Source organism: Strongylocentrotus purpuratus, unplaced genomic scaffold (genome assembly GCF_000002235.5).
Source record: "Strongylocentrotus purpuratus isolate Spur 01 unplaced genomic scaffold, Spur_5.0 spur5_scaffold_1, whole genome shotgun sequence".
NCBI lineage: Eukaryota > Metazoa > Echinodermata > Echinoidea > Camarodonta > Strongylocentrotidae > Strongylocentrotus > Strongylocentrotus purpuratus.
The window spans coordinates 9,459,471-9,513,497 of record NW_022145594.1 but is presented as its reverse complement, the minus strand read 5'-3'; the positions used below and the strand labels follow the sequence as shown (position 1 = coordinate 9,513,497).

Sequence of the window (54,027 nt, the reverse complement as noted above, 5' to 3'; positions counted from 1 at the left end):
TACACACTGCAATCTCTTTAGTTAGATAATTGTAACCGATAAGGCCATATATGTGACTTGAAGACGTGAAAGTCCCTCAATAGGCTTCGCACAGGGGTGGGGCGATGCTAAAACAACATGCATAAATGGGGATACACTGATGACACAGAAACAGAAACATCCTTACAATCTATGTCACACTTATTATTTTAAGATGCCCACTCCTAGATGACCAATGCTGCCTGGAAGACCTAGTGGCAGAACATTTAAGCTCAGATGATGGACACAAAAGAAGGCTGAAAAGGCACTATATAACAGGGGGGCACTGGTACTAATGCCCTTAGAACTTACAGAAGACACAGCCTTCCAGGAGCAGTAGAAGCCAGCATCGCAGACATCCGTGGGTTCCAGGTTGCCTGCACCCTCGCAGTAATAGCCACCAGGACAAGGTGTGCAGTCCTTGCTGCGACGCAGGAGGGTCGAGTTACCGTAGGTGCCAGTGGGGCAGGGCTGGGGGAACTGACTGCTGGCGGGGCAGAAGGATCCCTGCAAGAAAGGATGCGGAGGGAATTTTTGTGAATATAGTCCGTTGGTATGGGTATGGATGAGTGAGATTGAGATGTTGATGGAGATGAAAATGCTGACAAGTATGGAGTTATTATAATTATAATGATGAAGATGAGAAAGAGGAGGAAGATGATGATTACTTAAAAGATTGTTAATCATCATCAACATCTTCGTTATCATTATCATGATCATGATCACCATCATTAAAGTGGCTGTCATCGACAAAATCATCATCGAAATCACTATATTCATCATCAATTTAAATATCTTCATCATCATCATTGCAATCACCATAGTCATGATCATTATCAATATAACTATCACTATCATTCTCACCATCATCATCTTTAAGCTAATCATCACCACTATATTTATAATCAATAGAATTTTCATCATAATCATCATCTTCATTATCATCATTGTCATCATGATGATCACTATCATTATGGCCATCACACATTTCAAAAATGTCTTTTGTATCTTTTTTTCTTAACCTCTGTAAGAAAGTTGTAAACAGCGATAAACAATACACATTCTCAAGAGTCTTCAACATCAGCAACATAGTCATCATCATCATCATCATCATCACTTTCATTGTCATCATCATCCTAAATGCATAATCAACAATAACATCACCATCATCATCATCCTAAATGCATAAAATCAACAACAACATCATCATCATCATCATCACTTTCATTGTCATTATCATCATCCTAAATGCATAAAATCAACAACATCATCATCATCATCATCATCATCACTTTCATTGTCATCATCATCATCCTAAATGCATATTCAACAACAACATCATCATCATCATCACTTTCATTGTCATTATCATCATCCTAAATGCATAAAATCAACAACATCATCATCATCATCATCATCACTTTCATCATCGTCATCATCACTTTCATTGTCATCATCATCATCCTAAATGCATTTTCAACAACATCATCATCATCATCATCATCACTTTCATTGTCATCATCATCATCATCCTAAATGCATTTTCAACAACATCATCATCATCATCACCATCACTTTCATTGTCATTATCATCATCCTAAATGCATATTCAACAACAACATCATCATCATCATCACTTTCATTGTCATCATCATCATCCTAAATGCATAATCAACAACATTGTCATCAACATGATCATCAAGATTACCATCATCAGCAGTGGCACTACCATTAAACATCATCATCATCATCACCATAAACATCATCACTACCACGTATCTCTTTACCTGTGTGCATTCCAAGGGCCACGACAGACCTTCCGTTGGACAGTAGTAACCAGCGATACAAAGGGTACATCCTTGCGAGTCTTCACCAGCACTTGCGTTGAGGTAGAAGGACGCCGGGCAGGGGTTCTCGTAAGGATCAGTCGTCCCCGCGGGACAGTAATAACCACCTGGACAGTCGCCCGCCTATAGGTCAAAGGGTCAAAGGTTACAGCAGGGCTCGACACTAACAGGCACCCGAGGCACATAGCCCTCAAAAATCTTAATTTCGAAAGTTTAGCCTAGGGCTCATGTATGTACACTCTAAAACGCTAATTCTGGATTAGAGGGGATTTGGAAAACCTTTAGCGCTTGGAATCAGATATTACAAATGAGCAGAAAGAGTGAAATTCACAGAAAATATATAAAGTTCATTGTGCCATTCATGAATAAGAACAATTTAAATGTAAATAATAATCAAAGTCCCTAAATTAGCAATGCAGAGTGAAATCTAAAATCAATAATTCTATATACAAATTGGCTTTTTTATATTTTTTTTTAGTCATTTTTCATTCACATTGATTCACTTAGTAAACATGTTTTAATTTTTACAAAGACTAACTGTTGCCAATTTAAGGAGAAAAATCTCATATATTCAGACTGTGAGGAAACTCTGAAATGCTATAAACATTGCTATAGACTTACTGGTGATGTGAATACTGTGGAAAAGCAGTACTATCCTACAGTTCACTTAGTAAACATGGTTTAATTTTTGAATAAATTTAGGAGTGGATAATGAGACTAACTGGTGCCAATTTGAGGAGCAAAGTTGATTTATTTAGACTGAAAGGAAATTCTGAAATGCTATAAACGTTGCTTCAGACTTACTGGTGATGTGAGTCCTGTGGGATTGCAGTACACGATACAAGAGTGGATAATGAGACTAACTGGACCCAATTTGAGGAGCAAAGTTGATATATTTAGACTGTCAGGAAACTCTAAAATGCTATACATTGTTATATCCTGCATCAAAAATTTAATGGTTTTTTGAGTGGTTGAGAGCTCGAAATATGACCAGAAATATTTCAACTATTTTAAGGTTGCTCTGAAAAAGTACTATTTGGGAGTAGAAGTACTATTTGGGAGGACTATTTGGGAGTTGAAATTTCTTTTTCTTTTATGGGAATAAATTTCTGATGCAGGATATAAAACAAAAATACCATGCCTTCTTTTCGAGATACTTGTTAAAACTATGGGCCTTGGTGACTCCAATAGTACCATTTGCTGAGGGGCGCATAGTTTTAACCAGAACCTCTCAAGACAGTGTATATTTGTATACTATAGACTTACTGGTGATGTGAGTCCTATGGGATTGCAGTACTGCCCTGCAGGGCAGGTCTGGCATCAGATTCCTGGATCAGACCCGTCTCATCGCTGTAGGTTCCATTGAGACAGTGCCGGGGGAACGGGTCCTGTGAGAAAATTTATAAAAAATTATAGAGGAAATGATCCCTGACACGGCACTAGGGTCCTTTGGCAAGGCATTAATCTACATTTGCCACACTCGGCCCAGGTAAGGTAAATGGGTACCCCGCAGAAATTAATCCTTTGAAATGCTAGAGCGCTGTAATGGCAGTTAGGCTAAAGCCGGAGTAATAAATCATTTGTGCCCCTTGGAATAGAATTGTCTAGATAGGCAGCGTTATATAAATGGCTATTATTATCATTATTATTACTATTATTATTATTACATCGGCAAGAATATGTAAGAAAAAGAGAGAAATCTAGGGTTCAAAACAATAGCATGAAGGCCCAAAAATAGGCAGGTTGGCAGCTGTGAGATAGTAGGTCACAAGAGCGAATGTACTGAGATGACTTTTTAATTTCAATTTCAATTTATTTGTGTTTCCAACAAAACGTTACAAATCAATTATAAACATTTACACCAAATGTAGAAATACATATTGGAAACAGAGGGGTCCACTAAAAAGCAATGATTGGGTCCACTAAAAAGCAATGATTGTACTAGTGTGAACACCTCAAATGATACATAAGAATAATGAGTAATTATTTTAACAAGTCCGTAACTACAAAAGGAACTACAAAATAGGAAAAAAGGGGGATGCCAAACTACATCTAAAATGGAATTGACAATAAACCTTAAACTAAACCTAAACCTGAAACAATATGGCATTAACAACAACAACTACCCCAACCCCATCTTCATCCGAACTAAAGTCATCTTTCCCTCACGTACCTTATCTCCGCTCAAGCAGTACGAGCCGGCCACGCAAGCATTGCTAAAGAGATCTGGAGCAGTGGTGCATCCGTAGTCACAGGTGAACCCAGCAGGGCAGATCTTATAGGCGTACATGTTGTCTTGAGTGGTGGCTCGTACATCACAGTAGTAACCCGCTTCACAAGTGGTACAATCAGTGGCTCCCCAGTCCTGGAACTATTCAAATTTAAATTCATCAATTTCAAATTGAGATTCCAATTCCAAATCCAAATCCAAATTCCAAATTCCAATCCCAATTCTATTCAATACAATTCCATTCTATTCAAATTCGATTAAATTCAACTAATTTATTTTTCCACTAAAAGTTCAGCATTGAAATTTGTTCCACTCACTCATGTAAAATAAAGGCCTCAGACATACATAGTTTACAAAGAACAGAAATAGGATTCAAACAGGGATACATTTTGGTGATAACAAAATGATAATCATACATAATAATGAATTTTGTTTGGAATGCTATGAAGGGGGTTTTAAAGATTCACAAGAAGCATGCCGAAAAAGAGCAAAAATAAAAATGTTGGAAGTAGAAACAATAAGATTTGTAAAAAAAGTAGGACTCACAAAATATGTTCCTTTGGAGCATTCAGCTGGCTCAACATTGCCTGTTCCATTACAATAGTGACCGTCCGTGCATGTAGAACAGTCCGATTCACTCTGGCCTTCTTCTTCCACACGGAAAGTTCTACTGTAAGAAAATAACATTATAGAAATGTTCAAAGTGGAAGTCCACTCTGATATTAAGTTGGTTTTGTCCCTATATTTAACCCTATTTCCACCCCTAACCATAACCCTAGTAAAACTAAAACCACCACCGCATATGTCGACGTTCTTTAGCTGGGCATGCCATTGGTGAAGAGCCTATCATTATACTATCTAATTTCTGTTAATTCATTTTTTTCCATTAAATTTACAATTACCATTGACCCCCACCCTCCCTGTATGATTAATGGCGTTTGTTGGTGTCGTGTGTAACTAGGATTACTTAGTTAATCTGCATAATTTTGTATTTTGTTAATGCAATTATTTATACCATGTATTTTTCCATTTACTGGGAACTACTCTGTACAAGTTTTTATAAACTTATTTGTTGTTTCCGTTTTTTTCTCTGACTATGTATATTTGCCATTTTGTATATATTATAATATTGTTTTTATGCTGAGAAGAATGAATAAATTAAACTGAACTGAACTACTTAACCCTAACCTGAACTATAACCATAACCCTAACCTAAACCACTTGCATCCCTAACCCTATATCTTTCAAAAAATACAGGGAAAATCTATTGTCGCGGGAGCTTACGCTGGGCATGCCGTTGGTAACGATGAGCCTTCTGGGCAGTAGTGGCCCTCCGTACAATCAACGCACTGCTCCCATCTGATGTTCCCCTAATCATTGGAGTAGGAGCCGGCATGGCATGGATACTGGTTAGCTGACTGGGTCCCTGTGGAGAGATAAACGAAACACAGATTGGACAGAGTCATGCAGAATGTTTCCATCAAGCTGTTTGTTCATTTGTTTTACCTGACTGCTATTAAAGCATGTGTATGCTTCTGAGTAAGCAACCAGGGGACCCACGGTTTTAAGTCCTCTCTGAGGGACTTGGTAATGAGGATTAATGCCTTACCAAAGGGCACCAGCACATCAACTTGATTTCGAATCCGGGACCTAACCTGGAACCTCCCGTTTTTCTGACCTCTGGTCTACCACTGAGACATCGTGCCTCCATAAATGAAATTGAATATTTCTTGAAAAATGTTTCTGCTGTTCATGCAGCTGTTAATGACTTTCTTTCAGGCCACAACGTTACGTTAATTCCTGTCATCTTCTCTGTACATTGCACATACCTGCTGGACAGTAGTGGACCTTTGGACACTGTGCAGTCAGTTCCGTTGAAGCCTCTAGACAGTAGTATCTTCTGGGACATTCGTAGCATTCTTCAACGGATTTCAGATTGGTTTGATTGGTCCAGGAGCCAGCAGGACAGGGGTACTGTTCAGAGTGCTGAGTACCAGCTGGACAGTAGTGACCCTCGGCGCCTTCCGAAGGAGGCTGTTGGATACTGCCCGTACCTAAGAACAAAGAAGATACACCGTCAGGTTGTGGAAGTTATCATATTTGGTATTTTGTATTGCCAATCGAACTAGACTCAACAGTGACAACTAGACTCCAGTGATTCATAACAAGCAAATGATTCTTTGCAGGTCTCTCAATGGCAGGCTGCGGCCAGGTTGGGGAAGGGTAGTTACTCATTGTTTTAATACATTGCCAATTTGACAATCTGCAGGGATCTACTACACTCACCTTCATAACAAGCAAACTATTCTTCGCAGGTATCACACTGGAAGGCTGCGGTCAGATTGTGAAAGTCATTAAACGTTCCAGCTGGGCAAGCGTTTGCAGCAGCATTAGGACTGTCGCTTCCTAGTGGACAAAAGTACCTGGTCGGGGAAAACATGATAGAGAATAAACATAAAAGAGGCAGAAATGTGTATTACAGCTTCACTACCGATTCAGCAACTTGAAGAGCCCATACCCACAGTGATTAAACTTTACCAAAAAAATTACTTTCACATGTTTTGTCCAATTTCATTCAAACTTTCAGCAGGCAACTTCTCTGATTTTTTGCTTTCCTCTGGAGTAGTTTGCTATCATGGTCGGATTACCCTTTAAAGCCCATCTGCACTAGTTTGGTTGGGGGATTAGACCTCCCTGCAAGGCCACTGTCAGGTGGTTATCTCATCAAATAAGCTCTCAATTATCATAAGAAAAAGGGGATCTTGGGGGACCAACAGGCACCGATTAAGCATTGTCTGCTATAAAGAGGGCGCAAGTAGTTATACGTAGTGCAGTGGGGCTTTAAGTGTTTTCTTAATCTCTTTGAAGTTTGTTATTACATACCCAGGGTAGCAGAAGGTATCAGGCTCTACCAAGGCAATGGTTGTGCAGGCGTAACCGGCGGTACAGTCGGTACAGTCGGTACAGTCGGTTTCCTCATTCTGCCCAACAGAGGGATTGAAGGTGCCAGCAGGGCAGGCCTGGGGTGTGTCGGTACCCGATGGGCAGTATAGTAACCAGCAGGGCAAGTCTTGCATTCCGTTTGAGCTGCAAAGAAAAACAAATATTTCATCTGTAAAGCCCTTTGAGACAATGTGGACAACATTTTCAAAACTATACCCATGCAAAATTTATCTGGATAAATCAAATTAATTTAGTGTAAGATACACTAGTACAATGTGGCTACTTACATGTATTAATGACGAAACATTTATCCTGCATGCACACAGACATTGAGGTGCAAAGTCTATGGAGATGGAATAAAGAACGCCATTGATGTTGATGACATGACAGGCTACTGTGCAGAGTGAATGGATGGTTTGGCTGGTTTCCAAATTTACAATCAGCGTGTTTCTACAGGTAACCCAGAAAGCAATGGTATAATGTACTTGGGACCCGTTTCACAAAGCCTTTTTTCAATGACAAATGACAAAAATCAGTGACAAATCTGCTGATAACCAATCAGAAGCAAGGATTTCAGTAGCTTATAACAAAAATTGACATTTGTCACTGATGACTTGTGAAAGACTTGTGAAATGGGGCCAGGAGTAGACTCAGAAAAAGTAACCCCTATCGGAATGTAACCAGTTGGTTTCTACAGAAGCGCAGTTAATAGACTTTGGCGGCCTTTACCAGACTTTAGGAGGTACACTTAATGTCTGGAAAGTGAGCAATGCGCACAGTCATGCTTTGTGTCCCGTGACCTATACCTAGTGCTACAGTTCAGAAACATTTCTACAGAACTTGGAAGGCGAGCACACCAAGAAACATCCACCTCTGGAGACGGGTACGCAATTTCATTAAAGCTTATCTGTATTAGTCTATAGGAGGGATTAGAGCACCATGCAAGGTCACTGGACAGGTGGTTATCTAATAAACTCAGCTCTCAATTAACATAAGAAAAAGAGGATCATCGGGGACCAATGGTCACCAAATTAGGGATTGTTTTCTATATAGAGGGAGCAAGTAGGACAGTAAGGCTTTAAGGTAAACGTTATGATCGGATTATGTGGAAAAGTCAGGAAAAGTTTGAAAGGCAACAGTATTTTGAAATCCTGTAGAGACGCCAAAAAATGCCTCCAAAACAATACACTGCAAAAAATGCAAGACTTACATTCGGGTCCTTCCACTTCTGTGAATGTACCATCCGGGAAAGGGTTGGCATCACCTGCCCAAGTGCTTTCAGGACAGTAGTAACCCTTGGGACAAGCTCGCGGCAAACTGGTACCTGAGAAACAAAAACAAGAACAAGAACAAAAACAGGACAGTGTCAATGTGAGGGCGTGACTGGAAAAAAAGAAAAAGGCATAATTTTATGAATGGATATAAATAAAAGCCCTATTGAGTAAGGATTCTCATATTTTGTGGTTAGGCTCAGTAAAGTTTGATTCAAAGCCCTAAAAATATACCACATGCATAATAAAGAAAGGGCAGAAAAGTCTGCACACATTAATTTTTTGCTTCATGACCACATTGTGTTGACACCAGGTAGTTAAAACAGGGAAGCTTTTAAATACTTGATATAACCAGCGCTCTTTAACCAGTGCTCTTTAACCCGCATCAGTACAGAGTCTACGTTTTATATTAGTTATGTTGCAACTGGTATAAAAAAAGGCGCTTTATATGAAATGGTTAGTATTTTCATTGCATACACGGAGGAATGCCTTACCTGCAGGGCAGTAGAACCCAATGGGGCAGTTTGAGCAGTCGTCTTGTTTCGTAAATTCGAGGTCCGTGCCATAGGAGCCGGCCATGCAGGGGTGTTCGGTGGATGTCTCGGTAGAGAACTCACAGAAGTACCCGCGGGGGCACAAGTACTCCACAGTGGGGGTCCCGATGACAGGATCCTGAGGACAGAAATAACCTACAGAGGGGGAAGTGGGAGAGATTAGAACTTGAAGGGGGGTACAGACTGAGGGGGAGTCCAATGTCCAACCCTGTGTTAGCATATCAAGATGATTTTCATCAAAAGGAATTGGGTTTATGTAAATCACTATCACTCCTCCTCCTCCTCCTCCTCTTCCTCTCCACCTTTCTCATTGATTTTGTTCTTTAGAAAACTCTGAACTGCTTCAGTTTATGGCAGGGTATTCTCTTGACACCACATTAGATTTACGTAGGTGTCTACAGCCATGTCCCACAATGCTTTGGGTACAGTAACTGTAAATCGCCTATGTACGCCTTCACCGAAAGATTACCAAATTGAAAATACATTACAGCATTGATAGCGATGTCAGTAAAATACCCTTCCTTCAAAGTCCCACCACACTAGTTTGACCAGGAGGGATTACACCTCCCTGCAAGGTTACTGACAAGTGGTTATCTCATCAACTCAGCTCTCAATTAAAATAAGAAAAAGAGGATCATAGGGGACCAAAGGTCACCGATTAGGCATTGCTTGCTATATAGAGGGCGCAAGTAGCTATAAGTAGTGCAGTGGGGCTTTAATGTACGATGAGTCTCACCTTCAGGGCATGCAGCATACATGTACCCTTCCTCTGCTGTGGCTGCATTGGTCCTGTTCCCATAGGTACCGGCCGGACACGCAAGCTCGTTCAGTCCATCATCGCAGTAATAACCTGGAAATTAAGAGTAACAATTATATAAATGATGATGATAATAATAATCAATAGTAACAATAATAATAGTAATAGTAGGTAGTAGTAATAGTCATAGTAGTATTAATAATAATAAAAATAACAGTGATGTAATAGCCTGGAAATTAGAGTAACAATAATATTAATGATGATGATGATGATGAAAATGATAATATTCATAATAATAATAGTAACAGTAATGGTAATATTAATAGTAATAATAATAATAATAATAGAGATAATAATAATAGTAATGGTAATGGTAATAGTAATAGTTATAATAATAATTATTGTAATAGTAATAATAATAGTAATAATACTAATAATAGTAATAGTAATAGTAATAGTAATAGTAACAGTAAGGTACGCATTTTAGACCTTGGTGGAGCAGACCAAGGTAGACATGACTACACTCCTTTAATAAAATAAATCAACAAATAATTATATTACCTTGTTTACAGAGTCCCTCTGTTGGTGTGCGGCTGGTCGATCCTTCTGAGCAAGCATAGCCTGGATCACAGGTGTCACAAGCGACGCTAGACTGGTTGCTATAGTAACCAGCATCACAGATGACAGGTGCCGCGTCCGTCAGCGTACAGGCCGACTGCAAAGGAGGATGACAACATTTGAGCTTGATTTTCTGCGTTCAACTATACACATCGTATAGCATTATCTCTGTCCAACAGAGCACCACTACGGGTAGGTTGTCTCATAAGTTGTTTTAATAATGATTATTGAAATGAAACTCATATTTTGAACTTTGTGATTGGTGCATTATAAAACGCATCTTCTTCTTCCTCTTCTCCTCCTCCTCTTCTTGTTCTTATCTTTGTTCTTGTTCTTCCTGTTCTTCCTCTTGTTCTTGTTCTTTTTCTTATTTTTGTTTTTCTTGTTCTTCCTCTTCTTCTTGTTCTCCTTCTGTCTTCTTCTCTGTCTCCGTCCAAAGTCTATGGTTAGGGCTCCTTTATTGTTTTATGGATTAGTGTTCTTTATGTTTTTGTATGTTTCGCCATATATCTCATTTTAATTACATTTCATTATGCTACAGCAATTTATTTTTGCAATGTAATGTTCATTTATTAATTTCTGTATTTGATTGCTCTACTTGAAATGTTTTTATTTTTTAAGACTTGTATGTCCCTTATCAGGACCATGATGAAAAACAGCTTTGCTGATCATGTTTATATCATGTACAAATGTGTTTCAATAAATAAATAAATGAATAAATGAATAAATATAATGATCTTTACCGTCACTGTAATATCCATCTGGACAGGTTTCCGGCGAAGTCTTGGTGTCATTACAGAACTCTCCCGCTGGACATGAAGTACATTCCTGTATGGCAAAACAACAACAAAAATTTAAAATTACGTATATGTATAGAGTCAACAGAAACAATTCAAACCACAGTTTTCTTTTAAACGTGAATGATTACTTGGCTCATCTTATTATTATTATTATTATTATTATTATCAATTATTTGGCGTCACTTGTGCCTGCTTGGGAGGTAAAAAGTGATGGAATCACCGTGACCCTCGGGTCTCTCCTCCCGATATAACTGAGTATAGTTATTTATAAACGAAAACCCATCTCCATCATCACCATCATAATCAACACCACCGGGTTATGGTAAATTGTAAATTGTCTCCCCTTTCAAGAAGTTAATAATGAAGATTTTGAACGATTATTCTCACCTGTAAATCAATATGATGTCTCTCTAAATGGCTTTAATTTTGAAGATGAAAGTTTGAATGAAAATGAAGAAGACACACATTCAAATCCTCCTGTAAAGTATTATTTATCATCTGAATTTAATGAAATTATAGATAATTCAGTTAATCAAAACTTTAGCATAATTCATTTTAATGCCCGAAGTATGTTTCGTAATTTTGAAGAAATACATGCCTATCTTTCTAATCTTCAATATCAATTCTCAGTCATAGGAATATCAGAGACATGGATTAATTCCAATTCACATGTTCCTTTTGTAATAGAAGGTTATACATTTGTGCATGTTGACCGTCCGTCCGGACGTGGTGGTGGAGTTGGTCTATTTATTCGAAAGGACTTGAATTATAAACTTGTCCAGTTCTCTGAACAATGCGAAGGTGTTGATTGTTTATGTATAGAAATAGATTGCAAAACATCTAAAAATATTGTTGTAGCGATTATTTATCGTCAACCTAAATCAAACGTTATTCAGTTTTCTTCTTTCTTTGATAAATTAATGAATTATAATGAAATAAAAAATAAACGTGCATATTTAATGGGCGACTTGAATATTGATTTGATGAAGAAATACACAAACTCGCAAATATTCGATTTTATCAATACAGTCGCATCATCTGGTTTTTATCCTATAATAAATAGACCAACCCGTGTTAATTCAAGGTCAGCAACAAATATTGATAATATTTATACGAACGTCTTTTCTAGCTCCATTATTTCCGGTATTTTTGTAACAGACATAACAGACCACTTTCCTATTTTCTATATTTCACACTTTTTAGACAGGGTAAATAACAGTAAATCAAAGTCATTCTCATTTAGAAAAGTCACTATTGAAAATTGTAATAGGCTGAGTGTTGATCTTGCAAATGCTGATTGGTCTGAAGTATACCAGGAGAATGATACTGAAAGGGCCTATGATGTATTTTATGAAAAGTTTATTGGCTATTATAATGAACATTTTCCTGTACAAACTAAACATATTAAAAAACGCAAACGAAATAGAAAACCGTGGGTATCTCTTGATATGTTAAAACTTATTAAAACGAAAAATAAATTGTACAAGAATTACTTGAAAAGATCGATTCAAGCAAACTATGATAAATACAAAAAGCTCCGTAATATGGTCACAACTCGTTTACGCAGAGCAAAAAGGGATTATTATTTTAAAAAGTTTAAAAAATTTTACCTTGTTTTTCTAAAATTTTGGAAAAGTTAGTTTTTAATAGATTATATGACTATTTATTGCAGCATAACTTTTTATATGATAGTCAGTATGGCTTCCGACAAAATTACTCAACAGACATGGCAGTCATTGAAATTCATGATAGAATAGTTAAAGAACTTAATGAAGGTAAAAGTGTTATTGGCGTATTCATGGACCTATCCAAGGCCTTTGACTCCCTTTCACACGATATTTTATTACAAAAAATGCAGCATTATGGCATTAAAGGTCTTTCCTTAAAATGGTTTCAATCTTATTTATTACATCAACAACAATTTACAGTTTATAACTCACATAATTCGTCTTTCGGTAATATAAACACAGGTGTCCCTCAAGGGTCAATTCTTGGACCATTACTATTTTTAATTTATATTAATGATATTGTGAATTCTTGCCATGAATGTGACTGTATTTTGTATGCGGATGACACCTCACTCCTTGCCTCTCATAATGATATTGAAGCTTTAGTTGAATCTTTGAATACAAGTCTTGCCCACATATCAGCATGGTTTAAATGTAATAAGCTCTCTTTAAATACTAGTAAAACCCAATGTGTTCTGTTTAAAAAGGGTGGTGTGCAATTTAATGTCGATGATATATTGTTGAAAATAGATGCAGTTCCTTTGAAATTCTATGATTCTGTTAAGTTTTTAGGTGTAGTATTAAATAGTAGTTTGTCTTGGAAGGATCACATTGATTTAGTACGCTTGAAGATTTCACGATTCATAGGGATTTTAAGTCGATTGAAGTATGAATTGCCTAGTAACATATTATTTCTTCTTTATAATGCTTATGTTTTGTCACACTTGTCGTATTGTAACTCAATATGGGGTAACACATATTCGAGCCATTTACATAAACTAATAATGTTACAAAAGAAAGCCATACGAGTATGTACGAAGTCCGAGTATACTGCTTCTACTTCCACATTATTTAAATTATTATATACTCTCAAATTACAAGATATAAATAAGATCCAAATTGCTTCGTTTATGCAACGTTTTCACTCTCAAACACTCTCCCCATATTTAATGAATATGTTTGTAAAAAATAGAAATATCCATAATTATAATACAAGATCTTGCAATCATTTTCACCGTTGGACGTATTTAAATAATAAATCAAAATACTCATTACGCCACACAGGCCCAATCCTTTGGAATAGTCTAAATTTAAGTAACTTTAATATTCAATTTAATAACTCATTTAAAAGGCAATATAAAAAATATTTGATTGGAAATTATTGATTTTTTTGTTGTTGTTGTTTTTGTTGATTTTTTATTTTGTGTTTTGGTATATGATGATACAGTATTGTTGGTACTTGTTATTTTTTTGCAATATATATTCATACATTATTTAAATTGTAGGGTCGTACACTCTTACAAGCCTACCCTTGGCTTTTTACGTACGCCTCCTTTTCCATTCATTTTTACAATATTATTATGAAACTTATGTATTTATTTTTTGTACCATTTTTACTAAATGTTGTATATAATGCTATTGTGTTTTATATTTGATGTTGTTGTATTTTTATGAATTGGAATAAAGATTGAAATGAAAAAAAAAAAAAAAAAAATGGTTAGGTTTGTATATCAAAACCCTTGAACTGAGGGTCAACTGAATGAACCACTACACAATGTCCAATTACACCTCCACAAGAATATTCTCCTAAAGACCAGAGGGGTGTTTCACAAAGGTCCTAGGTCAATCTTAACTCTAAGTTGGACTTAAATATTATGGAGAGCCATGTGTAGCTTTAAAATGAAATATATTAAAAAGCAAAAAATCAAGTATTTTAGCCTTTTTATAAATTCCACATAAATAACATGAAATCTCCTTAAAAATAGAAAATATGAATGATTTGAATCAACATTTTATGCTTTTTTAAATAACTTTTACAAATTATTTTCAAAAATGCCAACGGCTTTCCATAATTTTTAAGTCCAACTTAGAGATAAGTTCAACTTAGGATCTTTGTGAAACACTCCCCTGTTCTTCATTTGTGGAATCGGCTAAAACAGAACATCATGCTGATCTGCCCACGGCAGTTCACTGTTCCCCCTGGCATCACAGCTCCGTCTGGCTCTGAGCTACCTCAGAGGGATTGGGTAACACTCAATAGGCTGTGAACTGGGGTAGGAAGATTCACGCCAATATGTACCGTTGGGGACTTCGGGAATCACCGACATGCATCTGAGGTGCAGATGAGCAGACGGCAGACCATGTCATCTACAACTGCCTTATTCTCAAACCTCCTGATGGGATGACGGATCTGTCAAGCCCAAATGAAGCACAAGTCCACTGGCTTACCCAGCTTCAAGAAATAATTTGATGATACTACTACCTCATACGAAAGAAGAAGAAGATAGTGATGCTTACCGTTGAGCCTGCTACTGCATAGTAGCCTTCTGTGCATGACTTCTGGTACGTGCTGGATGTGTAAGGGCAAGCCTTTCCAGCGGGGCAGATCGTACAGCTCTCTTGACCACCTCCACTGTAGTAGCCCTCCTCGCAATCAACGATGGTGGAAGAATCGTCACGGTCTGGACATTCCTTGCCTGGCGGACATCTTGTGCAAGACTGCGAATAACAAATATAAAAATACAGTGAAAAATGAGTCAGGAGACCAGGGGAGTGTGTCACAAAGATCCTAAGTTGAACTTAACTCTAAGTTGGACTTAAAAATTATGGAGAGCCATTTGTAGCCTTAAAAAAAATCTATTCAAAAGCAAAAATTCAAGTATTTTAGACTTCCATAAATTCCACATCAAGAACATGAAATCTCCTTGAAAATAGAAAATAGAAAATATGAATGATTTGAATCAACATTTTATGCCTTTGAAAATAACTTTTACAAAATATTTTCAAAGATACTAAAGGCTTTCCATAATTGTTGAGTCCAACTTAGAGATAAGTTCAACTAAGGATCTTTGTGAAACACCCTCCTGGAGGTGGTATTCTTTAAACAAGGTCAACTGTATTAATTTACAATTGCACAAGATGTAAAGGACTGCCGTTTTCATGGCCAGAAATTTACACAAATTGCGAAAATCATCACAATCATCATTATAACCATCATCACCGTCATCATCGCCATCCATATCAACACCATCATCAGCATTATCAACACCATCATCAGCATTATCAACATCACTATCATGTAAAGATGTAAAGGACTGCCATTTTCATGGCCAGAAATTTACACAAATTGCGAAAAATCATCATAATCATCATTATAACCATCATCACCGTCATCATCGCCATCCATATCAACACCATCATCAGCATTATCAACATCACTATCATGATGATCTCCACCACCACCATCATCGTCGTCATTTCTACCACCGCCATCACTGTCATCACAAACACCATCATTATTTATCATCTCCACCGTCACCACCATCATCACAATCACCATCATCATCACTATTAACACCTCCACCACCATCGTCACCACCATCATTATCATTGACATAACTATCATCATCGTGAAATTATCATCCACCTCCTGGACCTACCTGTGCCCCAGCGTCAGAGTAGTAGCCAATTAATGCCACAGGGAACAGAGCTGTTGACCGATGTGGATGGACATTGGTATCCTGCTGGACAGGCATGGCACTCCGTTAGTCCACCCTCAGAGAAATAACCCTGTGGGATCAAGATAGCTAGAGTTAACTTAGGATATGATTTTAAGCTGTTGTATATTAAAGCTTTAGCTTTAGCTTAGAGCTTTGCGTGCTCACTACCGCCCCCCCCCCCCCCTAAAATGAAATCCTGGCTACGCGCTTGTCTGTGAGAATTTATTTTTTATCATTACCAAAACTCAAGCTTATCTTTAAAACTTGCTATGCAATAACAAATGCTCAATTTCTATCAAAAATTTGCTCTCAGCCGATAAAATGCCACCATTTTAGTAGCTCATAACAGTTATAACTTTTTATTGATAACAAGTTTAATGAAACAGGGCCCAGACCTCAACAATCTCTTTTAAAAGCTTAAACATGGATCCAAAATTGTTAAAAATACTACAGTCAAACCTGCTTTAGAAACCACCTGTACAGAAAGACCACCTGTCTATAAAGACCACAATTTTTGTTTCCCTTGAAAATGGTTTCTCATTGAAACATGTAGACTACTAAAGGAACCTGCACATAAAGACCACCTGCCTATAAAGACCACTTTCTTGTCTCCCTTGGGTGGTCTGTATAGACAGGTTTCACTGTTCTAGAGTCTTTGTTTTTTATAAGAAGACTGAATAACTGCAATTTCAGATTTCAAGAGAAGAAATAAATTTTTCCTCACCCGATTGGTTCCACTAATCCATCAACTGGGCAGTATACAGTCCTGGCACGCAACGCTACCGTTGGGCGCGTAGGTTCCAGCCGTACAGAGCACAGGGTCAGCAGACTGGATGCATGGTGCACTCGTAGCCCCCTGGACACGGGATGCAGGTGGTGGCGTTGGCCAGAGAGTAGTAGCCATCTGGACACGGGCTGGGGCTAAAAACATCAAGGTTGATTTGATTCAATCATGTTTTTATTTTATTTTTCCCACATGAAATTTAAACAATGGCATGCAGTGTCATGTTAAGTGAATGCTGAAGTGGAACATACTTCTGTGAAAATTTAAATAGGGCCAAGTAAAAATGATTGCTAATTTCTCGATATAGATTTAAAATAAGAAGAAAGAAGTTCTTTGTTATACATGCATTTCATGCAATTTACATCACAGTTATGACTTTCCCAGATAGTTACTACAAATACTATGAAAATAAAATCAGTTCCACACAAGTTTTTTTTTCTTTTCTTTTGACCCCGGATAAAAATGCAGGTTTGAAATTACTACAGATGAACGTGCATTTTACTTCAAAACAAAAATATTTCGAATAAAGGAGGAAAACAAAAGAAAGACTAGTGTTAAGGCAAAATAGTTAAAGCATGTGTGCAAAGTAACTAGGAATCGATTTTATTTGTGAGAAATACAGCAAAATAATTTCATTAGGAATAAACTGATGGAAAAATGTTGACAAGAGAGGGGGTCTTTTGCACAAGACTTCTCAAATTTGATGAAAAAGAGACAAGAAATTGATGTAACAAAACTTCAAATAGGTATTATAAGGCTTTTGTTGTATGTTAAATTTCTCAGTTTTTGGCTGATGGGGGAGAAGGAGGAGGGATATGAAATTGATTGATTGATTGATTGATTGATTTTTATTCGACAAGCTTCCAACATACCACAATATACAATAATAACAGATCAAAAAAAAGTCAGCTTGAACAGGATAACCCACGAAAGCTCGAGAGCTTATTTCCAGTGGGGTCCCTTATGTCTTTAAAAGGAAAGAGTTGAATTTAAAAGGGATGTGAACTGGCTTACATACACATAATTGTAGAGGTGACAACTTATATAAGAAAAGACAATTGTCAATACTCATAATTTTGTTACAAAAGTAAATGTGTTTTCTGAAACAAAAAAGAGCGTGCTTGATGCTCATAAAAATACTATGAACAAATAAACCTCATCATTACAATGTATACTGGTGAAACACACACACACAAATTGAATAACAAGTAATACTTAATTTCAGTTCAGATTGTTTATTGGGTGCATTTCATAAAAGCAGTTGGGCAAATAAAAAGTACCTCTTAATTTTGTTTTTTGAGGGAAACATTTCAATTATTTCTGTTTTATTGTTCATTTCAGTTTTCATTAATCTTTTTTTTAATGTATATTGCAGTAGTACAAACTTAACAAATGAAGAAAAAAAAATAAAAGGTGGAATTGTGCCTTTTAAATCCTAAGATATGATAAGAAATATTCATTTAAAAAATTAAAAAATAAAAATTAAAATGTTGTTGAAAACAGGGTGCAAATGCATGCACTTTTGAGTAGATTACTTTTTGTTGCCAATTTGCTAAATCAAAGGGAAAGTGGATGGATACCAGTAATATTTCTTACCAGCTTCATGTCCGAAAAAAGTACAAAAATAGTACAAATAATTGAACACAAATAGGTTATACATGTACATCAATCCAAAAGCTAGATCAAGCAGGTACAGGTGTATTTAGGCAGAGTTAACAAGCTATGAAAATGTAAAAGAAATACATGTACAATGTAGATGATTTATATCACGTAAACATGAGTATAATTAAACAAATAATAACGATTAGTCTAATATCAAAAAATATATAATTCTGAAGTCTCGTATCGACTTGAAACTGTCTAAAGCTTATTCTGCATTGTTTATCTTGCAGTAAAAAGGTTTTCTGCGCTGTAAATTGAAAACAAAATGACTAAATAACGAAAAATCATGCGCACTTTAACCGTTATTGGTAGGCAAATCAGTTACTAAAATCTTGTGGTATATCTTATAAACACAAGTAGATACAATTCTCAATCTCCAGTCTTAGCTCCAAGATCGACTACCATTTTAAAGGGAGCATGTAACAATGTTAAATCTGAGATGCACATGCAGCTCTACATGTTATCAGTGTCTGTGAAATGGTGTAATATTGAAGCCCTAGAAACAAAATTGCGCTTCGAAATGATCAAGAAGTGCCTCAAAAAAGTAAAAATCTTTGAGTGACCGGTTTTACCATACTCGTTTTTCCCAATAGACTGTAGTGTTATGAAAACTGTTTGGCTAACGGTTTTCAAAATTTGTAATTCCAATCATAAATATCTTGATAATCAGACAGGCGATAGGCCTGTAAAAGTCATGGGGTTCCTGACTGACCTAAAGGTTTATAATTATCATTGCAGCATGAGCTAAATTCAGAATTTTGTTTCAGAATCTGAAACAAAGTTACCGGATCCCTTTAACACTGGTGTTGACTAATCTTGCACTGGAAAAGGCTAAATAATCTTGAATCCTTCCATATATATATCCCATTATAAATACAATAGACCACATCTTGCAGCGCGGCGGAACGGGTTGCACAGATGAAGACCTGGCCCTAATTGTTAATGAAACGGCCATTGCAGCAATCGGGCGATGGGATCGACGAGACGACTCCACCCAGCAACCCCTCCTCTCTTTTACTCCCACTTCTCTTCTCTCAGGCTCTTCCCTCCCCTCTCCTCTCTTTCATCACCCGTTTCTTTTGTTTCCCTTTTACTCTTTTTTTCCTTTTCTTTCTTTTCTTTCTTTTCCTTTCTTTCCTCTCATCCCTCTTTTTTTCCTCTCTCTTTCTTTTCCTTTCTTTCCTTTTTTTCTTTCTTTTCTTTTTTCTTTTCTTTCCCTTTCCCTCTCTTTTTTCCCTTTCCCTCTCTTTTTTCCCTCCCCCATTTTTCTTTTTTCCGGACGGCAGCGCAATTTTACCAACAAAATCCTGACAAGTGGGGATGGGGGGGGGGGGGCAAACATTCCAGGGGGCTCACCTTCCGGGGGCAGTGACGTGATGAGCAAAAACGTTTGGAAGGGGGGGGGCGGGAGAAGAAAAATCTGCATCACTATCACCACTCTTACACGTTACATGCAGGCCTCGCGGAACGTTTTTCACGATCAGGTAGAGCGTAAATTGGCGTGGGGTCCAGGGCCTGAGCCCCGACAGGGGTCAAGGGGCCGAGCCCCCGGAAGCTCAGGGTTTTTAGACATTAAATTGCGGTCAGATAAGCATAATTAGATACCTTATTTGTGACACTGGCATTGATGTGGTCCAGGGGGCAGAGCCTCCAGAAGCTCAGTGGTTTTAGGTATTTAATTACGTTTAGATGAGCATCCAGTGGCCCTCTTTAAGGCAGAGGCGGCGCTCCGGGGGGGGGGGGCAGGGGGGCACAGTGCCCTCCCACTTTTTCTAATATCCTTAACGTGCCCCTTTTTGCATAGGAAAAGTGACCCTTTTACTTTGACAAGTGCCCCTTTTACATAGGAAAAGTGCCCCTATTAATTTTTAAAAGTGCCCCTTCCCATTTCTACCTCTGATAAGTGTCCCTTTTATTTTGACACGTTCCCCTTTTCCTCATGTTGACAAGTTCCCATTTTCCTTTGCAATAAGTGTCCATTTTTCATTCTCATAAGTGCCTTTTTTAATCTCTAGTAAGTTCCCCTTTTTAGGTACGAGAAGTGCCCTTTTCACTTTTGATAAGCGCCCCCTTCACCTCTAATAATTGCCCTATTCAAATTTGAGAGGTTCCCCTTTTGCTTTGACAAGTTTCCCTTTTCATTTGTAAAAAGTGCCCCTTCTCCTTTTAATATCTACCACGTTTTAAATTGGATAAGAGCACCTTACATTTTCACATGTGCCCCCTTTCCTTTTTAATAAGTGCCCCATTCAAAAAAGAGCCCCTTCTCCTTTTCATAAATGCCCCTTCTCATCTATGAAAATAGTTCCTTTTCATTCTCATGAGGGCCCCTTTTCATCTCTTGTAAATGACACTATTCAATTCTGAAAGATACTCGTTTTACTTTGACAAGTACCCCTTCCCCTCCTGATAAGTGCTTTTTTCATCTTTTATAAATGCCCCTTTTATTTTGACACGTCCCCATTTTCCTTCCTAATAATGCCCTTTTTATTATGTTAATTTAAACATGTGTCTCTTTTTCTTTTTAATAAGAGCCACTTCCCCTTCTCATTACCCTTTGAACAATGATATATATGTGCCCAATTTCCTTTCTAATAAAGAACCTATCCCTTTTTTTATAAATGCCCCTTTTCACTTCTTATAAATGCCCCCTATCAAAATCTGATGGGTGCCTCTTTTCCGTCGACAAATGCACATTTTCTTTTTATCTCTGGTGCATGCCTCTTTTTTTTAGGTGTAAGAAGTGCCCCATTTTCACCTCTGATAATTAGCCTTTCTACTTTGACACGTGCTCCTTTTCTTTTCTAATTAGTGTCTTAACCCTTTTGATAAGTGTCCCCTTTTCCTCTCATCATTAAACGTGCTCCTAATTTCAAGCGACCAAAAGCAATTTCCCCCAAAGCTCGCTCGCTACGCTCCACAGTGGGCCAGGGAGGAACCAAAGTGCGCCAAAACTAATTTTGGGGGGGATTTATCTTTTATAAATCCAGAGGAAACGTTTGGATTTCCAGGAATTTCCGCATAAATTTTATTACCAACATTTTCCCTGATGTCTAAGCTTTAAGTTGATACCAGATTTGGCTGCCCGATTCTGCCCGTTATTATGTTAGAGCCGTTTTCCTTGCAACATTGCACCGAAAAATGTGTTTATTTTTGTCCGCGGTGTCAGAACGTGTGTCACGCGCCCCCACGCGCCGTGATTTATGACCGCAAATCCTTCATGATTCAGCCGCGGACCTAAAAAAAAAAAACATTTTTCGGGGCAATGTGGCAAGGGAAATCGGCTCTAACATAACAACGGGCAAGATCGGATAGCCAAATTTGGTATCAACTTAAAGCTATAGACATCAGAGAAAATGGTGGTATTAAAATTGAAGCGGAGTTCTGAGAGGTCTAAACATTTTCTTTGCATTTATAAAAAAACATGGATAGTCCATTTTTCAGTGAATTACCCTGTAGTATATCGTGAAGATTGTGTTTCTATCAATTTTAACCCATTCATGCAACGAAATGAACTATCAGGGATACATAAAACTACATGTTAAATTGAAAGATTTATAAAATAAGTCACTTTTGCACTAAAACTGTGAATATGTAGGATTTTGCTGTTTGAAGGAGTAAATATATACCCTCATTGTGCATACCGGAATTAAATATTTTACTGAGGTATTCCTCAATGTCTTACCTTTCAACTAGGCAAGACAAAAGTTAGAAGAAAAAAAATCACCAAAAATGAGTTTTGGCGCACTTTGGTTCGTCCCAGCTGACCCACTGTGCGCTCGATCGTATGTTATAATTATGTAACTTATCAAATGCCTTTTCAGTCTTCCGTTATAAGAATGTGCTTATAACCCCATCAGGATTGGGTTTTAATTCCTCTTTATGAGATGTGATTTTTCGCACTGCAGCCTCACAAATCTTAAAAATTTTCCTCCCTCGCTTTGCTCGCTCGCAAATGAATTTTTAGACCATCACACCAAACTGCTAAGTATGATACTTAAACTATATCCTATATGATGTATAAAGTGAAACAAATATTGAAATCATCCCCGATAATGTAATCATAATATAGGGGTGTATACCAGTGTCTATTTTTTAAAAATATTTTCCCTTTTTTTTCTCCAGAAAGTGCCCTTTTTTGTTGGTGCCCTCCCACTTTGGAAGTCGCTCTATACCGCCTCTGAACAAAAAACATGGTAATTAGTAGTAGTAATTACCTGTATAGGTCCCGTGACCAAATTCTGGGAACAAATTAGGCCCGAAAGCGCTCTTGTGCTCCCCGACGAACACCGAACAACTCCGACCTGAGCCGCCCCCCCCCCCCCCGAAAATGTCCCTTTACGATCGCTTTCACTTAACTGATTTCATGAATCCGTTAAATGCTGAATTGGGAAGCTTTGCCGAAATGCTTGACGATGCCTCCGTATTTTTAATTCTCGCATTTGCTATTTTTCGCGCTTTTTTTGCTGAATCAGGTTCGATTAATCGCGCTTTTAGGTTTATGTGGTCTCACAATTAATTTGCAGATTTTTTATTTCAATTTCTCTTTGACGTACTTTTTCACAAAGGGGGGGGGGCGCTCGCGCCCCTCTAAGCCCCTGCCTGTACATTGTGTAACGGCCGGCATGATAATTTGACAGATGGACTTGAAGCTGACTGAGTCCTAACATACTTTTGACCGTGCCCTGAGGTACCGCTGCACCTCATCCCACCTGAGTCCTGTCATCTGCTCTCGCGGGTCCTACGCACCGGCAGGGTCTACATCGTGTACTTCATGCGGGGATAGCAAATATGCAAATAGTACCGGTATGTATATATTGTATTGTATTGTAGTAGTATTAATGCTTTTTTGAAATACATGTAAATCGCGGCTCAAAAGCCGAATTACAGGTTTAGTACAATATAAAAAGCAAACATCAAAATTACAGGAAACAAAATAGGTACTGGTAATGATTGCAGATGCTTTTATATATATATATATACACCGGTAGATTTTGACCTGGGCCCCTTAACGTAAAAATCGACTTGCAATCAGTCCTGAAAATCTATCATATCTCCAATCTGGCTGCAATAGATCAATTTTCGTCAAAATGTCGTCAAATTTAATGCATAAATCATTGATAAGTGCCTCGTAACAAATCGTTTCATTCACCTGTATGAATAAGTTTTAATAGTCGGAATGCAATTTGCATTCCGACTGATGAAATAAGATTATTTGTAACAGGTACGAAATAAAGTGTATTGAGGCACTTCACAAAGACTTTAATGTATGCATAACATTTTCTAACATTACACAAATATCCTACAGAGGTGAAATGGGCTTGCTTGAGGGATCTACCGTCTTTAGATACCATCTGAACAAATCTTAGCCATATATTTTGAAACACGCTCAAATTTAATGACCAGTGTTTCGCAGTCAAACCTGTCTATTGAGGGTTATACCCAAAGGATACACAAAAGTGGCCACAGTCCTTTATAGACAGGTTCTTCAGCACATGCTTCCTCCTTTGAGCGAAGCAATAAAGGTAACGACTGTAAATAGGTGGCCTTTAAATAGAGGTGGCTGCTAAGACGGGTACCTGTACTGAATGTTGAGAATGAATTTCAACTTGTCACTGATTTTTTAAGCCTGTAGTATCAGAATTTAGTTCTATGTTCAGGTAATATGATCTATCAAAACAAATTTGACCGCCAAAAACTCAGTCCCTACGCTCTGTCTCGCAACCGCAAAATTTTTCGTGTTTTCGCATAATATGTCCGACATGGTAAGCCAGGTAAGGTATAGATCAAGTTTTTTTCCCTGTTCAGAAGTCATGTTAAAATCCCTCGTAGACCGCCCTGTGTGATATAATAATAATCATTTATTAATCAATTTCCTGATATCCCTTAATTGATGATGTTTTGTTTGTTTTCTTTTTCGTGTATGGCATGCCCAGAAGGGTACTCGAGCACTATGGCATCACCTCAAATATGTGCACCGGGAACATACAGGTATATGAAAATGATCTGAAAGTCTTCCTTTTTGTCATTCTACTAATTTAATTTTGATATTAAAGGAGTCCACCATTTTGCCAACAACAAAAAAGTAAACAGGCTCTTCATACTCCATAACTATTAAATTTAAATTTAATGAGGGAGCAAGAAAGACACGGTCAAATATGTTGCTGTGTCGGGTCAGCTGTTTCGGTATTCTTGCTCGATCCTCTCGTACTAATTTCAATGCAGAAGTTTGACTGAATTCAGATAAGGTTTAAGAGTCGAGAACAGTACACCGAATCGTCTGCTTTTTTCTCATGATTTAATGAAACGTCAAAGGATTAAGAGTCGGGCACGGTTCAACGAATCGTCTACTTTCTCTAAGAATTTAATGAAACTCCAAAACTTCCGCGCTTCGCGCAGGAGGGGGAAGCTTCATTCAGACAAGGATTAAAAGTCGAGCACGGTTCAAAGAATCGTCTACTTTCTCTGATAATATTTTAATGAAACGTCAAAGCTTCCCGCGCGAAGCGCGGGAGGGCAAAAAACTGAATTCAGACAAGGATTAACAGTCGAGAATGGTACAGCAAATCGTCTTCTTTTTATAATAATTTAATGAAACGTCAAAGCTTTCGCGCGGGAGGGGGGGGGACTTCATTCAGACAAGGATTAACAGTCGAGTACGGTACAATAAATCGTCTTCTTTTACTAATAATTTAAGGTAACGTTTCAGCTTCCGCGCTTCGCGCGGGAGGCCTATCAGCCACCCCCCCCCCTAATGAGCGTGATTTAAGTGATTCGCTTGCTCTCTACCGCCCCTCCCTAAAGTAAGATCATAGCTCCGCGCCTGCATTAAAATATATATAGCTATGATGAAATAATTCATATATTTATGTCGTCGAGGAAAATGACCTTTTGCGCATACGCAAGTACTATACACTGTTAAAACAAGTATTAAAAAACTGCGGGTTAAAAAAATGTTGATTAAAAAACACTCGACCATGGTTAAAAATGTAGTGTTGATTAAAATTTACTTTTAATCCTGCGTTGGTTAAAAACAGTGTTGATCAAAACTATGTTGGTTAAGTCCAAGTCATTGGCAAACATTGTAACCCAGCATGGATTAAAAACAAAATTCCGACAGTAATGATAGCGGCCCCCTTCCGGTTAAAGGTGATACAAAGTTTTGGTATGCGGTCATGATTTTGGTTCAAATGAACATATTGGAAGCATCTGCGACCCTTCAATATTCAGTGATCGTTGTCGCGGTTGAAATCTAGTCTAAAGTTATGAAATTGTAAATAATAAACTCTTTATGTTGTATAGCTCCCTCTCAAGGTCAAGATATTAATTAAGCTATACAACAATGTTTCTTGACTAAAATCGACCGATTACCTATTCCCGTTTGGAAATTATATATCACAACTACATATTCTGAGATTTTCATGGTCGCAGCTACCATTGTACGGCCGTATAGGCGCTATTGGAAACTTATCAAAATTTACCGGGAGCACCGGTAAATTGTTATATTCAATTTTTCTCAAAAGAAAAAGTGTTTTAGGGGCTAAATTTTCTAGTGCTTATAATAAATCCACAGAGGCATCCAAATATATCAAATTGTAAAGATTCACTATCAACCCATATTTCAAAATTTCCCAAAACTTTGTATTACCTTTAAAGTTTAATCAAAGTTTAATCAATGTTGATTAAAGTACTGGTCACGTGACCCAACGGAACGATATCGAAGCGCGTAGCTAGCGATCGCTCGACATATGTAGTAAACTGCGAGAATTTCAGTTCAAACTATTGCATAATATTTTATATACAAATCATCATTTACATAGATTCAGGTTCCATGAAAATGGTTTGTGCTCATTTTGCAAAAAATTTGAAGAAACTTATCAACATGTATTCTTTGAATGTAATACAATAAAGGAAGTCTGGGGGAAATGTGGAGATAGACTTAATTTACCAATTCTGAAGAAATTATCCTGGAAAGAAATTCATATAGGAATAGATGACACTACTTTTAAAACAGAGCAATTATTGAACCACATTTTGATTTTGATTAAATATATGATTTTCCACAGTAGAGAGAAGGGAAACCCTCCAAAAGCAAAAGAAATAGAATATAGATTGTTGGAAAATAGAAATGAAGAGAAAAAACTTTCAATGGAAAGACACACTTTCAATTCATTTAAGGAAATGGGAAGCTTTGGAAAGTTTAGAATAAATGTTTTCAGTTTTTTTTTCTCAATATACAACTTCCTGACCCTCCTCTCTTCTCTCTTTTTTTGTTTTTTTGTTTTTTGTTTTTTGTTTTTTTTCTTCTCTACTTTTGTTTGTGTGTTCGTTCTATGGTGGTGTGTGTTTTGTATACTGTTGTACTTGTTATGTGTTTAAATGTTGTGTGGGGCGGGGGGTAGTAGGTGTTTTGTAGCTTTTTCTCTTTTTATATATATATAATTTTTTTTTCTTTTTTGTCTCTAAAGGAAGATGAAGAGGTGTAACTTTTATATGTAAATGTAAAAGATCATTGGCAATTTATAAAGACCTATGTTGAATTATTTTGTTATTTTGTATACAATGTTATAAATGTTCAATTGTTCTTTGAGAGAAATTAATAAAAACCTATGAAAAAAAAAGAAAATACACTAGCGCTAGCTACAGTACAAGTACACAAAGTACATGCTACGCGTGCGACAAAATTAACAATGGAGGTTGTCGCGAGGACGCTAAGGAAATGGGGGTTTGGACGTGCTCGTGATAATTATTTGATACAATTCAACTTTAAATTTATGTATAATATTTTACCAACACCTGTTAATTTATTCAAATGGAAAATCAAAGAAAACAATTTGTGTTATTACTATAATAAATGTATTTTTTCATGCGAAAATATTTACCGATTTTGGAACGTTATTGAAATAGTATTATGTAACTCCTTCTGTAAAAAAATTAAATTCTCACCCATTTGTGTTGTATATGGTTTTCATGACGCAAAAGAAAATGTTACAGATATTGATTTAATACTTCATTATGCTTTCTTTGCAATCTATAAAGCGAGTGTTGGAAATCAAAAAAAAATGTAGTAACGAGAATAATAAGCAAATATTTTTTGTTTATGTTGAAATACAAAATAGAAGTAGAGGAAAATAAAACTAAGACAACAGATTTGAATATTATTAAGTGAAAGAAGACAATTACTGATTTAAAATCTACTATCAAGTAAATAGAGATATATAATTTGATTTGATCTCATTTAAAAATGTGATTAAGTGCTTTGTTATGAATATTTATGTACTACGATGTTATCCGTGATTTTATCTGAATAAACATTTATTTCAACAACAAAAAACAAAAACAAAAAAACTATTGCCGTTTGTGCTCGATTCCTTAGAGTTAGTTTTTTCCTCTTCTACTTCTGTTGCCTCTTTGAAATGTTTCGTGGCTTCGCATAACTTATTTTCTTTTCCAAGCGGATTTCTTGGACAATTCTTACGTTTTTAACTTCGATGCATCCTTTGAATGCTGCTGAGTGGTTTCCTTTGCAGTTAACACAAAAGGGATTAGATTTTCTGGGACATTGATCGAAAGGGTGGTCTTCTCCACACCTGACGCATCTTTGCTTGCTATTGCACTGCGAAATTACATGTTCCATGCGTTGACATTTGAAACATCTGGGGGCAGGGGGGATGAATTATTCTACTTTAAATTCCTGATAGAATAGTATGATTTGTGTTGGTATCGTTTTACTTTCAAAGGATAGGATGACTGCTTTGGTGGGCATGTCGGTAGGGTTAGGGGTTTCGGTTGACGAACTGCCCTTTGTTTCAGGGTGGTTTTTCTTTATTTTCCTCGTGATTCTTTTAGCATTTGCGCGTGTGTAGATTTTGAGCGCTTGTGTGATATCTTCTTTTGTAATTTCTGGATGAACACCTGTTATTACTCCTTTTACTGTTTTTGATCGTTCTTTTACCTTAACTGGGATACTGCCTATTTCCGATATGTTTGAAATTGCCTTATGTTGTTTTATGTTCTGACACTTGATCAATATACCGTTTTGGATTCTTTTAACAAATTCTATTTTGGTGGGTCCTGGACATTTCTCTATTTCTTTTGCTATTTTTATGAGGTTTAGTTCATCTTGGGTTGTGGAAGATTGATGTGGGTCTGCTCGGTCTTCTTGAAATATGGGGCTTTCGCAATCCGACCCCGACTGTGCCTTTAAACTTTCTGTACGGTGGCTGTCTTCTCGTGGCCGAGCTCTCCTAGGGTGTTTCTTTGCATTTTTCTTTTCTACGGGGATGAAGCTATTATTGTATGCCTCCTCTTCTGTGTCACACATAGGAGCATCACTATCCTGGCTGTGTAGTAAAAGCTGTGCTTTTGATTCTCAACATTATACAAACACCACTGTCCAAAACTCAACTGATTTCACTCAAAATCGGTACTTTAGTGACAATTGATGACACCTAAATGGCAGTAAAATACATTGTTTTCAACTTACTGATGTTAAAAAGAATAATTTAAAAATTCAAATTGTAAGTCTACTGTCAAATTTTGCTTACAGCCGCATCGACATGATTGTATGCAGTCTATGCAATATTGTGTGGTGTGTATATTTGTGTATACGTTTAAAAAAAAATACCTGCCTCACAGCACGTATGCAGTGCTAGAGGTCAATACGTATTAGCATTGACTCTCTATGCTTTGCTGGAGTGCTCCTGTGTCACCTTCTATCTCTGATGAGAAATATCTTATGGGATTAAGGTGGTTGTAGGCCGCCATATCAGGCGGCTTTCGGGAATGGGTGTTGCTCCCAAGTTAGGTTCTGTTGGTTAATTTAGCATATAGTGCAGTGCAGAAAAATGCCCCAAAATATTGCTTACCTCTTGGCAATCCCAATACACAAAACAATTCAAATACTATACGGAGTTGGGTCGGCGGAAAGGGATAATTGGTTTCCTTTCACTGAGACCAATCGCTTGGTCACGTGGTATATTTGGCGCCGAATACAAAATTGAGCGTGGTTTCCGAAAATCAGAGAAATAATTTTGATATTTTCCACGATGAAATTCCGAAGAGTAGTATGGTGAATTCACAAAATGTAAATTCCAAATAGACTGAGGTTGAATTTGGTGTTAGTTGAAGATTCAATTCAATCGAACACCGGAGCTCGGAGGAGGCACGTCCGTAGCAGACAATCAGTCAAATTATACAGTTTCTTTTCATATGCAAGAATCAGGCGAGGGTGACTATCGCGTCCCTTTGCGCCTGAATGCGTTTCTTGAGACGCGACCGTTCTATTCATCGCGGCCCCCCCCCCCCCCCCCCCCCCCCCCCACCCACTCAGAGTTTTTTAGGGTACGCGTATGATTGGTCCCTCTTTTTGAAAGCACCCCCTATCTGAGGACTGCCAACATTTTCGAACCCCCCTTTCGCGGGCTTTTCCTGCCGTGGAGACCCCCCTAAATCATGAAAAATGCTCAATGTACCCCCCTAAATTCGGAATAATATCTCAGGAGTCCAAAGAGATGAGAGAAACAAAGAAAAAACACCCCTTTTTAAAGAAATCTCCGGGTGAAAAGTTAATACACCCCTTTTTTTTACAATTCTCGGGCCGGACTTTGTCGCACGAAAAGTACCCCTTTACCGGACATTTTGGTAACACGTATGGGGTCCGTTTGTTCTCGGAGTGGGGGGGGGGGGGGGGGGTCGCGGCCCCACGCGTCGGGGCACAGTCGCAACTTTGGAAGGCTCCCCTTAATATACCAGTTCACGGTTAGCACCTTACTGCAATGACCCCGAATATCCACAGATCTTCAAAACATGCTATTATGTAAAAAGGTGAATATGCATGTGACACCTGTTCTACACATTTTTACATAATAGCAGTGAAGGGATGTTCCTTTGTCTACCTGAGGAACTGTATATTTTGTCCGCTTTCTTTGTCACTCATATTCATTTTGCTAGCTGCATGCCCCGATAAAGCCGTGAGGCATTTTCTATAGCCCTCTATACGCCAGGGTGTATATTTCAAAATTGTTAGAATCGCTTGCCCGTGAATAGCCTTGATTTAGACATTCTTAATTCCCATGGGCCAGGGCAAGCGAAGTAGTTCTGGGTTGCCCGGATATTACCCGACCCTTTGGGCTAGCTGCATGCCCCACTAAAGCCATGAGGCATTTTCTATAGCCCTCTATACTAATGGAGTATATTTCAAAATTGTTGGAATTGCTTGCCCGTTTATAATCTTGATTTAGGCATCCTTAATCCCCTTGGGCCAAGGCAAGTGAGGTATTTATGTGTTGTCTGGATATTACTCGACCCTTTGGGCTAGCTGCCTGCCCCGTTAAAGCCATGAGGCATTTTCTATAGCCCTCTATACCCAGGGTGTATATTTCAAAATTGTTAGAATCGCTTGCCCGTGAATAGCCTTGATTTAGACATTCTTAATTCCCATGGGCCAGGGCAAGCGAAGTAGTTCTGGGTTGCCCGGATATTACCTGACCCTTTGGGCTAGCTGCCTGCCCCACTAAAGCCATGAGGCATTTTCTATAGCCCTCTATACTAATGGAGTATATTTCAAAATTGTTGGAATTGCTTGCCCGTTTATAATCTTGATTTGGGCATCCTTAATCCCCTTGGGCCAAGGCAAGTGAAGTATTTCTGTGTTGTCGAGATATTACTCGACCCTTTGGGCTAGCTGCCTACCCCGTTAAAGCCGTGAGACATTATCTATAGTCCTCTATACTCGTGGAGTTTATTTCAGAATTTCTTGAAATGCTTGTCCATGATTAGTCTTGAATTGCACCCCCTTAATCCCCATGGGCCAGGGCAAATGAGGTATTTCTGGGTTGCCCGGATATTACTTGACGTTTTGGGGTAGCTGCTTGCCCGCTCAAGCTGTCAGACTATTTGAATAAGAAATATCGAATTTTTGAATATGAATGTCGAATATCCATCCAACTTCACAATTTGAATGTGCATATCGAATAGCCTACCAACTTCACGCTGGTCTGGTTCCCATATTTTCAACTGGAGGGAGAATTCATTCCCCTTCGTCAAGCACGACTCCCTACTGATTACCCCATGTGTGCTTACCTACTTGCTTTCTTAGTTTAAAAAAGAAAAGAAAAGAAGATAAATTGTAGGATTAGTCAAGAGTTATCATTCAGTCATTCAGTATAACTGCATAAATTGTATTTGCAAAATATTATTTCAAGTCATCTACCAACTCGCAATCTCCGTTCATCTTCAAAACATACATTCACACCTTTAGTCACATCCACCAAAACATATGGGCACCGTGCTTTCCAGTATGCCATACCAAAACTATGGAACAATCTTCCAGAGTCTCTAAAACGTTGTCCTTCACTACATCAGTTTAAATCCGACTTAAAAACATATGTTTCGATCATGCCAGTCTTAAATTTAAATTTATGTAGTAAACATGTGAATTTTGTAATTGATTTGATAATTGTAATTGCTAAACTGTGAAAGCTCAATATTCTTCTTGTCTTTTCTCTCTTCTCTCTCTCTCGTATCTAAGCGCATAGAGACAATTTTGTAATATGCGCTATATAAGAATTGAACATTATTATTATTATTATTACTCACAATCATGTACATGTGCAGGTAGTCTCAACTCTTCCCATATCACTCTCTCTCTCCCTCTTCCTCTCAATCATTGATCATCTCATCAATCATTTAATCAATTTTGATCACCAAATTATCTATTATACAGATAATTGATGTGGCTGTGCGAGCAGTAAATATACACTGCATGTAGGTTAATCGGACAATGAAGGAGACTTGTCAAGTTCATTATCAGACTCAATAGGGACTTTTAGATTCTGCATGACGAGAACATGGATTGGCACTGGCAGTGACGTCACATTGCCTTAAAAGGGCAGTCCACGTTCTCGTCGTGCAGAATCTAAAAGTCCCTATTGTGACTAAACAGAATGTAGTGCATACCACTAATGCACGTCTCAAAACATGAATTCTTTGTTTTTATAAAAGTAGGTCAACAATATGAAGTAAAAGTTGGGAGGTGACATTTACATTTTATGACATCACAGTAGATATGCGCAGCCAAACAAGTGTACAAATCAATGCCCTTGCCATTTGGAACTACACGCAATTCCTTGCGCCCCTTTAATTTGTACTTGCCAGAGATACATGTACAGGCATCTCAGCTGTGTATTATAACTTTTTTGATGGGAACTTTTTTGCATGGTAGGTGAGGCAGGGAAGCATGTTGCTTGGTCTTGTGGTGTCATTTGACCAATTAGAACCCATTTTTATAACACTCAATCATTCTATCAATCAGTTATATCAATCACCATAATATATCATCTCACTTATTGTCTGTCATTCCAAAGTACACTCATATACTAAATGTAGCGGTTTATCTCACAAAAGATGACTTAATGACAAATAGGACATGACAAGTTGATTTCCTCTGTACGGATCTTTAATTTACATCACCAGAGAGGTATCATCGCAATACTTTGTACACTAGCAGAAAGAGATCTTGTGTCCTTTCATATCCAGGTCTATGCCTCTGCACCCTTTGGGTTACGAGTGTAGATCAGCTGGGAGCTGTGCTTCACAACTAGCTTGATCAAACCTGTAGAAGAGGAAGGCAAGACACAGAAACAATCTCTTAATATCTAAGGCCACGGATAAATGAATAGAATCATTTCAACATTGACACTTGACATAACTCAATAAAAAAAATGGCATAATTTCCAATCTCACAAATGGAAAGAATATGATATTATTCATTTTCATCATTCTGTCCCCTGAATTGCATGCTAAATGCAGCTAAACTACTATTCTAATTTTTTTTAAACTATAAAAAAAACATTAGACATTAGATTAATTATTGAACTTGTTATAGAAATTTCCTTATATTATTTCTCACAAATCACTCAATATATCCTAGGTCTTTACATTGGAACAATGCTCAGCTTGTCAAACTAATTGGCCCAAATTCACAAAGGAGGTTTGTCGACAAACCTCCTTTTGTTATTTACAAACCAGGTTTGCAAAAAACGGGTCAAAACGTGTCATATGACGTACATAAACCTCGGTTTGTCGACAAACCTCCTTTGTGAATTGGGGCCATTAAGTCTGATTTTGATTTCAATGCTTATGAAAAGGGGGAAAGGGTTGTCAGGACCCTGTAATGAACATGTACGTTAACAAGAACATAGGCAAAGTGACTATCGTTTGTGAGGGAAAAAAAACTACACATCAAATTATTGTTTCAGCTGGAAGATACGTTCAATATCCAACGACTGTATCGGCAGTTTCCATATGCAAAAGGCCACAATTCTCTGACACCAGACTTGGTCACCAGACTTGGTGGAAATACCATTACTGGGAGTACAAATCTGCACATAGCAAACCCGTTGGCCAGTCAAGAATTACCCCCTAATCGCTCGTAGAGCTTCGGGTGAGGGAAAAGCGAGGCATTACATACGGTCTAATGGTCATTAAACGGAAGGCTTAACCCTGGTGATTGACAACACCTGTTATTGGGTAAACACCCGAACGGTGTCAAATTCCTCATGAGAGCTGACTTCTATGTGACTTTAAATAATAGTGAGCACTGGAGCTTGGGCACTAGTTGGGTGCCCTACAAAAGAGGGTTATTAGTAGCTTGTATCTCACCTTTCCTCAGGAGTTCCTCTAGGGCGAATCTGGCGAGGGAACCACGGATCTTCAGACGCTCAGAGACAACTGATGGTGTGATGAGTTTGTAGGTTGGCACTTCCTTGTAGAGCTTTTCATAGGTAGCCTTGTCAAACATCACCAGGTTGTTGAGCTTGTCACGGACCTTTCCCTTGGACCACTTCTACTCAGCAGCACATGGAAATCAAACAAATTGATAGAGACTTGATCAAAAAGACCACCAAACAGTCAAACTTGCTTTGTTGACTTTGCTGAGTGACAATACATTTGACATATCATCAGTCAAGTAATATAGCCTATTATCTCAGAAAAAAGTAATGATGATCTGAATAATACAACTTGCTTCTGGCATTTTTGCACACAAATTGTGCCTAGCTACACATAATGAGTAAAACAAAAACAAAACAAATGTGACTGCATCTCCAATATGCCTCCGCCTAAATTCATTTAAGATCCTGGCTTTATTATTTTTGGAATATCACTATGAGAACATGTCGATTGATCTTTATGACCCTTGACCTATGACATGACAATAAACAAATCTGATCACTTGTCCCCCTACAGTGATGCATATTAGTCAAGAGGGAAATCTGATGTTTTTTGTTGTTGAAAATATGCTTCAAAAACTACCCAAATTTGACAACTTTGGACACTGTAATACCTTGGATTATTCTCTCATTTGAAGTTGTTGTAGTCCACGTTTGAAGAATTTTCATTATATGAACTGTTCTCTGACATTCCTATTTCAATCAAAATGGTGACTCTAATGGGAAAATAGCTAGCAAGGAAAATGAAAAATACATAACATTACCTTGCTAGGTGATCAAAAAGGTTTCATTTCATTTTTTCAAAATAATAATTATAACAATATCAGATAAGTCTGTTGGGGTTTCATTCTCCTTTAAGTTAAGGAATGTGGTTTCTTTACCTTCTTCTTGGCCTTGCCACCAGACTTTGCAGCTGGCTTGGAGGACTTTGACGTCTGCTTCGTGTCCTTCTTTGGCGGCTACAGGAGATCAAAAGAAAAACAAAAATTGAGAATCAAAGTGCATTTCTTCTTAAAAATATACAAATCTGAAATAAAAAATCTACATGCCATTCTCAAACCAAGTAAAGTTATGTCATGCATTAGAAGTATGGTAGAGTGACGAAAGTCTGCAGAAATTTAAAAGAAATATTAGAAATGTGATATTTGATCTATGATTTCTCATATTCTACACGTTTAGCCGATTTATAAATCCAAAAAGGCGATCCATCAAATATAAGGTAACTTAGGTAATTGCATAATTTGCAAGGCAAAATATCAACCATCATTTAGTGTCACTTTTTACATAGTTTAGAATATTTAGATGACATCTTCTATCGATATGAAGATTCCTAGACCCTTGACGGTAAATTTTTAAAAAATCTGAATCTTTTGTCAATGTATTCATAATTTCACACCCAATTCCAGAGAAAAATTTGTCTCTTGATGATTTTTAGGTTTCTCTTTCCATAGGTGACATCTGATTTAGTTAGACCGAGTTTTTTTAAAGACATGGAACTGTCCCCAAATTAAGGACACGCACGAACCAGTGTCGCTACACCATACTAGTATATATATTTTTTATATCTATAAACATGTATATATATATGTATGTATGTATATAGGTCTAGTAGTAGTAATTATTATCATCTTCATCATTATGTGTGATTTTTTTTGCAAAAAAGATTATATGCGCTTTGCTTGTTTGTTGATATGATTTGTAACCGTTTTTAAATGTGTGTGGACCCCTTTGAAAATCAACTTAAGTTGAAAGGGCAATCCACCCCACATGTGGAAATAAATAAATAAAATAAAAAAAAATAAAAAAAACCATGGATTTGGGCTGAGCAGAGTCACGCCTCCCTATTTAGCCGATTCAAAAAGTGGGGAAAGGGTATTTTTAAACTGTAATCCTTTGTGATCCCTTGGGGCTATCAAAAAAATAAGCGCATGGATATATTCCTTACAACTGACCCAACTTAAACCTCGGGACGTCATTTCTCATGAGTGGCAAATCTCGGAGCTACGATGGAAACCATGTTTAAATCTGTGTTTTGTTCAAGATTTTTTTAGTTCCGAAATGACGCTCCTTCGAACATGGACAAAACCTGCCCTTTCATATGACACCTCATTTATTGAGTATCACCTTCAGGATCACAAAGAATAAAGGTTTGAATCTCAATTCGGTAATAAAAACATTGACCAAGTTCGCATGAGCCGGAATGCACGTAGATCTAGGCTGCATATGGACGTGTGCAATTTGTAGATCTATGGGAAGGTTTTTTAGCACACAAAAACGAGTGCGTTGAATTGACAACCTGAGATGAATTGGGTTAGGATGAGGAATCACCCTTTCAGAGACGCCAAGTTCAAAGATCAGCTATGCGTGACATTTTCATGACTCTTCACGCATGAGGGTATAACCTACATCAGGCCTCGAATTACATCAAATTTGGGTCAAGGCCACTTTTTTGAGAGGGCACAAATCCACTGAAAGGGGCACTAAGGCCAAAGTGGAAAGTGTGCGTAAAATCACCTCACGCCGTTTTCATGGTGGGGGAGGGGGGGACATTTGCACCCCCACCCTAAAAAAAATGCTCACTACCTCCCCCCCCCCCCCCCCCCCCCCCAACTGAGCGAATTATCGGCCGGCGCGATTTTCAAATTTTCGGGAGCAAAACAAAATACTAGGCTACTAAAATACGTCACAAAGCTTTATGCGCAACGTCACGATCAAAGCATGTACCAAATTACTATGGGTAGCCCAAATTCTCATGTTTATCTGTTACTACGGTAAATTTGTCAAGTATTAAACAATTTCACCTTTTCCTTGAATGGATCATCCCATACGGGGGTACGTACTACTAGAAACTAGCGGGTCATAGCGGGTACACACATCAGCACACATACCATCATACACAAACCCACATGTTATGTGTGTATTGACACCCCGGCCGCACACGAGGCGGGCATGCAATTACGTCATCGGTACACGGCCTCCCCATGCGACTAGCCCTGCGGTGGCACAATCAAAATTTCTGCGATAGGAAACAGACCACAGCCATCATACTTCCACAACAACATCAAATTTCACCTCCAATCGGACAAATAGTTACAAATAGAGCTACATTATTGATCTAGTCATGCCTCGATCTCTTAACTTAAAAGTCAGCATCTGCTACGGACGTTTTCGGCAAAGCAGAACTTACCGGGGAATCCACGGTAGGTTTCAATAATTTTTATTGAGTCATTTATATTTTATTTTGAAGACCTAGTCTATACCCCTGGCCGCCCACCGGGCTATGCCGCACACCGGAGAATCTAGGGTAGCGCGTCCAGTATTCGGTCAACAGCTGTAACAATTTAAAAAATAATTAATGAGCCGCGAAACTTGCACAAATCAGGCAGCTGAACAACTTTTCTTAACTCTCAAAATTAAATCAGATATAAAAAATTAGGGCCCGATAATGCCATTGACTATAACGTGTATTCACTTCCGGGTTTTATGGCGCGAACGGCTAGCCATACTAGTCAATGGCACATATCGCGTAGACAGCGTAGCTCAAGCTGCAAGTTGCGCATTACATGCGTACGCTATGCATACGCTTGCATATCGCGCGATACAGCTGTTTGGCTAAATATAGCAAAACAACGTAACTCTGCATGTACGTCTTTTTCGTCGATTCTGATCAAAATGATATGAATATTCCAGCGTCTTGGAGGGGCTGTATCTTTTGATAGAAACGTTGGTGAGACTTGAAATTTGAAATGTATTATTTTTATTACATTTTTAATTCAAATTTCAAACAAAAATGGTGAAAAATGATACCAAATTGAAAATTGAAAAATCGTTCAGACACCCTAATATTAGTGATTTCCCCTAAGTGACCGATTACTGGGCTCTCTACCCTACTCTAGGACTAGGCTACTTCTTCACATTTGAAAAAAATGTGCCCCAACCTGCTGTTCGAATCATTTTTTCTGAGGCTGGCCCTAAAGTGCAATACAGTAATTAGTATAGGGTTAGGGTCTAGACATCTACGCGATGCAGAGTGACTTCGTTACAGCCGGGCGCGGGCTAGACCGAAAACTTCAGTCTCTCTAATCTTCAGTTGTTCCACTGAGACTACGTCTGGCTCCACTACTCCTCCGATTATATAGACTGAAGTACGGCCTATGGGGACCGTGAGGGTAGAGTGACCGAACAGAGATGAACGAAATGCTCAGAGGTTTTTCTCTTTTTAAGTCTTCATCAAATCTAATTTTGCCGCCATTCTACAGCCCCCGTTATCTATACAATAACGAAAACTTAAATATATACTTTGACTTACGATAGCTTGCTTATTCAGCTCCAAAATTAATGATTAGAGTCTAATCCGAGAGAGTCTCATAGTCATTGTTAGCCATCTTGGTTTTAGTTGATAAATATTCATTTTTTTTCTTTGCGAACGTCCAATAGCTACCGTAGCTACGTACAAGTCAGCCCGGCTTGACCCACAAAACGAGTGCTCTGATTGGCCATTGGCTATGTTTTGGTAGGTTGACCCGGAAATATATCGGCCGCCGGGTCATATAGCTCTATGCTCAAGTGCATGAACGTATGGTTTCACAGTTCTGAGACGAAAATGGGACAATTCGTATGAGTAAGTCTATAATTTTCATATATTTGTATAAGATTTCAATTAAAAATATGTAGTGTAAATAGGAGAACACTACTTATAGAGTAAAGGAGGGGGTAATCGACCAGCTCCAGTTTTCGGCCGATTGGTTGGATGCATGGTAAAATCCTTTTAAAATACATCGCATAATAGCATAACACAAATCCCACACATACCATACCATGCCAGTGTCACTGAAAAAAAAAGAATCCCAGAAAAAAATCACGAATTGCCATGACAATATTCATTTCAATTTTCACTGATTGGAGCCGGTTATCGACCTAGCGAGTCAGTTTACGACCGCATGTACAAAGTCAATAGGAAGCGCGTGGCGCGCCATGCGTTTCCGCGCTGATCTATTGCACATGCGGGCAGAGCAGGTATCCCACGCCGGAGCTCCCCGGTGCTCGCTTGGTCGAAAACTAGCACTGCGGTGATCGGAAATTGGAATCTGAATTAGACGGACATATCGTGTGTAGGTCGCGGTGTTCAGCTGCATTGATTTAATACATGCGATGAGATACTTTTGAGCTTGCGACTAACACAAAATCAGGCTCTAAATCTGAAAAATACTTGAAATAAAGCTCATTTTATGGTACCCATATTTCTTACAGACACGCGTAACACACTCGATTTTTCAGATTTGGGTAGCGGGGACCGCCAATTACATCGCTAAAATGTGATATTTTAGGATATATTTTCCATTGCAAATGTGGTTCTTCAGTGACTCTGGCATGGTATGTTATGTGTGGGATATGTGTTATGCTATTATGCGATGTATTTTAAGGGATTTTATCATGCATCTAATGGATCGGCCGAAAACTGGAGCTGTCCGATTACCGGCTCCTTTACTCTATTGAGTTTCACCTTCAGGATCACAAGCCCCAAAGGTTTGAATTTCAATTTTTTTTCATAAAATCATTGACCAATTTTCATGGTCATGCAATGCACGTAGACTGCATAGGGATGTGTGCAATCTCTATGGGAAGTATTTTAGCACACAGCATCGGGTGCGCGATCAGACACCCTAAAATTATACCTTCAAGTGATTGAAGTTGAGCCCTGAGGAGTCGTGCACCCTATGATGTAAAAATTGTAAGTACTCCCTTTGCAGATTTAACGATAATATCACCCAATCGGCTGTTTTACTAGCCCCCAAGAGAAACCAAGGAAACCACCCGAAGCTCCGACGCCTGCGGCGCCGGTGTTGGAGCTTCCCGGAGTTAGGCGCGGGCCTGCCCTACACCACAGGCAGGTGAAGGAGACCGAGAGAGTCCATAGTACTATTACTCGTGTAGCATAACGCGTGTCTGCCGCACGTTAGCCAAATTGAGCATTCGAAGGCAAAGTAATACGACACAAACACGCAAACTACGTGGGCACATATTTCATAATAATTAAAATGAATTAACTGCTATATCATTATCATTCCACTCTTTCATGCCATACAAGTTAATTTAATCTACGTCGAGAAAAAAATGGCATTTATATTGGAGGATGTTCGTACCATTTTCGTAGAGGAAAAGTGTGCAGATAAAAGAGGTCGTCATTAACTGGCTCGATCAATAACTTATTTTTTGAGAAAATACTTGTTATTAAAAAAAATGTTGTGGATCTTATTTTCTAGATATGATTATTGTTTGTATATTTTTAAGATGTAATACAAAAAAACAAAAAAACTTTAAAGTGTGCCGAGTCCAAAATTATGTAAAGCTATATATTTCACAAGGTCACACAGGTCAGTGGGATGAAGATAGTCCAATCTAAAATGCATCAATGTGTGGGTTTGCCAATCTGATGAGTATACAGATCGCATTTTACACTTCCAACAGCTATACTCGGCACAACTTGGGGTGAAGCTTTTCTTCACACACCTAATCGGAGATGAAGGTAGCCCATCTTATGTGTAAAAAATGCCAATTTGATAAGTGTAAGGATCGCATTGTACACGTACAACCGCTATACTACACACACGCGCAATATATTCTTTGTGTATTGTATCCATCAGGCATGATCAGTGCAACGATGGCTGCATGGCTACCAATTAAAATAGGCATGGTGGTCGGATATAATGAGAGTAGATGATGGAGGGGGGTGGGGGGGGGGGGGGGGGGGGTGGGGGGGGGGAAAGCGCAGTACTTAGGGGCAAATCAAAGAATTATACTAAGACCTCACCTCATTTATGTTAGAAATTAAAACGTTATTATCTTCTTTCGAATTGCAATATATCCCCGCACCATAATTATAAGCATGTCATGCATATATATATGCTTTTTCTCTGGGAAAGGGGGCATTGACTCTTTAAATACCAAATCACATAAACTTTTCACCATTATGTCACCGTCATGTACATATTTTCTATGGATATAATTTCATGTAAATTGTCAATTATGGATAAAGTGGAATATTAACTCTTCACCACCCTACGCTAACTCTTCACCACCCTACGCTAACTTTTCACCACCCTAGCGTCATGTACATTGTCTATGGATAAATGGTAATATTAACTCTTCACCACCCTACGCTAACTTTTCACCACCCTAGCGTCATGTACATTGTCTATGGATAAATGGTAATTTACTAACTCTTCACCACCCTACGCTAACTTTTCACCACCCTAGCGTCATGTACATTGTCTATGGATAAATGGTAATATTAACTCTTCACCACCCTACGCTAACTTTTCACCACCCTAGCGTCATGTACATTATCTATGGATAGCTGGAATAATAACTCTTCACCACCCTACGCTAACTTTTCACCACCCTAGCGCCATGTACACTGTCTATGGATAAGCTGGAATATTAACTCTTCACCACCTACGCTAACTTTTGACCACCCTAGCGTCATGTACATTGTCTATGGATTATTAACTCTTCACCACCCTACGCTAACTTTTCACCACCCTAGCGTCATGTACATTATCTATGGATAAGCTGGAATAATAACTCTTCACCACCCTACGCTAACTTTTCACCACCCTTCCGTTATGTACATTGTCTATGTATAGCTGGAATATTAACTCTTCACCACCCTACGCTAACTTTTCACCACCCTATAGCGTCATGTACATTGTCTATGGATAAATGGTAATATTAACTCTTCACCACCCTACGCTAACTTTTCACCACCCTAGCGTCATGTACATTATCTATGGATAAGCTGGAATAATAACTCTTCACCACCCTACGCTAACTTTTGACCACCCTAGCGTCATGTACATTGTCTATGGATTATTAACTCTTCACCACCCTACGCTAACTTTTCTCACCACCCTAGCGTCATGTACATTATCTATGGATAAGCTGGAATAATAACTCTTCACCACCCTACGCTAACTTTTCACCACCCTAGCGCCATGTACATTGTCTATGGATAAGCTGGAATATTAACTCTTCACCACCCTACGCTAACTTTTCACCACCCTACCGTCATGTACATTGTCTATGGATAACCTGGAATATTAATTTTTCACCACCCTACGCTAACTTTTCACCACCCTATAGCGCCATGTACATTGACTATGGATAAACTGGAATATTAATTTTTCACCATCCAATTACAATACAGTTTATTGAAGTTAAAACGGGTATTATGTCCTATGTGCAGGCCAAAAATAATGACGAGGTTAAATTCCAACGTAATTTGAATGATAATAATAATTTAGAACTTCCCTCAAAACCAAAAGGTTTGAAAATGTCTTTTTTTGAGAAAATAATGATCATTAGTTGTCGAATTGATTTAGCGAGCATGCTCGTTAATTAGTCTGATTTTTACATAATAGACAATTTTTACATTTAGTACATGTAGAGAGGTGCGGATCCAGGGGGGGGGGGCGAGCGGGCCTTGCCCCCCCCCCCGAAAAAAAAGGAGAGAAGAAAAGGAAAAGAAGGGAAAGGGAAAGAGGAGAAAAAGGGAAAACGAGGAAGAAGGAAAAAAAAGAGGGAAGAAGGAGATCGGGGGGGGGGCAAAAGGAATTGCCTCCCAGGCTGCTGCCCCCTCCCCCCATCAAAAATTAAAAGAGAAGGAAGGAAAGGAAAAAAAAGGAAAAGCTGAGATAAAGGGAAGGAAAAAAGAGGAAGAAGAAAAAAAGAAGGGGGATATCAGTTGCAATTTTCCCGATCGGGGGGGGGGTGGAGGCAAAAGGCCCTTGCCTCCCCCCCCCCCCCCCCCCCGTCCCCGCGTTAAAAAAAAAGAGAAGGAAGGAAAAGGAAAAGAGGAGAGCTAAAAGGGAACAAAAAGAGGAAGAAGAAAAGAAAAGGAGAAAGAAGGGAGATCAGTCAACAATGTGTGGAGCGGAGTGTGGGCCAAAATGACCTTGCCCCCCCCCCCCCAGGCAAACTTAAAAGAGAGAAGGGAAGGGAAAGGGAAAGAGCAAAAGAGAATGAAGAAAGGTTAGGGATATCAGTTTTAATTTTCTCGTCAACAAGGTGTAAATCGGGGGGGGGGCACTGGCGTACTGATAGGGGAGGGGGGGGGGGGGGGGCTTTGGGGAAATAAAATTCAAACGTGGTTTATTTCTAATTCCATAACGGTGGTTTACAAATAATGCTGAAATGACATAATTTCCCGAGATTTTTCATCACTTTAAAGTAAATTGTACTTTTGTATGCGTTTGTTGGAAAATGACAAATTCCTAAATTTACAGCCAGGCAAGAAAATGCTTCTTGAGATGCCTACATGTCAGGGCCCGCGGAACGGCGGGGATCGGGATCCTCGAGCCCCCCCCCCCCCCCCCCCCCTTTTTTTGAAAAAGTATATTTAAGAGAAATAGAAAGAAAGAGAGCAAGAAAGAAAAAATAGTTAAATGCCAGTGTCACATTATAATGATGTATCAAAATATGCTCATCTGACCATGATTAAATTAAATGCCTAAAACCACGAGGGCTCAGCCCCCTGGATTCCACCTAGGGCCCTAAGGCGGGCCCCTTGATACTCATCTGACCGTAATTGAGTGCCTAAAACCCTTGAGTTTCCGGGGGCTCCGCCCCCTGAACCCCACGCCATTAGTGATCTGCAAATGTCACAATTGGGTATTAAAATAATGCTCATCTGACCGTAATTAAATGCCTAAAAGCTTCCGCGCTTCGCACGGGGGGGGGGGGGGGGGGGGGGGAGGAACTGAAGTTAGACAAGGATTAAGAGTCAAGAACGATACAACGAATCGTCTTCTTTCTCTAATGATTTAATGAAACGTAAAAGCTTCCGCGCTTCGCGCGGGAGGGGGGGGGGAACTGAATTTAGACGAAGATTAAGAGTCGATAACGGTACAACGAATCGTCTTCTTTCTCTAATAATTTTTTGAAATGTCAAAGCTTCCGCGCTTCGCGGAGGAGGGAGGGAGGAAACTCGCCCCTACTTGCACCCACCCCCTCCCAATTACGTCACTGCTGGTCACCATAACGTACCAATATTTGGCTCGCATGATTTCAAATTTGCCCACCCCCTAAGAAATCCTGGATCCGTGCCTGCATGTAATGCTCATATGTACCCCTTACAGCTCTATTTATTACCAAAGCAAGTCAATCATTCATTCAATAGCGTCTGACGGTCAAGTCTTAAAAGTAAACAGGTTTCCTTTCATAATTTGAATTCTATAGGACACTGCTGACAGATAGGACATACGTGACATATTCACAATTCCTGCAAAGTTCTTCAGACTTTCATGTTGGCTGAAAAAGAGATCATGGGGTTCAAATAAAACCTTTAAGAGATTTATTATTTCCGATCGGTGGGTTTATGTATAAGCAATTGCTTCACGAGGATGAACTGAAATAAACAGTTGCGATCCCCTTCTGTCGCCTATATAAATTTAAAAAAATATATATAGTGCTTGATATGTAGACGGGTGAGATACTTTAACAATGAAACAGTCCTCTTTATTTAACAGACTATCAAACAAATTATAAAACTTGCACTCTCCAAAATATTATCGTCAAGAATTTAAAATTCTATTGTACTAGCCTGTATATCTTTTTCTAATACAACTGTAGAGAAAACATATATTGTAACATTCTGTAATATGTGGAATATATTTTACAAATGAACCTCAATATACCTGGCAAATGCGCAATTACACCTTGTTCCCGAAATATTTTGCGGTACCGCAAGACCTTATGCAGGTACATGCAACTGGGAAACTGTTGATTCGTCGGAAGTTTGCAACTTGAATGGATCTTATTTCAGTCGTTATGAATTCAAGAGAATCGGAAATGTAGGACTTATGTTTATGTAGGACCTCCACACAATTCCACATTGATTCCAAAGGGATGACAACATAATGAAGCACGAAGGCAAAGCTGGTTTAGTAAATGTTTTTAATAATTATGTTGTTTTCATTGTGACTTGGTTGCCATGTCTAATGTTTTAAATATGTGCACAGCTGCATTTGAGATGTAAACTGACTGTACAACATTGAATTTATCTCCCATATAATTATACTAGAGAGAATGTGAATAACAACGAATTTGTTAACAAGTTTGTGTTGTCTTGGTCTACAGAACACTATATTAAATGTCTGCAAGGGCGGTGGTAAAACATGAGATGGAGAGGGAGGAGTTAATTGTGATAAATCGTTATTGAACGAATTAATTAACATTTTGAATATAATAGTAAGAAAAATAAACTCGTATGAGAGTTTAAAAAGCGTACATGCATGATTGTGTATATAAACGTAAACAGACATACAATAAAATGGGCAAATACCATTAATCCCTTTTCCATAACCAACAGGCACATTTGACACATGCTATATAATGTAAGGAAGCTCCTTCTGTTGATGTTGTTTGTTTGAAACATTGTCTTATCTTATTTGTGTCGTGTATAATTATGGGAAAAGTGTTTGTACTTTAACATGTTAATACGTTTCCTGATCATGTACTTGACAGTACGTCATATATGCAGGCCGATTTGCAATGGTAAAAAGGCTGTTTGTGTCGGCTATCATTAATCATTATGATCTCTTTAAAAATTGAAATTAATGTACAATCTTGTACAGTATGAATGTCATAATGAATGTCATAGTCACAAGGGAGAGTGGTAAATGAGCAAAGAGACGCACTTTCGTCGCAACTTTCTTCTCTAATAGATAAGTTTGATATTACCATCTATATCATAGGCGCCGGAAGTGGGGGGCAGGGGGGGGGGGGGGGGGACAAAACGCATTTGCCCCCCCCCCCCCCCCCCACACAAAAACGCCCCCCCTCCAAAAAAAACAAAAAAAAAACAGTAAAGGAGTAAACATGGTTTGTATTTTCAACCCAAAAGAACATAACAATAATAAAATCCTGAATTAATCACATATACAATTACATTCAAAGAAAAGAAAAGTTCACAGGAATTACATTTCATAAACATTGCGCTATACGGTATTTATCAATGGAGGTCTTTATAATAGCGCATATCATGGACATATTGTGCGAGAATGGGAAAGCGTGTTTGTTTTTTTTTTTGTTATAGGGTGAGAAGACATGAGCCCCCGAACGCTGGCGTACTGATGGGGGGGGGTGTATTTCTTATTCGATACCAGTGATTTATAAATGTTGTTGTTATGACATCATTTTCCGGTATTTTTTCTCCATTTTTTTAACCTTTTTATACGTTTGTTAGACGATAAGAAATTCCCAAATTACAGTCGAGCGAAAAATACGCTTATTTAAAAGCCTTTATGTCATGGTCTGCAAAGTGGCTGGGCTCGAGCCTCCCCCCCCCCCCCCCACCCCCAGGCGCGGATCCAGGATTTCTTAGGGGAGGGGGCCCAACTTTTTTTTTTTTTTGCTCCCGAAAATGTGAAAATCGCGAAGGCCGAAAAGTCGCTCAGTGGTGGGGGGGGGGGGGGGGGGTACAGAGCACAATTTTTTTTTTTTTTTTTTTTTTGCTCCCGAAAATTTGAAAAACGCGCCGGCCAAAATTCGCTTAGTGGGGGAGGGGGGGGGGGGGGTAGTGAGCACACATTTTTTTTTTTTTTGATCCTCAAAAAAATTTCAATTTGCACCCCCCCCCCTTGAGCGCCAGGGGGGGGGGCCCAACCCCCAAAAAAGGTAAAATCACGTGATTTTACATGATTTTTTCTCAAGGGGGGGGGCCCGGGCCCCCCGGCCCCCCCCCCCTGGATCCGCCACTGCCCACCCCTCCCCCCCCCCCCCACTTCACTTTTTGAAAAAGTATGTTAAAGAGAAAAAGAAAGAAAGACGGAGAGAAAAAACAAGTGACCTGCCAATGTCACAAATAAGGTATAAAAAATGCTCATCTGACCGTAATTAAATGCCTTAAACCCCAGAGCTTAAGGGGGCTCCGCCCCGAACCCCCCAAGGGCCTTAAGGCGGCCCCTTGAAGCTCATCCTACCGTAATATACCTAAAACCCCTGAGCTTCCGGGGGCTCTGTCCTTTGGATGCTCATCTGACCGTAATTAAATACCTAAAAACCCGAGCTATCGGGGGTTATGCCCCCTAGACCCCACCAATGTCCCTAAGGCGGGCTCCTGGATGCTCATCTGACCGTAATTAAATACGTAAGCCCCTGAGCTTCCGGGGGCTCTGCCCCCTGGACCCACTATAGGGCGGGCCCCTGGATGCTCATCTGACTGTAGTTAAATATTAAAACCTCTGGGCTTCTGGGGGCTCCCCACCTGGAACACGTCAATGGCCTTAAAGAGGGCCCCTGGATGCTCATCTAACCGTAATTTAATACCTAAAACCCCTGAGCTTCCGGGGGCTCAGCCCCTTGACCCCCCTACCGAGACTCATGCCCTGGATCCTACGCCAATTTACGCTCTACCTGATCGTTAATACTCCGCTTTGAAAAACGTTCCGCGTGAGCTGCATGTAACATGTAAGACTGGTGGTGATGCAGATTTTTTCGTCTGCCCCCCCCCCTTCCGAACGTTTTTTTACTCATTACGTCACTGCCCCTGGAAAGCGAGCCCCTGGAATGTTTGCCACCCCCAATCCCCCCCCCCCCCCCCATCCCAAACTGTTTACGGCGCGCCTGATCTATATACTAGTACTGATTCTTTATTCTAATGTTGCCATGTATTACCGTAGAGGCTATGTCTACGAGAACGAAGAAGAGAAAATAGAATTTAAAGGGAAAAAAGTCATGTATGCATTGGCATTTCCTGTAATTTCTCAATAAATGTTTATTAGTTTTCGAAATATTCTGGTGTCCGCAGTCTTAATATTGTTTTCAAACTTCAGATGTGTATCATTGTGAGAATTTCATGAGAGCTTGTCCCCGTCTTATAGAGTTACGATTGATCCAAATCAATCGTAAGTCCTCCAATCAATCGCAAGTTTGTAGTCTCCACTCACTGGGGAAAAGGGGCGGCCGAGTGACTTCGAAAGTGGGGGGGGGGGGGCGGGGCACCAAGAAAAAAGGACACTTTCTGAAGAAAAAAAAAGCACCTAGGCGACAAAGTGAAATCTCAAAGAGAAAATAGACATTGTTTAGACTTCGGTATATACCCCTACATTGTGTTTACATTATCAGGGATGATTTCAATATTTGTTTCACTTTATACACCATACAAGATATTGCATAATGCATCATGCTTTGCAGTTGGGTGTGATGTTCTGAACATTTATTTGCGAGCGAGGAAAAGTGTTAAGATTTGTAAGGTCGCAGTGCGAAAAATTACATCTTATAAAGAGGAAAAAACCCAATCCTGATAGGGTTATAAGTACATTTTCATAACGGAAGACTGAAAAGACCTTAGATAATTAACATAAGTATATTTTGATTTGATTATATTTTCTTCTGCATTCTTGTAATCATACAGTTTTTCGATAACAATAATAATATAAAGTACAATAAGTATTTTTCTGACATTGAATCATAAATTAGCAAATACATATATATATATATATATATATATATATATATAATATAAAATGTCATAAATACTAAGTTTCCTCAAACATTATAAAACATACAATTATTTACGGAAGAAGGAATGTCATTGTAAGCAGATTGCTTGATAAAACGACAACCCCAGACAAAAACTCATGAATATATTAACACATATTAAGCAGATACGGATAGGTAATTGAAAATACAAATTTCGATGATGGTGATATTGACAATGCAGATGAGGATGATGATGATGATGATGAAGATGATGATGATGATGATGATGATGATGATGATGATAATGATTCGAATGAAAGAAGATATGACATGATAAACAATGAAGAGTTGACACAGAAATTCTACCTTGAGTATTCTGATAATAACATCGTTTTAACTTTGGCCTTAAATGAGTAGAGTGAGCAGGCCCGTAGCCACGGGGGGGGGGGGGGGGGGGGGGCACGTGCCCTCCCCAGAACGTCGATCAATTACATGTATGTGTCCCCCCCCCCTAAACATCAAACTCTGGCTACGACCCTGAGAGGGAGCAACATGATTTAATAGATTCTGGGAGAAAGTTCCATTGGTCAGGACCATGGTGTCTTATGGATTTATTTCGGGTATACTAGATGAAAATTTGAGGAATTACGAGTAGGGTAAGAGTGAATAGCTTTATTCATAGTGTAAAAGTTTTGAAATGAAAGAGGGAGCATATTTTTTAAATACTTAAACATGATCAGTAAACATTGTAGCGAATTTATGTCGAATACTGTAAGGGTTTTCAGTTTATAAAATATTGGACTTGTGTGAGATAAATAATGGTGAACCAATACATAATACGAAGGGCTTTCTTTTGCAATAAATAAATAGAGTTGATTTTGATTTTGGCGCTGGTGGCCCATACTAAATTGCAATATGTTATATACTGTAATATCAATGAATTATAAAGCATAACAAGCGGATAACATGGGATTAATTTCTTCTTTCAAAATCGTTTCAAAATTACAGTAAGTTCATTGGCTGCATGTATCTCTTTCAAAAAGTGTTTGAACTAACTATAACAATCCCATTTTTGTCTTGATGTCTTGATTTGAATTGTCTTGATTTGTAACTGTCCCTTATTACCTACGCATGTTGGTAATGAGAGACCTTTGGTGATGACGTCATAAATTATTTTTATCTTATTAATCAGTTACATCATGACCACAATTTTGTTTCCCAATAAAGAGAAGAAGTTACTAAAGAGAAAACAAAACTTTCTGTATGTGTAACATTTTTCATGTTTATGTAAATTATGGAAATGTGCTTAAGGGTCTCCAATTCCCCACACCTACCCTAGTACTAGAGATTAAAGAGAGCACTTACGAGAATGGAAAATGGACACTTATTGCAATGGAAAATGGGAACTTGTCGAAGGAAAAGGGGCACGTGTCAAAATAAAAGGGGCACTTATCAGAGTAAAAGGAGCACTATTCCTATGTAAAAAGGGGCACTTTTCGGGTGCTTGAAAAAGTGGGGGGGGGGGGCACTGTGCCCCTACTCCCCCAGGAGGGCGGCCTCTGCTGGGGAGTATTCCTACCATATGGTCACCGTGAAGGCATAGGCATAACTAACACAAACTAACACGGTAAAGAGTTAATATTCCAGTTTATAGACAATGTACATGGCGCTATAGGGTGGTGAAAAGTTAGCGTAGGGTGGTGAAAAATTAATAGTGCAGTTTATCCATAGACAATGTACATGGCGCTGTAGGGTGGTGAAAAGTTAGCGTAGGGTGGTGAAGAGTTAATAATTATTCCAGTTTTTCCATAGACAATGTACATTGCGCTATAGGGTGGTGAAAAGTTAGCGTAAGGTGGTGAAAAATTAATAGTGCAGTTTATCCATAGACAATGTACATGGCGCTATAGGGTGGTGAAAAGTTAGCGTAGGGTGGTGAAGAGTTAATAATCCATAGACAATGTACATGACGGTAGGGTGGTGAAAAGTTAGCGTAGGGTGGTGAAGAGTTAATATTCCAGCTTATCCATAGACAATGGCGCTAGGGTTTTTCCATAGACAATGTACATTGCGCTATAGGGTGGTGAAAAGTTAGCGTAAGGTGGTGAAAAATTAATATTACCATTTATCCATAGACAATGTACATGACGCTAGGGTGGTGAAAAGTTAGCGTAGGGTGGTGAAGAGTTAATATTCCAGCTTATCCATAGACAGTGTACATGGCGCTAGGGTGGTGAAAAGTTAGCGTAGGGTGGTGAAGAGTTATTATTCCAGCTTATCCATAGATAATGTACATGACGCTAGGGTGGTGAAAAGTTAGCGTAGGGTGGTGAAGAGTTAATAATCCATAGACAATGTACATGGCGCTAGGGTGGTGAAAAGTTAGCGTAGGGTGGTGAAAAATTAATATTCCAGTTTATACATAGACAATGTACATGACGCTAGGGTGGTGAAAAGTTAGCGTAGGGTGGTGAAGAGTTAATATTCCAGCTTATCCATAGACAGTGTACATGGCGCTAGGGTGGTGAAAAGTTAGCGTAGGGTGGTGAAGAGTTATTATTTCAGCTTATCCATAGATAATGTACATGACGCTAGGGTGGTGAAAAGTTAGCGTAGGGTGGTGAAGAGTTAATAATCCATAGACAATGTACATGGCGCTAGGGTGGTGAAAAGTTAGCGTAGGGTGGTGAAAAATTAATATTCCAGTTTATCCATAGACAATGTACATGACGCTAGGGTGGTGAAAAGTTAGCGTAGGGTGGTGAAGAGTTAATATTCCAGCTTATCCATAGACAATGTACATGGCGCTATAGGGTGGTGAAAAGTTTGCGTAGGGTGGTGAAGAATACTCCAGGTTATCCATGTACATGACGCTAGGGTGGTGAAAAGTTAGCGTATAGGGTGGTGAAGAGTTAATATTCCACTTTATCCATCGACAATGTACATGACGCTGATGTGGTAAAGAGTTGAGATCGTGAAAAATTATATCCATAGAAAATATGTACATGACGGTGACATAATGGTGAATAGTTTCTGCGTGTACCACCTTTCAAATATGTAACATATGACAAATAACATTCATGCATGACTTATAATTATGGTGCGGGGTTATATTGCAATTCAAAAGAAGATAACTTTTTCATTTCTAACATACATGAGGTGAGGTCTTAGTATAATTCTTTGATTTGCCCCTAAGTACTGCGCTTTACCCCCCCCCCCCCCCCCACCCCCTCCATCATCTACTCTCATTATATCCGACCACCATGCCTATTTTAATTGGTAGCCAGCCATCGTTGCACTGATCATGCCTGACGGATACAATACACAAAGAATATATTGCGTATGTGTAGTAAAGCGGTTGTATGTGTACAATGCGATCCTTACACTTATCAAATTGGCAATTTTTACACATTGGATGGGCTACCTTCATCTCCGATTACCCCACAACTTGCGCATGCACAACATATTGTGAGTTATCTATAATTATGCAGGCATATATAGCGCCCGCTATCAAAATGGGCATGATTGGTTAACTTTTAAAAGGAGTTTGAGGGGGCGGGGGTAAAACAACACTTTTTATATAGAAAAGGCAAAACACAGAACAAGTCAGGGGTAAAGCAATAACGTTTTATAGTGCCACGTTTTACAATTGTCATTTCATATCAGATAGGGGCCCCTTTTTTCTTTCAGGTTCCCGTTCCACTTATGGGCCTGAACTGATCAGTACCCCTTTCACCTCTGATCAGTACCCTTTCACCTCTGATCAGTACCCCTTTCACCTCTGATCAGTACCCCTTTCACCTCTGATCAGTACCCCTTCACCTCTGATCAGTACCCATGGCACCTGCAGTACCCCTTTCACCTCTGATCAGTACCCTTGCACCTCTGATCAGTACCCCTTTCACCTCTGAAGCCTCTTTCACCTCTGATCAGTACCCCTTTCACCTCTGATCAGTACCCCTTTCACCTCTGATCAGTACCCCTTTCACCTCTGATCAGTACCCCTTCACCTCTGATCAGTACCCCTTCACCTCTGATCAGTACCACACATTCACCTTTGATCAGTACCCCTTTCACCTCTGATCAGTACCCCTTTCACCTCTGATCAGTACCCCTTCACCTCTGATCAGTACCCCTTTCACCTCTGATCAGTACCCCATCACCTCTGATGATTGCCCCTATTCATATCTGAGAGGTTCATCTCTGATATGCGCCCCTTTCATTTTAACATGTGCATATTTTTCCTCTATAATTAAGTGTCCTTTTCCTTTTGAGAAGAATCCATGTGAAGGCGAAGGCCTGAATGCCTTCACATAAATACCCCTTTCACCTCTAATATATTGCCCCTATTAAGATCTGATAGTGCCCCTTTTCCTTCGGGAAATGTCCCGTTTTCCTTTATAATCGGTAATACTTTTCCATTCTCGTAATTTACGTCCCTCTTCATCTCTGGTGAGTGCATCAATCCTTTTTTCACATGATCCTTGTCCATTTTACTTTGACACGTGCTCCTTTTCTTTTCTAACAAGTATCCTTTTCCCTTCTGATAAGTGCTCCATATTTTCTTTTCTGTATTTCTTTCTTAATTAAGCGACTAAGATCAGTATCTTTGACCATAATGTAAAGAGATAAACAAAATATATTGAAATCATCCGTGGTAATGTATTGATCACAATGTATAGGGGTATATGTCCAACATTTATATATTTTTGCTTCGAGGTTTCCCTTTGTCGGTGCACCACTTATTTTTTTACATGTTGAATAGTTTCCATGACTTGGTGACGAATTCTTAATAGAAAATGTACATGACGATGTATTACCGAAGAGTTAATACGATGACAATTTTTCCAATTTATACGACGCTGTCTTGGTGAAGATCGAGTTGATGAATACATATATATGTATATGACGCTGTCTTGGTGAAGATCGAGTTGATGAATATATATATATATATATATGACGCTGTCTTGGTGAAGATCGAGTTGATGAATATAATGACGCTGTCTTGGTGAAAATCGAGTTGGTGTACCTGACGGTGACTTGCATGCAGGGTTGCCATGACTTGTAGAAGAATTAAATATGTATCTATGTCCCATATAGCTTA

General features: G+C 38.7%; 2 protein-coding genes across 3 annotated transcripts; both read right to left on the bottom strand.

Annotated features, from left to right (window-relative positions):
* Window positions 1–1,873: 1,873 nt before the first annotated feature.
* LOC100893288 (sushi, von Willebrand factor type A, EGF and pentraxin domain-containing protein 1) lies at window positions 1,874–29,999 on the bottom strand. Of its 2 annotated transcripts, XM_030977625.1 has the most exons (16): window positions 29,580–29,999; window positions 16,990–17,186; window positions 16,206–16,335; window positions 15,064–15,264; window positions 10,982–11,066; window positions 9,600–9,713; window positions 8,804–8,998; window positions 8,249–8,362; window positions 6,979–7,182; window positions 6,382–6,518; window positions 5,925–6,149; window positions 5,380–5,521; window positions 4,642–4,765; window positions 4,039–4,236; window positions 3,132–3,253; window positions 1,874–1,988 (listed from the first exon to the last, which is right to left on the bottom strand). In XM_030977625.1, the coding sequence occupies exons 3-9, from the start codon at window positions 16,299–16,301 to the stop codon at window positions 7,004–7,006; spliced, it is 984 nt and encodes a 327-aa protein (XP_030833485.1). In that variant the 5' UTR covers window positions 16,302–16,335; window positions 16,990–17,186; window positions 29,580–29,999; the 3' UTR covers window positions 1,874–1,988; window positions 3,132–3,253; window positions 4,039–4,236; window positions 4,642–4,765; window positions 5,380–5,521; window positions 5,925–6,149; window positions 6,382–6,518; window positions 6,979–7,003. The 2 variants fall into 2 exon arrangements, with proteins under 2 accessions (XP_030833485.1, XP_030833486.1); XM_030977626.1 differs by lacking the exons at window positions 16,206–16,335; window positions 16,990–17,186; window positions 29,580–29,999 and adding an exon at window positions 10,182–10,335 and having other exon boundaries at window positions 4,039–4,230; window positions 15,064–15,174.
* Window positions 30,000–33,151: 3,152 nt separating this feature from the next.
* On the bottom strand, window positions 33,152–40,676 carry LOC589961 (40S ribosomal protein S25). The gene is made up of 4 exons (XM_789588.5): window positions 40,586–40,676; window positions 35,324–35,401; window positions 34,375–34,558; window positions 33,152–33,325 (listed from the first exon to the last, which is right to left on the bottom strand). The coding sequence occupies exons 1-4, from the start codon at window positions 40,586–40,588 to the stop codon at window positions 33,252–33,254; spliced, it is 339 nt and encodes a 112-aa protein (XP_794681.2). The 5' UTR covers window positions 40,589–40,676; the 3' UTR covers window positions 33,152–33,251.
* Between the last annotated feature and the right edge of the window lie 13,351 nt (window positions 40,677–54,027).

Excerpts from the sequence above, each read along its gene's own strand:
- LOC589961 (XM_789588.5), bottom strand. Across the intron at positions 34,559-35,323 it reads GTGGCAAGGCCAAGAAGAAG|AAGTGGTCCAAGGGAAAGGT; the intron begins GTAAAGAAACCA and ends GCTGCTGAGTAG. Across the intron at positions 33,326-34,374 it reads AGAGGAACTCCTGAGGAAAG|GTTTGATCAAGCTAGTTGTG; the intron begins GTGAGATACAAG and ends CCTCTTCTACAG.
- LOC100893288 (XM_030977625.1), bottom strand. The coding sequence starts at position 16,301 with ATGCCTGTCCAGCAGGATACCAATGTCCATCCACATCGGTCAACAGCT. Across the intron at positions 8,363-8,803 it reads TGGGTTCTACTGCCCTGCAG|GTACCAGTTTGCCGCGAGCT; the intron begins GTAAGGCATTCC and ends TTTGTTTCTCAG. Across the intron at positions 7,183-8,248 it reads AGAAGTGGAAGGACCCGAAT|CTCAAACGGAATGCAAGACT; the intron begins GTAAGTCTTGCA and ends TTTTCTTTGCAG.